General features: G+C 40.0%; 2 protein-coding genes across 5 annotated transcripts in view; both read left to right on the top strand.

The window, feature by feature from the left end:
• Nucleotides 1-22,230, top strand: part of KEL (Kell metallo-endopeptidase (Kell blood group)) — a 22,661-nt gene extending 431 nt beyond the window's left edge. Inside the window, exons 2-19 of one of the 4 annotated variants that reach the window (XM_063394149.1) lie at nucleotides 1-79; nucleotides 5,087-5,228; nucleotides 6,564-6,767; nucleotides 7,350-7,474; nucleotides 8,414-8,560; nucleotides 8,788-8,850; nucleotides 9,907-10,095; nucleotides 10,475-10,620; nucleotides 11,888-12,011; nucleotides 12,503-12,613; nucleotides 13,632-13,730; nucleotides 14,285-14,362; nucleotides 14,814-14,917; nucleotides 15,775-15,885; nucleotides 17,920-17,987; nucleotides 18,222-18,379; nucleotides 19,201-19,296; nucleotides 20,527-22,230. The exon at nucleotides 1-79 is cut by the window's left edge and continues 74 nt beyond it. In XM_063394149.1, the coding sequence (XP_063250219.1) occupies nucleotides 62-79; nucleotides 5,087-5,228; nucleotides 6,564-6,767; nucleotides 7,350-7,474; nucleotides 8,414-8,560; nucleotides 8,788-8,850; nucleotides 9,907-10,095; nucleotides 10,475-10,620; nucleotides 11,888-12,011; nucleotides 12,503-12,613; nucleotides 13,632-13,730; nucleotides 14,285-14,362; nucleotides 14,814-14,917; nucleotides 15,775-15,885; nucleotides 17,920-17,987; nucleotides 18,222-18,379; nucleotides 19,201-19,296; nucleotides 20,527-20,703 (2,160 nt within the window). In that variant the 5' untranslated portion in view covers nucleotides 1-61 and the 3' untranslated portion in view covers nucleotides 20,704-22,230. Of the gene's footprint in view, nucleotides 80-5,086; nucleotides 5,229-6,563; nucleotides 6,897-7,349; nucleotides 7,475-8,413; nucleotides 8,561-8,787; nucleotides 8,851-9,906; nucleotides 10,096-10,474; nucleotides 10,621-11,887; nucleotides 12,012-12,502; nucleotides 12,614-13,631; nucleotides 13,731-14,284; nucleotides 14,363-14,813; nucleotides 14,918-15,774; nucleotides 15,886-17,919; nucleotides 17,988-18,221; nucleotides 18,380-19,200; nucleotides 19,297-20,526 lie in introns of those variants that run through there. The other 3 variants (XM_063394150.1, XM_063394151.1, XM_063394152.1) reach the window with 3 other exon arrangements.
• Nucleotides 22,231-44,629: 22,399 nt separating this feature from the next.
• On the top strand, nucleotides 44,630-66,785 carry LOC134548915 (transient receptor potential cation channel subfamily V member 6-like). The gene is made up of 15 exons (XM_063394159.1): nucleotides 44,630-45,465; nucleotides 54,412-54,509; nucleotides 54,927-55,049; nucleotides 55,931-56,071; nucleotides 56,605-56,703; nucleotides 56,911-57,086; nucleotides 57,957-58,103; nucleotides 60,416-60,628; nucleotides 60,949-61,035; nucleotides 62,088-62,164; nucleotides 62,350-62,515; nucleotides 62,804-62,870; nucleotides 63,448-63,716; nucleotides 64,448-64,554; nucleotides 66,059-66,785. Exons 1-15 carry the CDS (start codon nucleotides 45,335-45,337, stop codon nucleotides 66,324-66,326), a joined length of 2,169 nt encoding a protein of 722 aa, XP_063250229.1. The 5' UTR covers nucleotides 44,630-45,334; the 3' UTR covers nucleotides 66,327-66,785.
• Nucleotides 66,786-71,374: the final 4,589 nt, after the last annotated feature.

The raw sequence follows: 71,374 nt of genomic DNA, 5'->3' as shown, positions 1-71,374 counted from the left end.
CCAAGTAAACAGAGCTCACAGCTGTGGTAGCCGCAGGAGCAAAGCCTGCTCGGTGGCAAGCATGAGCACTCTTCCACAGGTAAGGAAATGGGTCTGCCTTGCAATGTGCTGAGGGACCTTCCTTGCACACCTCTCTTTTCCTTCCCCTTTCACAGCTACACTGCTCACTGCCTTGGGGGACCGGGGTAGTTGAGTTTTTGACAGTTTGCATCCAGCAAGGTCTTGTCCAGGTCTTGGAATTAATGATTTGGGATATGGTGTGATGATTTAGGGGTTCTTGCCCTTCCTGTTAGTCACCCTAATGACTGTTCTGAGAACTGTTTGAAGCACCGACCAACAATTAATAACAGTAACAGTAAAACTGTTAGTAGCAGTAATAGTGATAACAACAATGATAATATTAATGACATCTTTTATTCTATCTCCATTTCTTCGGCAAGGTATTATAAGAAGGTATTTACACAGAAATGTGCAGTTCCCCCCTACAAATAGTTGTGGATAAGCAAGGCACAGTTTTTGGAATGTGAGAATGACATGGTAAGCCTAATTGCTTCCCATGTAGCATGGTGTCCTTCTTCTGCTTTGATGCCTTATATAAATATCTAGCAAAGTCTTAATTGCATATTTACAGACAAATTGGCTCCGAACTGAACTGTTAGCTCAAGGTTGCTAAAAAGTACAAAACATTCAAGGGCAACAGAGATAAGTGTAGTGTTCTGTGTTACTAAATAATACAAACAATGAAATGTGCTCTGTAATGCAAACAGTCACTTATCTTTATCTTGTCTGCATTTTTATAGTGGAAGAATTTGCAGAAATGTTTGTTTTGTATATCCATTCCCAAATTTCTGTGTGATGAAGATCAAACCATAATCAGAATTTTAGTTGTCAGCCATGGTTTTGCTTTACAATTTTAGTACTTCAGAATATAATTGAGCAACCTTTCTGTTTCATATTTCATGTGAGCAGATACTCTATTTCAAACACAGGCTAAATTGTTTCTCAAATGGCATTTAATGGCATTCAATTTATGTGCTTAAATAATTTGCTGACAAAAGATAAATTTAAGAAAATGAAGGGTTTTGTGATATTGGGGCATTAGTCTGAAAATATGCCATCCATGTGAGTAATGTGATAAACACGATTTGGGTGACAGCCAAAGTCAGTAATTCATGAATAATCTACTGGCTGAAAAATAATACCTTTAAATTATCTGGTAAATAGTTATGAAAAACAACTTCAGTTCTCTTTTCCTTTGATCTCGTTATTTTACTTTATTTTCATGAAAACGAAATGCTTCTTTTTCTGTAATAACACTAAACACTATTAAAATGTAAGGTGAAGAAGAATTAGGCAGAGAAATTTCAACCTGCCTTCAGAACTCAGGAATGGCTCACAAACAGAAAGAAACAGATGCTGAAGGATAATCAAATTCTTTGGCGGATTTGGTTGTATCAAACAGTTCTTGCCTTAGTGATAACAGTACTTGTCATGATTCTGCTATCCTAAGTTATGCTTGCATTTGAATCAGATGATACTTATAGTACATTCTAATATTTGTAAGTTATAAATTTTTATAACTTACAAATATTAGAATTCATCTTTTAATGATTTTACAGACATTTGTTCTCACTTAGCTGTAGTGAAGGCATTTAAATTTGAGCATTTGCACATGCTTGTGCATGAAGGAACATGAAGGAACTGAAACTGTACTGGGAATTGCATTCATCTTTATGCTGATACTGATTATTCTTCTCATCCATAAGTGAGACCTATAAGGAAAAATCCTGTCAGAGGTTGAAGTATGTTTTTTTTCCACTGGGTTGTTCAAACCATTCACTCATATCTTTATATGGACCATGCTGGATGAAGAAACCAGGTCCCAAAAACAATACAGTGCTGCTTCTTCCTGTAAACTATGTAACATTCCTGCATGCTGTGCCCTGGAAGTGTTGGTGTGCCACCTCTGGGTCCATCTAGTTAAATCCACACTTTCTGCCTTGGCCAAGAATCACTGGCTTAGGAAGGGGTCTGTATTTTAGTGCCTATGAACCGCTTAATCCACTGTGGCAGAAAAGTGAAGCTCATTCTAGATCAAGAGTCTGACAGGGATTTTGCCCTGGTCAGTATCTGTGTAAGAGTACTGAAAAAGCAGGTATTTGTCTGTCTAGATTTGTTTAAGTTGTTGTCATGAAAAAGACATAAAGGAGAACTAAATATGACTGCCCTCCTCTTTTTTCTCTGTTTATGTAGGTCCACAATTTCTCTCAAATCTCACCCCAGTTACAGAGGCAAGATCAGAAAGGCATTTATTATGGAAGGTGAAGTGTTTGAAGAACTATTTTTATGCTTATGGTTCACATAACACAGACCATAATCCAGTTTCTACGTAGAGGTCCATAAGCAATTTCCACTCCCCTGTCATTTCTTTTGTGCTATGTTATTTTTGGGCATGCTGCTCTCAGCCAGGTACTTCTCTAGTTGTTTCACAATGGAGACTTGAGGGTGCCAGTGCTGTTTCTGTTAGAGATTTTTAAAATCTGTTATTTGATGCATTTTGCATTTAAAAATAAACATCATGCATAGGCCAGAAATAGGCCAACTGTTAAGCAAAAATTCAGAAGAAATTGCACCGACAGAAATCATCTTGAAATACCAGTTTCTTGTTAGTGTCTCCACAGTCATGCCATTTATTACTCAAAAGAGAGAAACAGATGTCTTCTGATAACATGAAACCAAATAATTGCAAAATTGTTAATATTTTGTGGTAGGATTAGGCCTGATTTTCCATGTGAAAACCAAGTTTATTGCAACAGAGAAGTCAGGAGAATTGTGAATGTAAATCATTCATTCTTTCTTAAATGGTGAGAGATGAAGGCTTGCATGCCAAAGAATAGTTTTTCTATTTCCTTTATCAGCTAAGCTAATTTTCTTTCACTCACTTCCCTGCCATACTGTTGTGACACTTACTCTCTTACTCCAGGAGTGAAACAAGTGTTTTGCTACAGGGATTTATGAAAGGAATTTGGATTTCTTCCTTTGTAGTTTGTACACTGCACTTTGCCAGTATGATCATGTTCTGTATCTAGCAGCTTCTAATGTCACTTGTACGTACTTGCTCTCCATTTGGTTATTCTGTATTCTTCCTGAAGAAGTGAGGAGCATAGGATTTTAAGGGAGAAAAGCATTAGACACTCAACTCTTGTTAGTAATTTCCAGGAGTCGAGTAAGCCTTTCAGAGGCTTTCATTCAAGACTGAATAAAATGCATGTTTGGAAGATTATAAAATTATGAGGTCTGTTTTTCTATTGCTTAATTTTGTTTTGTCTTCTATTAATGTTTTTGTGCAGAATTGTACCTATATATTAGTCCAGATGATTTACAGCAGACTTGTTCATTTCCTCAAAGTTCCCTTAGGTGAAGGGGCATATACTGTGACATGCTTAATTCCTGTAAGATTTTGCTCCATTTCTTGTCAAGATCCATGTTTCCTGGTTTTGTGGCAGAGAACATAGATACCAAGTGTGGTGACAGACGCAGTTTAGCTGCTGCATGTAAGGGGGCAGCAAAGGCAGCAGAAGAGGTGGCAATCTGGAACCTGAGAGTCATGACAAGGCAGGCAAGAAGCAATGCCTTAAAAAGCAAGGGGCGCACCCCCACCATGGGCATGAGAGGTGTAAGGTAGGCCTGGTGACAGTGCCCAGGGTCAACCAAGAGTGTAGATTGCCAGGCAAGCCCCTTGGGAGGAGGCAGGTCCAAGGGCACACCTGCAGAATCAAGTCTGTAGGTGATGGTCAGGATCCAGGTCGATGGGATGCTGCCACTGCAGCAGAGCTCAGATGGAGACTGCACAGGGGGGCTGCAAAGTGGAGAAGTGGGTGTGTGCACTAAGGCTGCCTCTTGCCTTTCCCTAAAGAGATCCAAGGCCTGACAAGGTTTCTCAGTTTTCTTTTATCAAAGAAGCAGGGTAGAACAGGGAGCTAAACTTGAGCCTGTGAGGACAGTAGAGGCCAGGCCCTGACAGTAACATGTGGGACTGTCCCAATAGCACTTGCATCGGCTTTCACAGCTGTGAGATTTTCTCCTTGTTTGCTACAGCTGAGGTTTTCCATTATCTTCTGTTTTTTCCCCCTTCTGCCTCCCTTTCCTCACGGTATACTCTTATTCGGTCATTTCAGTTTTCATTTTTTCCAATTCTTTCCTTTTCCTTGTGTATTGCCAGCATGTGTTCCTGTGTCTGAAACTGCTGTTCCCCAGTCTTATGTACATCAAAGTATGCAGAAGAAGAGAAAATGTTTTCTTATCTAACTATATCCAGGTAGATTTTAGGGATGTATCCTATGATAGTCATCTAGCTTCCTTTGCAGCCAGCAGAGAAAAGGACAAATAACTCGAGAGTGCTTCAGCTCATCCTAAAACAGATATCTAAAACAGAAAGTGTTGGGACTTATTATGCCCCTAGCCTGTTCCACAGACTAAAAAAACACACCTAGATTATGAACAAAACTAAATTTAGGTGACATAAAACCTGTCTGTCTATATTGTCTTGTAAGCAATTTACAGCTTACTCCAGTTTGTAGAATAGAACAAATCTGTTCTCTCACTTGAACTGGACTGGAGGGCTTAGGTTCTAGTACTTTATTTCTTGAGAAGAGATCAGAAATTAGTGCTCAGATTGTCAGACTCTGGCAGAATAAAGAACCACCAGTCCTAGCCATCCTATTTTTAGCTTTATAGACTCAAAAAGGCTTTGATATCTTCAGGAAGTATGTGCAAGGTGATTCCATAAACCAGAATGAGCCATGGAGGGACAAATCTCCTCGTAGCAAGCTGGATTTTCAGTGAGTAATTCATAGCACTGTGCAACAGTTATAGCTGTTATAACAGTTATAGCTGAAAAAACAGGGAAATGAAGAAAGTGAGAAAGCCCGTGGGAGTACAGTCCTGCAGATGACTTGGATGATTATTGGTGTTTTGGCACTAGTCCTTTCAATGATTTTCTAATAGGGCAGGTGGGAAATGGAGTGTATTATTAGTGCTAACCTTAATATGAATTTTTCTTTCTTCATTTTTTCTGTCTCTTCAGACCAGTGACCAGGAGCTGAGAACAGGTGCAAAGAAAGAACGATGCCTTCAGGGGAAAAGCCTACTTCTGTGTGCACTTCTTCTCAGTGCTCTCCTTGGCTTTACACTGCTTATCACCTACCTCGTGATGACTTGTGCTCTAGGTATAACATGAGATATCCTTTTCCATTCTTTCTCATCCATCCCATTTTTAAAATCCCCTTCTCTCTTACCTGCCTTCACTGTGTTTTAAAGTTAACATCAGTATTAAGAAGCAGACTTTCAGAATCTCCAGGAATCATAACACCTTTTGTCAAAAAGGCATATTTTTCTACCTCTTCCTTAAGTCACAGTGGGACTGTCCTCCTCTGCATGCTATTTAATATGCCTGAGCCCAGTTTTGAGGGAGAACAGCATTATGTTGTCTTGTACCTCATCAATGTGTTCTGCTCTCTCTGTAGTCAAGAAGTAGAACTGAATCTGAGACTTTGAACTCCTCCTTTGCCTTTCCATCTCTGACTTAAGTCTAGTCCTGGTTTTCTAGCACAGATCAGTGCAGTCAGAGAGTAAGTGCAAAAGTCAGAGTTTCTTGCTAATGGAGAAGCTGTGAGTATAGACCAGAAACATTAATTTCCCTTCCAAATTTGCTAAAGAACTATCTGCAGAGTGGTCCATGTGAATGTTTCTGCCTTTAAAAAGCTCAGTACAGAATGTGCATTTAGATTGGTGGATACAGACATTCCCTGCTCCAAAATAAGCACTGTTGAATTTTTACCTAGCTTTTTTCTTTAGCTCTTGTTGTATATTAGAGACAGTTCACTGCAGAGACCAAGAAAAAACTGTTTAGATCTAGTCCATTTCCACTCTGCCTACCTTCTCCCATATCAACTGTGAAACCATAGTATGGGAGGTGTTACCTTGATTTCCAGGTGGATTATTTCAGTAAATAATTGATCTGATCTGATGTTGATATAAGATACTGTCCTAAAATGAAAATGTCTACCCAGTGATTTGAAGCAGTTTAGAAAAAGAAAATTATAGAGCAAAGCAAGATATTCTAGAATGATCCTTGTCTTCTTTTGACAAATGTCATTGCTGTGAAATGTTTCCCATGCTTGGAAAAAACATGTTTTAATCTTATCTCATTACTTTCTCTATGCTACGTCCTTCCCTTGCACCATGTATTGACACCATCAGTTGCTTCTTATCATGTGGCCAAATTTGTCTGATTCAGAGGAAGGACACTGAGAAGGCAGAATAATCCAACCTGTGGCTGCCTAGATAGTACAAACAGAGGATAATCTTCCTGGGATGTGAAACAAAGAACACACTTCTTCCATATTCAGCAATTCCTTGCAAGGAATTCAACACTGCATGCAAAGGAGCTTGTAGCAAAAATAAGTCTTTTGGGGTAAATGTCCCCTAAAAGATTTTTGTTTGGAGTTGTTCTCACTCTCCACTGTCACTTCTCAGTTCTCTCTTATTTACTTCCTCTTCAGGATCCTGTGATGCTGAGTCAGATCCTGCTCTGTTGGAAAGACTCCTGAATTCTAGGAATGACACTGTAGACCCCTGTGAGAACTTCTACAAATATGCCTGTGGCAGATGGGAAGGCAAACAGTCAAGCAGAACTAGAGAAGAATCACTAAGTGTATTTGATGTGTTATTGGAAGAAAACCTGTTGATCCTGAAAAGGCTTTTAGGTAGGGACAGACGATTGGTGTGTTACCTTCGGCATCTGCCTCGGTCAGAGCTGACAGTAGTAGTAACTGAGAGCACAATCATTCCTAACAGGGACTGAGTCCCCTCTCTTCGTTCTTCTGTCATTACAGGTACAGATTTACTTTTTGAGCATGTCATGTTACAGTAGCTGCATTTTAAACATTTTAGTTCCTCTTGCCAAGTGTAACAGGTGAAAGTCACGCTTTAAAATTCTGACAGCAACCCACACCATTTTCCTGTTGCCTTGTCAAAGCAGACCATTGTTGCTGTACTAGTCTGAATGTGCACTCTGGTGATGTGCCCTGTCTCCATGGGGGACTGAAGCCTAGATATGCACCAACTTCCCACTGTGCTTCTGTTTCCATGCAAAAAAACTCACATATTTGGCCTCAGGAAGAGTCATGGTGCAAGAATGTCCCCTGGTTTGGGTCACTGTGGATGTATTAGTTAAATGTTCTGGATCAAAGTACAGTATTTTCTTAAAACTGTTCTCTGCTCTAATATTGTCTCAACTTTTTTTTTAAATTTCTTTTTCTAATTTTGAATCTACTTTTTTTCCTCAGAAAGTCCACAATTTGGGATAAGAGGCTCAGCCAAGGAGAAAGCAATGCAATTTTATCGTTCCTGCATGGATACTGAACAAATAGAATCCCAAGGAGCTCAGCCATTGAAGGACCTCCTAAATCAGGTGAATGTTTGTGCTGTTTCCTCTCCCTCGGGAAAGGAATTCCTGCAGGGAGAAGGAAAGTGAGCAGTTCGGGGCCACATAGTCCTACCTGATGTAACTATTGTAGAATCTGACGCTAGTCATGGTTCATAGCACAACTTCTTAATGATAAATCTTCTAGCTTTAAATGCTAGTTTCAAGAACTGATTGTCTAGCATCAGGTACCTGAATCTCTCCTCATAATCTTATATATTACTTAAGGATGGTAAAAAACCAAAGTCTGCAAAGAGGGATCATGTTTAATCTCAGAAGTCAGGTTCAGTAGGATCTGGCTCACAGACTGTGAAAAATCTTGCAAATGGATGAAATTTTTGTGTCTAAAACCAGATGATCATTCAGTAGTCAAGGCTTCCAGGAGAGCTTGTTTAAAGGAGAAAATCCTTCTCTTTCCATCCTGGGAGACTCCTCTTGGTGCCAGGGAGGGCTGGACATCTTCCTTCCAGTAAAGAGCATTTATGTCCTGTATCAAAAGAGGATGCAGAATCTCCCAGCTAAAGAAACAGTGACTACAGGGCCACCCGTGAATCTGCTTGTCAGGGAGGTGGGACCTGTAATCATCACTGACCCCTGTTTGTCCTTCCGGATGGCTTTAGGAAAATGAGACCTGTTTCCTGTCTCCTGCTTATCCAGCATTTTTTCCTGCACACCTTGCTCTGTTGCTAATTACAGTTCCTTTTTCCTTGTGTAATTTTGCAGTTCATTGCTTTGCTTAAGGGAAAGTGTCAGGTCATTTTAAAGCCAGCAGAGTATATAGAGCACTTCATGAGTTTTCCCCGGTGCTTTTTGCTCTGTTGCTTCTCAGTTATCAGAATGACTGAGCTTATAGGTGTAAAAAAAAAAAAAAGGTAAATACAGATCCAACCAGTTTTTCTCACTTGCAGCATTTCTGTCTTTCTCTAGGTTGGTGGATGGTATAACTCTGGTGTGGGGGAAACGAAAGATTTTAATGAAACTCTTCAGATTCTCATGAGCAGATACAGCACCTTTCCATTTTTTAGAGTCCATGTGGGACCTAGTCCTTTTGACCCCAAGAACAATATTATTCAGGTGAGTGTGCTAGAGAAAGAGCATTATCAAGGAAGCACTGTGAGTAAAGTCAGACCAAGGCTTGCTCAAGTTAAGCCTATGTCCTTCTCTGAAGAACTTAGCAAACATTTTGCAAAAGTAAAAGCAAGTTAATAGTATTTCAAATTCCATGATACAGAAATTACCAAAATATCCTCACATTTGCATGGTTTCTGAAAATAATGTTTTTCCTTTACTCCTTTTTGCAGATTGACCATCCTGAGTTTGATATTCCACTTGAGAGTGAATTCAAAGAGAAAAATTATCTTGAGGTAACATATCAGAGGCTGAAGAAAGGTAAAAATAGCTATTTGATGCAGGGATCTCCTTGAATTGCCTCCTGGTTCAGAGTGGTCTGTTTCCATGGGTTACGGTCAGTGACCTCTGAAAATGCCTCCAGAAGGAATTATTTATGGAACTCAACTTTTCCAAAGTATAGATTGTAATACGTAACCCATTTTAAATGCCAGGTTTAAAACTTCTGGTGTAGAAACAGAATTTTATCATTATAATTTTAATTTCTATTTGCTAAGTAGTCTGAACCTGGGCTTCCTTTTAGTTTTTGCCTTGAATTAATGTTTTTTAAAAAATGTTTTTGTACAAAATAAGGCTTTGTAACAGAATTTGTGTATTGTAGGGAGGCATAGCTAGCATTTTTAAGCTTATTTTAAAATGTTTGAACATATGTTGGGGAAACAAGTTCTTTGACCTTGGGACATTGTAACAAAATGAACTTTGTAATTTCTGAACTTCATAAAAATTGAATTATGTCAGTTTCTCAATCTGAGTCTTTCAGAAAAGTCCTCAAAAAAAACCCCTGAGTCATCACAAGCATTCCTATGAAACCTCATGAAGATAGAAAAAAGAAGTTGACATTTTCTCTCCATTAAAATACTGGCTCATTATATCACTGAGTTTCTCTCCTCTGACTCCAGAGATAGCAGGCCTACATCTCTAAAGTTATTCTAGTACTTGAAGTAATTGTGAGCTGTGAGAAAAATAATCTTTTGGGATTATTTCACTGAGAGAGGAACTGTACTTGGCAAAGTGTATTCCACATGAATAATTACATAAGGATGCTGTAGCAAGAAGACAGTTCTGGGGATGGGGTGGTTCAGTAGTAGTTTTGAAAGACTGAAGTTTATACGGTCAAGATGTATGGGTAGGTGGAGGGAGGGAGGGAGGGAGGGAGGGAGGGAGGGATGGATGGATGGATGGATGGATGGATGGATGGATGGATGGATGGATGGATGGATGGATGGATGGATGGATGGAGTGACTAATTTTGGGTCGTGTATCTTCCATTGGTCATGTGGCCTGTATTGCAGGTTCTCCGTGTGTATCTTGCGTATTTGAAGAAACTGGGGTCCCTACTTGGAAGGACAGAGGATGGTCCCCCTGATTCCTTTTCCCTGACCTTGTCCTTCATCTCTAACCTCCAGCGATTTGTCACTCCACTGCAGAAAAGACAGCAGAGGGGGATGCTGTTCTTCCGCACTACCATTCGGGAGCTACAGGTATCTGTGCCTTAAAGCTTGAGCAACACAGTTGCATGTGACATTCATGTCTTCATTCTGAAGATCCAGATCAAAAGAGATACGAGACTCTGTGTTTAAATGCCATTGTCTTGCAAATTACACTTGGAGCCTGTTGAGCTTTAAATAATTTATGGTCTTTAACTGACAGAGTTTCTTCCACCCACAACTCTCCCCTTTCCAGTGCTAATTCCCTTTAAAAAAAGTCAGTTCTCCTCTTCAAGATGTACATTCTAAAAACATTTTAACTTGTTGGAAGTATCTCTTAACAGTATTAGTAAGACTATCCTGGTTTCCCTATTATTTCTTGTGAGACAGTTTAGATTCATAGTTCAGCATGTGAGCTTTGTTTTATTTGCAGGAAAAGGCACCTGCTATTGACTGGCTGGCGTGTCTCAAGGCTGTCTTCCATCCTGTGCCAATGAACCTCTCTCAGCCAATTGCAGTGCATGACATGGATTACTTAAGCAACATGTCACAGCTCATCCAGAAGTGGCAGAAGGGAAGGTAGGAGTCAATATCTATGGTTGCAGATGTTCATGCCCCAAGAAATATTATCTTCAAATACCATAACTTTTAATAGCTTAGAGGCTGCTGTGTTAGAGGCTGCTGAATCCAGTAGTGTAACAATTGCAAGGCTGCTGTGGCTTTATATCCACAGGTTTGGCCAGTGCTATGGCTCAGCAGATATTCCCAAATAGGTTTGCATATGCATGCCCCATGTACGAAGACACGTATAAAATAACGTATTTATGTGTGTCACACAGAGAGGGAACACAGTGTCTTGACTGGCACCCATCCACCCATAGCCCTCATGCCGACATGAACCCAGACTGATCCTATCCCTCAGCTCCAGCTGATCAGGGTTGGTCTATACTAGTGAAACACGTGTGCACACACATGACATGGCTCACTCCAATTGCTGGTCTTGGGTATTCAGTCTGTCAAGAAGCTGACCAAGATCTCCTGGTGTCCACCTGGATATATCACATGAATATATGAGCCCCTGAGCCTTGCATCCCTATTTTGGTTGCTGGTACTGTGGTGTCCTCCTGTTACAAACACTCCTCTACCATCGGGTCTCCTCAGCAGCTGCTCCCAACCACTGGTATTTCCAATAGCCAGCTCTCTGACTGCTGCTCTCTCCAGAAGCTAGCTGGGTCCAAAGTCCCTCCAGAAGTCAACTCTCAGACTTGTCATCTCTCCAGCGCTCAGCTCCATCTTCACACACACTGAGTAGAATGTTACTTAACCATGGCATTTAGTAAGATAGGAGGATGTATCCTGATTACCATGTGCAGGGCTCAGCCAGGCAGACACCCTGGAAAGCACAAGTTTACATTCAACCATTCCCTCTTACCATCTTTCCTCTCCAGTTTCCCACATATATTCTCCCAATGCACTGTGATCCTTCCCTTTCCGTGCCTTTGGTCCTTTCCATAAATATGCCATCCTAAATCTTACATAATCCCACACACCTCTCATAATATTCTATATGTTTCACCCAGTCATAAAATGTATCCTTCTCCAGCTTTGCATGAAGAATCCTATGCCCCTCCAGGGAGTTGCCCCTTAAGTCCCCACAGTTTTTTTGGGGGAGTTTCTTTAGTCAATTCATGTCAATCATCCTCCTTTGATAGCCCCAGGTATATTCCATTCAGAGTACTTTGTTGTCATTGTTCAGGTTCCTAGGATTCTCTGCCTCAAGTTACTCCTCTGACACTTGCTCTGCTTCTGTGTTTATGGTGACCAGCCTTCAATCTTCTGTCTACAGGGTCCTTCACATTTATATGATTGTTTGTCTGGTTGGGAATCTCTCCCCAGCGCTTGACAGTCAATTCCAAGATGCACGCCTAGAGCTGTATAAGATACTTTATGGAAAAATGGGATCTAGAATGGTGAGTTAGCCTTTTAGCAGCTTCTTCAGCCTCCCCAACAGCTGAACACTGTAGGTCATGCCTTCTGAATGTTCTCTTGATGCCTTAGATGGACAGAGTTTCTTAGATTTGGGGACAAAAACTACTCTCCTATGATCATTGGGTGCTTCTTTTTTTTCTCAGAAGGAATGTGTGAGTAAATACCATGCTCAGAAATTTAGAGAGCTGTGTCATGGATTAGGGAAAAATACATAGATGGTCACCTTTCTCTTATGTCTTTTTCTCTGCTAACCTACAAATCTGCATCTTGAGGGAAAGTAAGTGGAGTAAATCATAACAAAATAAATGTTTTTTTAGAAATGTTTACTGTGGTAGCTTAAATAGAACTACATTACTTATTCACTGCTGTCCTTTTTAGACAGTGCTACTCTCCACACATCTCCACATAATATTACTAATTTCCTAGTTCTTTGTCCTCACTCTCATTTGTCACCTCTTCTTTGTTCCTACAGATCCCAGCTGAGCGCTGGAGGAAGTGCTTGACTGATACCAGCTCTTTCTTTGAGCCAGTTCTAGGGAAGATGATTGTGCAAGAAATTTTCCCTGAGCAGACCAAGAAATTTGTAGGTATTCATCATCTTAACCCCCAAACAGAGTTCAGATTGACCTCTTTCTTGTTTTGACATGCCACCTTAAGACCACATCAAGGCAGCAAAATCATCTGTACGTTTCCTACCTTTTGTTCCTCTGCTTATGCACTTCCCCTCCTTTTTTGGGAAAGTGTCAGAACAAGACATTGGTGTGATTCTAGAACAATCAGTGCAAAATACCAGCTACTAGCTTTGTCTCAACTGCTAGAAAAGTCCTATGTGCAGCACCAGTAGCTATGACAGCCCCACAAATGCATGCAAGCTCTGTGTGCTCCCTGGAATAACAGTATTGACAGTATTCATCACCAATGTGATATATCTCAATAGGATTTTCAATTGTAAAGACACTAAGCAATCATATGAAAACATTGTGAGTGGATCCACAGTAATAAGAACACCTGCCTGCAGTGTGGAGAAGATTTCTTTTTCTTTCATCTTTTGATGGTCAGAGCTCCATTTTCTTTTGAGGGAAGTTAGTGTAGCGCCAGGTTTAGCAAGGAGTTTGAAGTCTCTAAGGTGGCAAGAGTAAATAACACCAAGAAAAGCTAGTGGGAAAACCAAGACTACATGTGAAGCATAGATTTTAATGAATAAAGCATTGTTTTGAGAAGGCTTGACTCAGATTGCCATAATTTTGGAAAGGGAGGCACCAGCAAGAAATACTTGTGGATACTGGATTTTCATTTTGCACAAGAAAGGGGGAAATTATTCATTATTGAATATGAAAGAATTGTCTCCCTCTTAGTTGCTGTGAGAGGCTAGATGAAAAGGTGTGTGGGAAAGAACAGTAAATCCTGTAAGGAAAAACTGGATGCCAAATAACGTAGGACTAAATCACTGTAGAAACTGAAATATTCTCTTTCATCACACAAAAAATGGAATTTTCCCCCAGTTGTTCTGTGGCTGAATTGCTAGAACATGGGAAGATGGTGGCTAAAAGTGAACAATGTTTTTGTGCAGTTGTGACCATGCCTTCTTCTCTCCATGGCAGGCTGAGCAGATGTTCTCTGTGATCCAAGATGCCCTCTGTGACCGCCTCGACCAGGTGGAGTGGATGGATGAACAGACTCGCCGAAATGCTAAAGCCTTGGTGCGTGCAGAAGGCAGAAATTACTGAGGCCTTCCTTTCCCTGAAGCCTCTGGAGAAGGAATGGAAGAGACCTGCACATTTACAAATTCCTACCTGCTTCTACAGGCACACATTCTTAAATGGATATCTTACATCTAAGTCATACTAAAAATTGAAGGTGGTTTTATAAGTGCCAGCATGCATGGGTACATACACTGATGTCTAGGCATAGAGAGGCTAGGTTTTTGTCTGTCCATGAATACTCTGAATGAATTTTATTGAGATACAATTTGATTTTGTACATCTAGTAAGGTTAAAAGCTGAAAAGCTGATTGGCAGTAGACAATACAAAGAAAAATAATAGAACAACATTAAGCCTCAGGTCCCAGAGTTGAGAAAGCAGAGCAGTAGGACAAGATGTCTTCTTGAAACAGATTAGCTGTCTTTTTGAAGGGCTCATTCAGAGATCATGCTTACATTGGTTAGAAATAGCCTTTAAAAGGACTTGCAGAATATAAAGCCTCCTACCGATCAAGTTTCTTTAAGTTTGTTTGTTTGTTTGTTTGTTATTTTAGGTATCCCGACTACAAGTGGAGATTGGTTATCCAGCTCACATACTCCAGACTGACAAAGTGAACCTGGAATACCAGAATGTGAGCCATATAATGTAAACATGCCTGCCTCATTATTGGCAGTTTACCTGTATCAACTGCTATTTTGTCTGCTTACAGGAGGCTATGACCTCTGGAGTACATTTCCTACTATTCATGTTTTGGGAATGTGTGGGACTAGAGAACCTTTATCTGTTGCTTCTATATTGTTGCCTATACTGTCTCCTATTTAGAGGAGCTGGCCTGATAGAAGTAATTTTTTACCTGTTTGTATATTCTGTTGGACCTTCAGATAACATTCCTGTCATATCTTAAATTGAAGGTCTTTAGAACTGGGAGAGAAAAAAACTACAAGTGTCCCATTGTTTTATTTTTTGATCAACCCTTTTTTGATCCATGAAACTTTTCTTTTTCTCATCTTTTCCTTTTCTCAATTGTTCAATTCATTCCTCACTTATGGCCTATGACAATCACATTCTGTCTCCTTCCTCAGCTGGAGATAAATGAAGACACTTTTTTCCTCAATGTGGTGGCTTGCTTGAGAGTACTGAGAGAAAATTCCTACCTGAAGCTCCTTCAGCATTACCCACAGAAAAAGTAAGTCAGATAGTGATGTGAAGAATATTACAGAATCGCATACTTGTGAACCAGCTGAGGTTGGAAGGGACCTGTGGAGATCACCAAGTCCAATTCTCCTTCTCAAAGCAAGATTAGTTAGGTCACTCAGAATTGTAAGAACTGTATGTCTATATCTCTCTTACTATGGAGGAGGAGGAAGGGCAGGTGGGGCCAGTGGGCAGAATTGGATTCAGTACCTCTGAATGTGGTTACACCAGTTCAGAATGTTGCTGCAAGTCTGCATCGCTGCATCCGGCTTTAAAGGAACCTTGAATCTGGCAGCCTGCCCTGCACTGAGCCTGACCAGTGCTACCAAAGTACCCCATCATTGTGAAGAGAGCACCAGTTCCCTGAAAAAACCCCATTATTTTTGACCATGCACCCTTAGTTTGGGGGGATAGCTGATTCTCCTGGGCTTCCTAACAAAACCAACAGCAAAACACTATGCTTACAGGAATGCTGGTGGAGTCACCCCAAAGGCAGGACATGGGATGCTTCAGAAGGAAGGCAGCAATGACAGGCAGGCTTGGCACCTTACATCTCCTGCCGAGTATTCTGTGCAAGACTTCACAGGCAGTCACTAATCCTGATTTACCTGACAGGGAAATTGTGAGGGAGAATCACTTCATGTCTGTGAAAACTGAGCTATTAGTTCTGACATCTGTAAACCACTGAAGATTTATTTCAAACACCTGTAACTCTAAATAATGCGAATTTCATCATTTGCTGGTGCTGTGTGAACAGTTGAACTGTTTTTGCAAGCTCAGTGAAGGAAAGGACCAATGTGTGAGAAAAGGAGTCAATACATTCTCTAATTTCTCTTATTTTGCTTCTAGCTGGCACGTGCACCCCTGGAGTGTGCATTCATACTATTCAATGAGGCACCACGTGGTGGTCTTTCCGGCTGGAATGTTCCGCAGTCCTTTTTTCCACATGGAGTTTCCCAGGTAGGGAGGGGCTTCAGAGGTGCAAGCTGAGTGTAGTCCCTGGGCTGCACCATGCTTCCAGGAGGCATCTTAGCGGGCAGTCTGTCTTTAATCTTTTTTTCTTACTGCATCCTAGAAGGACACAGGAAAGGGGGGAACCCAGCTTTTTCTAAAGCCAGATGGATTCTGCTTGATGCATTCTGAGAGAGAGCGAACACTGACTGTGCTGAAGCAAAAACAGAATCTAGGTGAAACTGAACTAACACAGAGATATTACTCCAGAGCAAAGAGGCAGAAGTCATGTGTAGGTTAACTGCAAAGAAGACATTTCACCTTTGTGTCTCATTTTCTAAATTCCAAGGATTCCTGAAATCTAACCCAGAGAGAATAGGAGACTCACAGAGCAACTTCTTGTCAGAAATCAAACCATCCCAGTTCTTCTCTCATTTTTGTATGAAACCCTTTCTGCTAAGCAAATAGATTAACTCTGAGTCTTCCCCTGGAATAATAATACTTTCTCTAGACCATACTCCTCGGTTCTGTTCTTTCATCATGTGGAACAGATCTCTTAAGCAATATTTTTTCTGATAATAAAAGCACTCTAAACAGTTGAGTGTAAACATATAATTCTATGTCCTTTTTGCCTGTAGCGGAGAGATACTTGTTCCAATACCATTGTACTGAAAAATAAGCTCACATTGTGGCAAGAGGCTGAAGTTTGAAAAAGACATGTTTCAGTTAAAAGTAATTATTTTCTTGATGGTGATCTTTTAATGCTTGCAGTATGTAATTAATTTATTATGGTATGAAGAAAAGGACATCTCAAAAGAACAGTAAAAAAGAAAATTTTCAATAGTACTGGCTGTCACTATATTCTTTCTCTGTGAAAGTGTCTATGCCTTCTTATTTCTTTTGTATTCAGTGTTAGTTACATTTTTCTCACTGTCACCTCAGTTGAGTAGACTGATAAGTAAAACTTGATCAGCTTTCGGTGAGTTGGTACAATAGCATTTTCTCAGATGATGCTCTAGAGTGTAAACTTTACTGACAAAAGCTAATTCAGGTGACTGTGAGGATAATTTTTAAAATAAGAACTCAGCAAAGCAGTAAAATTGTTATAGAATCATAGAACTGTAAAAAGGTCTGGGTTGGAAGGAACCTGTAAGATCATCTAGTTCCACCCCCCTGCCATGGGCAGGGACATGTTCCACTAGCCCAGGTTGCTCAGAACTCCATCCAACCTGGCCCTGAACACTTCCAAGGGGGGGACATCCACAGCTTCTCTGGGTAATATTTATGAATTATCAGCTATAGAGCTCCTACTGAGTTCTCAGTGATGGAATAATGATCAAGTATGAAAATGTCATGCTTCAGCAGTGTTAATCTGTTAACAGGAAGAAAGAATGAGCCCATAATTTCCTATAATGGAAATACATTTTGAGTGTTCTCTTCCTTGTAAGAGTATCTGTAAATTCATTGCATGGAACCACAGAAATTCCATTTGGAAAGGGCTACTAGAGGTCTCAGGACAATCTCTTGCTTGTAGCAAGATTGCCAATGCTAGATCAGAGTAATTGCAGTCAAAACATTATGATTTTAATTTGCCTTGCCAATTTTATGTATCCTTTCTCAGTAGACAAATGTTGCAAGGTTGCTACTCCAAACATCCTGCTGTTGTATGGTTACCCTTGTAGTTGCTGTTCGTGCAGCAGTTCAGACAGTAGAGGTTCAATAAGGACATATATCAGCAACAACATTACCTGTCATTACAGCCAATAAAGGCAGAATATCATTCATAGACTCTTCATTGTTATGATGGCTTATTAACGACAAATACTTTAAAATAAGCCCATAGTACAATTTTAAGCATTACCAGGGTAATCTGCACTTGTATTTGCACTTTTGCACACCTGAGTGACAACACATAGAGAGTGCTTCTGTGTGATCCCAGAGCAGTATGCTCCTGTGGAGCACAGAGTTGTGTTCAGTGGCTATAAAGAATGTTCCTTTGCCTTTTTTTCTTTCCAAAAGCACTCTTTTCATTTTATTTTTCAGTGCTGTGAATTTTGGAGCCATCGGGGTCTTCATGGCACATGAAATTCTTCACTCGTTCTATGGTTATGGTGGGTATTGGCTGTGGTGTCTTCATTTACTCTTCTAGGCCCCCCTGGTACTTCCCCTTAGAGGATCTGAAATCCTAGTCCTTACATCAATATATACATATCTTATTAAGGTAGATGAACTTGAGGAAAACTTGTTTCAGTCCATGATGGCTACTAAGAAGAGTCAGTGATTAATGTGAGGAACACAGGTGAATGCCATAAATAGCTTTACTTCTAGGGCTTCTTCCCCCACAGTGTTGCCTGGGGGCTGTCCTGCGTGCAACAGGAGTGCACTACAAGGATCTATAGACTGCTTGGTGGAACAGTATGAAAACTACAGCTTCAATGTCAATGGCACCTTCACACTGTTGGAGAATACAGCTGACACTGGAGGGCTCGCTGTCGCTTTCCAGGTATCATGATTTACTTCCTTGTGCAATCTCACAGTCACTGCATCACACATGAGATTGCCCTGCTGCTTCCCTCTCCCACATCCTGCTCCAGTTCCAGATTTCTTGCACACATGTGCCAGTGGAGCACGAGCCCAGCATGTCCTCTGTTAGTCCAGAGAGAGGTTCCTCACTAAGCTTTGCTCGTAGCCCCAAATGTCCATGTAAGACAACTTCTCCCGTTCACCACCTTTGCTTCCCCATTGTATTCCCCATCGTGCATACAAAAGCATGCTGTTGTATATATGCTTATGTTATACTTGAGGAAGAAAGCTGAGATGTGAAACAGAATTTTCTGTGGTGGTGAAATGACTCCATAACACTGTTTCTAAAAGTGCTTTGGAGGGAATTTTTTGTTTCCTCATGCAGTGCTTCTGCAGTTTAACTGCTGAGGGTGGTGTGAGATCCCTAGGTCTAAAATGCTACTTGTTACATTATTTTATGAAGAACACGGGGAGGCAGAAAGTCTTCAATTTATAGTCAAATATTTGTGATTTGTTTTGAAAATTATTTTTGTTCTTTCATGGTATAATTATGTCCTATGACAAGCGTGTGGTAGTATCTGTGTAGTAGCATCTGAAATGGTTAGGAAAGTAATTATGTTGTATTCTCCCACTTTGGATTTATTAAGGGCATGGCCAGCAGCAGAGAGCCTCAGAATTAGGAGACACAAACTTGCTTATTTATTAAACATATATTAGATTGATAGATCTCATTGACAAAAGACATGAGCTTGCCATACCATCTAAGGAAGATTTAAAATTATCCATTTTATCTCTCCACAGGCCTACAAGAATTGGCTGAAAAAGCACAAAGAAGAGAAGGACTTACCTAAGATTGGACTTTCACATGACCAACTTTTCTACCTCAGTTTTGCTCATGTAATGAATGCTAATCATACATTTTATTCACTCTCCATTTCTTCCACATTCTTATAGTTTGTCTTTCTCAATATTCAATCACTTTCCCCTCTCTTCACAGAATTGAAAATAAGGAATGATTTTGTGAGATCCAGAATCTTATTTAGAAGCTAAAATTTGTATTTGCAGTTCCTAACCTGTTATGGATCTCAAAGCTGACAAAAGGCCTGTCTGCAAATATATCTTTTACAAAGCACTGAAATCCACCAAAGTCAAGCATAGCAACTGTGCCAGAGAAAGCAGGCTTCACTGCCAGCCTCCAAGTACTTTCTTTGCTGTTGTGAGCAATCTCAGACATGGAAAGTGAAATCTAACTGTAAATGTCATGTATGTGTCCCCTTTCTTTCCTTCATTCACTTCTCTGTCATGGTGAATAGCTGGATGTCACGTCACTCTGAGTGGCTGACAGTGAAAAAAGAGTTTCAGATGTTATTTGGAGATAAAGGACTAGAAGTACATGCACCCATATTTTGCTGTTTCTGTGGGAAGCTGCAGTAAATTGTGCAGCTATGCATAGCTGTGCTGCCAAGTTCATCATGATAGATGGTTTGATTTCTGTGCTCAAAAAATCACATCCTTGTTAGTCACTGTAATTGTGCAAAAGGGAGTTTTGTGTGTTTATTAAATCAGAGCAGTGCATGACAAAACAGCTTATTGGGTCTTGGTGGCAATATTTGCATTTTAGAGGCTAAATGGCAGCTACTGCATCATTTGTTGACTAAAAAAAGATTGAAATAATGACAACGAAGACTTGGATTGCCAGTTTTACACCAGTAAAGTCCTCCCCTGAGTCTCTAGAGTAGTAATGGGATTTTGTGTAAGTGCTCTCCTTTGTGGATGAGCACTCTGATTTCACTGAAGAAGCTGAATCTAGGCACTTGAGAGATCTTCCTCTTTTTTAGATAGAGTCCAAGGTTGCATGAGTCTAGCCAGGGTGTCCTAAATTTTCTGTGTTCTGGACTATGCAGTATAGAAAAAGTGCAGTTGACTTGTCAGAGAGTGAAATGGAAACAGAGAAGTTTAAGGAAAGGCAAAACAATCTGAAGAAAATCTGACCATTGTCAGCCATGTATGCAGGTTTCCTTGTTTACTCCAGCACCCTCTGACACATGCAGAAGCATGAGGAGCCCTAAGCCTTGTTCACACGAGGACTTTCAGCCAAACTGACTTTTCTATTTTGCTTCCCTTCAGGCAATGTGTGGACACCAGGATCCAGAGAAGCTCCAGTCTTCCCTGAACACGGATCCACATAGTCCCTTGCCACTTCGTGTCTCTGGGCCTGTCAGCAATAGCCAGGACTTTTCCAAGAGCTTCCAATGTCCCAGTGGATCCCCCATGAACCCAGACACCAAATGCCGCATCTGGTAATGCGCACGAAGAGAAGGACGAGAGATGTGATCCCAGGGAGAGGAAGGCCTGACACATGAAAATACGACCATCTTCTCAGGCCCTCTAGGGCAACATGGAGCTCTTACTCACTCCTTTGCCTTCCTTTTCTTGTTATCCTTTCCTCAGCATTTGATGGCAGGGAAATTCCTAAACTGATCTCATAAGGAAGGGATCTCCTCCAAGGCTCTCAGTGCTCTGTGCCAGATGTGTGACAAGTCCCAGGGCAGCAAGGAGACTGGCCAGTTTCTAGTAGGCAGCAGCCTGTGAGGAGTTGTGAGCAATAAAGACTGTTACATTATTAGTCCCTCAGTGCATCTACCTGTCTGCTCCAGCAGCCCCCCAGTCCTGTTGAAAGGGCAAGTGAATAAACTGGAGCTGTAAGACTTGTTCATAATTTACAGTAGCTCTTGGGGAAATCCTGTGAGTTACTGTGCAAACCACACGTAACTTATGAGAGAGGGAAGAATCCTCTTCTCTTTTGCCAATAAATGGAGACAGGTGCTAGGAAAGACTCAGTGGCTACAATTTGTATGCTGAAAGGTAAGTGAATTAATAATGAAGTTTACTGACGGCCTTCTCTGTTTTTGTTTCTTCAGCAAAACTCATACATAAGAGGAAAGCGTTCCCATTAATGGGAGGGTAATTGGGGAGCTGAGAACAGATTATTTTCCAACAAGATCCTTGTTTTTTTAGTGTCTAGGGTTGAGGATATGGTAGAGGATGCAGTATGGGAGAATCACAAAGGTTTCTAGAACTTTCTGAAGGTAGAACAGCTAGAATTCCAAGAGCTTCTCTGGATCGTGAACCTGGTTCGCTCCCTACATTTGTAAATATTTACCATCCAAGCAGCGGAGTAGAGCTGTTATAGGATTTTACTTTCTACTTGAAATTTAATTTTAAGTATTAATTTTAGAGCAAAAGCAGAGTAGGAAGCAACATGATTTGTGGTAGCAGAAGTGCCTAAAGTACGTTCTTAAGAGCAATGTAATAATTACATCTATTTCAGGTTCTCATAATTAGAAAATTTATACTAATGTTCTAAAACTTACACTAATAAGTATACAAAATACTTACACCTTTCGCATACTCTTCAAACTGTTCTTGTTTATGGGAACATTTTATTTTACTTATTATACTGGCTGCCTGGGGATTGTTTGTGGAATAGATGATCGCATGTGGAAACATCCCTTATCAATGTAAGCATTTTAAAAGTAACCATGTTAATCCTTTTCAAGTACTGACAAATATAGCAAAATGTTTTCCAAGAACAGACTGTTCAGAGATTTTGTTTTCATTCATTAACAAAAATATTAATAAATTATTTGCTTCTGAAAAAAAATTTACTTTGATTGCAAGCACTTTATCATCAGCATATGATATATCTTTTTTCTGTATTTGTACAGAAACTTGTTCACAACTTGTCTGGCGCTCTTAGCTGAACTTCACATGTAATCAGTAAGAATACCTCAAAATAGTTTGATTTATTTACCATCATGAAAAATAACAAAACTGGGCTTGTGCTTATCATTACCATTACCATTTAAACCGTATATACTCATCCTTCCTATCACTCATTCAGTTGATTTTCTCCTAGCAGCATGTCCAGACAGTTTTTTAAGATGCTAATAACAAATAACATTGCATAATGCTTAGTGTGTAATATAGACATTATTTCAGTGTTCTGAGACTACTTGGCTTCTGTGTTTATTGTGTTTAGAAAAAGCAAAAGGTACTGACAATATGCACTTTTGAGGAGTCTAACTTGTATCTATCTTGTTAAGTGTATGGGTAGGTGCAGTTCCCTGGAATATGGTTTTCTTCCCCTTGTTCTTTCAATATATGTTGAATTTAATAATACTCTGTCTAAAAGACAGGGTCACTGATGAAATTGGTGAGTTGTATTAATTCTTATTATTAGCTATGAAGTTTTTACACAAAAAACATATAGGAAGTGCGAGAAGGGAAATCTGGCTTAGAAAAATTACTGAGAATTTATTGTGTTTCTCAAGAAGGAAAACACTTTCAATATATGCTCAGGGTCCTTTGTCTTCAGTGTCTAGTTCAGTTCCCAGGATGTGGTTGGGTGAAGACAAGCTGTATTGTCCAGTAGGTGATCATGAAACACAAGTAGATGTTAAAATTGTTGTTGTTCATGATCACAGAAATGATGTCAGGCTCTATGTCATGCATTAAAAAACCCCAAAAACCAATCTTGAGAAGCAGAGCCAGATCCAAGAGCAGATTCTTCACTGCTGAATTGCTCAGGGTCTCTGAGCCCTCGGGCTCCACCATATCGATCACCTCCATTCCTTCCCCTGTAGAGGAGGCCACAAATGACTCTTCCATTTCCTCCCAGCCTGTAAATGAGGGAAAAAGGGAACAACATAAGCTTTCTACTTGTTCACTTCTTTCATACTTGAAGCCTTTCTACCTCTGTGTCCCTCCTGTTTTATTCTCCTTGCTTTCTAAATTTTCAAATCCTGTTCACCTTCACTATATGTCCATTTCCTCCTTCATCCTAAGCAGCTTTTCATTCCTACCTCTTTCCTCTCTCTGCTTCTCTTGTCCTTTTCTTCTGATTTTGAAATCTTTTCTTTTAGTAATTGCTTTTTCCTCACTCCACTTTGCATCTTCGTGTTTTTCTCCTTTCCTTTTCCATTACAAAAGTCACCTCAGATACCTTCTTTTATCTTTCCAGGGCCAGGACTATAGAAGCCCTTAAAAGCCTTGACTGGAGCCTTTACCTGAATTCTATGGGGCCAAGACCTGCATTTAAATTGAGTTTGGGTCTCAGTTCACTATTTGTGGTCTGCTGCAAATATATTTATCTCCAGCTCCATCTCCATCACAGCTGTGCTTGAACCCTGCTATTCTGGATCCTGACCTGTAAATTGACCTCCTGGTTTGACCTGGAATATGCCTCATCACTCTGGACTTGCTTGGCAGTCGTGGGTCTGTGTCTGACTCTATTTTCTTTCATTATTTCGCCCTGGTCTCCAAGGGTGTCCTGGACCTTTCCTTTCAGATCTCTGTAGGGTGTGAGGGGTACAGCTGAGACAGGGGGCTGCAGTCAGGGCTGCAGTGATGTCAGAGACCTTAACATCTGTGACTGGCCTGAACTTGTGTGTCCCCCATGTCTTCTGCCTGTGCCAGTGTGGGGTTGGGCCGTCACTGGACTATCTGTCCCTGGTCACCATCACTGGGCTTGGTCCTGACACTGACTGGTATTCCTCCTTGAACCTGGACTTGTCTCAACATCGTGCACCTCCCTGGTGACCTCTTGTCTGACACTGACTGCCATCCCCAGTCCTGTCCTGCTCCGGCCTGTGGGGTGGCCTTGCTATCCCACTCCTTTACAGGCTCCCTACTCCTTAGGGGTCATCTGACCTCCACTTTCCCTTGACATGTATCTTGTCATTCCTCCTCTGATTGTCTTTTTACAAAACCAAGCTTCTGTGCCCACACCTAATCTCATTTCCTGCCCTTAGCTGCTCTCCAAGCCCCTTATTTCTCATCCTCTCACTTCAGCCCATCCTCTCACCTGCTCTTGGACCGCTTTCCTCTTCCTGTTCATTCTCGGCAGTGTGAATTGTGCTTGGGAGTTTCACCAGTACTGCACAGGAAGTGGCCGGGAACAAACTCATCAGATAGATGGCAAACCCCAGGAAAATTATCAGGGTTGCACTACCCCCCATCCTATTTTGCTGTCTAGCACAAGACACTTCTGCTCCTCGTTGCTTTCCAGGTAATGGAGTCTGTACATAACTACCACCACGGTGTTGTTTGGGACACATTGTGACATCACGACACCATCTGACATACAAAGGTGTTTGCATGCTGTTAGCCAGAAACACTGTGGACTTCCACCCTATGTAGCTAAGAAGATTTCAAAGCAAGGAAAGAGTGTGAAAGCTTTTTGGGAATAATTGGCAAAAGGTATATCTCTGCTGAAAGGAAAAAAAGAGAACCAAGGGGCTAGGATCATAACAATAGGACACTACCTAATGTGAAAAACTCACACTTAAACCTGAATATTTCTGTAGCTGACAACTGACTGAAATGGAACAAGACGTGTTTTATAAAACTGGTACAAGTGGAGTGGAAAATGTAATTAATTTCCTTCTTCAGTGCTTAAGCAATTATTAGTAATTTGAGTGATTTGCGCTGTTTGGCTCAAACAGCCTCAGTAAATAGAAATAATTTTTTTTTAAATTCCACTCCAATGACAAGCATGTGTTTTAAATGACCTCTAGATGGTGATCTAACAACATCGGTATAGAAACAACTCCTCTTGCAAAGCACCTGTTCTACAGAGAAAAAAACCCATCTTGTTTCTCATTAACCCTTGCCATTGACTTTGCCAGAGCAAGTTGCCCACTCCAAATCTGTCCAGACTGCATTTCAGAACTCTGATGCAGACTTTCCACCATGTAACATAGAACACAATTTTCTAATTATTTTCAAACTCATGTTTAAACCCAACTATTATTTGCTGTACCAACTTTCTTTCACACTCCTGAAATTAACATACAGATTTATGTTAACCTTCCTGGGATTTTACTTTCATTTTGTTTAGTTTTGGTTTTGTGTTGATTTTCATTTGTGTTGGTTTTGTTTGGAGGGTTTTTTTCGTGGTTTTGGGGGATGGTTGTCAATTCTTGTTTGTGGGTTTTTTTCTCTTTTTTACTATTAGCAGTGGTCCTTTCATTCAAGCTCTTGACTTTTCTAGATACTCAAAAGCCAGGCTGAGGAATTAGCTCATGAAATCAAGCTAGTAATTATCCTGGGCCTATGATGGTTACTACAGACTTAAGCACATGCAAGGATATATATATTCTGATTTAGAGTCATTGAGATTTCTACACCAGGTCTTAGGTCAGCTCCAGCTTTCTGTCCAAGGCATTCAGTGATCTTTTTTCCTGCTTGTCTTGAAAAGATTTTACATTCAGCCCATAAAGTGCTCATTAGAAATACACTTCAGGAGGCTAGAAGATCAGTTTTTCAGAAATACTCATTGAGTGGAATTGTTGAATGTTACACTCAACAAATAAATAATGTGTTTCGGTGTAAAACAAATTTCTTCTCTACTGGCTCCAAATGAATGGTGTAATATGAGTTCAATACACTGGGTATCAGTATGTATATACTCTAACACAGGAGTAGGACAGAAGCTTCAACAGATCTGCATCAGAAAGGGTAAGAGAGAGTGAGACTGGAACGTGGAATTTTCAGTCCTGCAGAGCAATTAGTAAAGCAACTTCAAGGGGCATGTTCCCTAGAGAGGTCTCTGCGTCTAAAGTAATCTGTACCCAAATCAGCATAAGATTGTATTTCAAAGGTGTTCTGCATTCCTCACAGGGAGTGTGGGATACTTTCAAGTCCTCACCCAAACCTCTGAAATTCTTTATTTCACTGAAGTAGGTAAGTAAATAGATGCTAGATGTGAGGACTCTTACTGTGACTGAGGTCATGAAGACATATTCACTCTGGCATAAGCTCACACTCCTGCCGCTGGATGCTTGCTCCTACGTCTTTTCCTTTGCTGACCCTAGTGCTGGTGTGGCTCAGTTAATGGGCTGTATTAGGTGACAAAACCATTTTAAACACGGGTTTTATTAGGTCACTTTTCTATTGGGCGAGTTTTCCTCGCAGTTAACTGTGCAGTCACACAAAGGCTACTCTGCATTGAGCCAGCAGAAACTAATGATTGGGGCGGGACAGAGGATGGCTGGACCGCCCTTTACAGAGTGACAGACACTCCAAAATCAAAAGAAGCCATGCCCTTGAGAAGAAACAGTGGCTACGCAATCCTTGCTCGAGTACAGAGACTTCTGACTCCTGTTTTGCTTTGTCTGTGGTTATGTATGTTCCCTAGCAAAGTGCATACAACTAAAATAGGAAAAGGATAAAATGCAAAATGAGAAGATTTAAGCTTTAAAAAGAAAGGTTAAAGCACTACTCTTTAAAGACAACTCCATCTCTGAAGAGTTGCTAAAATCAAACTGCAAAATTTTTTAAAAAGAAAAATAAATATGGAGAACCAGACTGTCTGACTAATGCTTTTTTCCTCAGTGTGGCTGACAGTAACAGAATATTTATCTGACCATCTCAGACCTTGTATACATATTTCTCTGGCTGTTCTCTGTTTTGCATGTGTGAATGCAAGTTATGTGTGAAAATTTCCATTTGTACACATCCTGCACAATAAAGAAGATTGAAATATTTAAATTAATAATTAAATTTTTTCCCACTTCATCTCTGTTCCCAGAATTAAATCACCCTTTGCCAGCACTGCCACCCCATTGATTGTACTACATTCTTAAAATCTATTCTCAATAAATTTTTTGGTTTTAGAAGTTGTTGGATATTGGGCCTACGTTGGACATATTTTTAACTCTTTTTTTTTTGCTTTGGCTGTCCTGGCCCTCACATTAGTAGGCCAACCTCACTTCTTACTTCTGAAGAGGAATGACCCCCATTCCAAAACTTCACTTCGCATGGCCTCGTACTTCCCTGGAATCCTCACAGTCTTTTCTGTTTGTTGTCACACTGACTGCAGTGGAAAAGAGATTCCTGCCTAAGGCTGTGCTTTTCTAGCCAGACCAAGAGATACAGCTTCATTTCTCTAGGCAATGGAGCAGATTCTTAGGGTAGTCCAAAGGACTAACCTTGGACTCCTTTGAGGCTGAGGCTCCAAGGCAGAAAAGAACAGTGGATATGGATTCTTCTGCCATTCCATAAAATGGCAGGGAATGAGCAGGATATGGGAAAGATCAATACACTGAAACAATTGGATAAACCAGTTTGTGCAATAATTTCTCTTTCTAGGGATTGTGACTCAGTATTTCACGTTTTCCTTCCTTAGCAAATTCTGCAACCTACATGACTCAGTGTGGTGCAAGGATGATGAAAATACCCAAAGCAGAACAGCACATGGGCCACTGCTCTCGGGCTGGGCTGGGGGAGGGGGCTGAAGCAGACTAGTTAATGTATGCTTTCTCCCTCATCAGGCTGAAAGACTTGGTGCATGAAATCCAGTAAAAGCAGCTCTCCGGTCCAGTGAAGCACGGGACAATTGGCAGCACCAGGAAGGTTATCACTGTCTGCATCAGATGACTCTCCTATGTGAGGTCAAAACCCCGTTGGATTTGTAATGAGGAGGTGGATGAGGCTGTAAAGTCATTCCAAGATGGAGCAGTGAGGGCCTTGAGGCAAGAAGGAGCCAATGAAGGGAAGAAAGGAAATGGACCGAAAGATCATAATCAGTGAATTTCTGCATCCTACCCCAAGGCTGTATTCCTCAGAGAATGGGATAGTGCCAGGAAACTAAAAGCACACCTCCCGGCTGATTTTGATGCCAGGATCAAAGACTGATGGAGAATTTGGGGATACCGCAGACTGAAATGGGGAACTCCAGAACATGAGTGACAGCAGATTCTCTTGGGAGTGCCCAGGCCTACAAAGGCCAGGCAACAGTGTAGTGAGGAATGGCACTTTGTGAAGATTCCAGAACAGAAATAAGTGGAGAGACAAGGGACAGGACAGAGGGAACTGGCAGAGGGTTTTGTGACTATTGGCTGGGAATAACTCGGCAGCTGCAAGACAGAAATGATGGGTGTTGTGTTTGAGATGAATCAACAGCCAGTTCACAGACAGTTGTGGGGAGAGACCTGTGGTGAAGGGATTTTAGGCAATTCTGTATTATGGCTACTGAACTGGTGTTGCAGGGAGTCATAAGAGTACTTCAAATTCCAAGAAAACTAGTTCCCTTCCAGCAAATCAGGCTTTTCATTTACCCGCCACGCATTATCATCAGAATGCTAACTAATCTGCTGGAGCTTTGCTCATGACTTTCCCACAGCAGGTACTCTCCCTCTCTGCTTTCTCATGTAGAATTCACAGCTTCTGAGGTCACCACTAAAAAAAAAAACTTAGAAGGAGGGGGCAAAAAGAGCAGAAGGGTTCTGAAATGTGGCCATTTTCACCACTAATACAGGATTCTGGGAATGGAAATATCTTGCTTCTCTTAAGAGCCCGCAGCAGCAGCCAGGTTGTGTCATCCCATGGAGGAGAGGGGAATAACATCCTTCCCCCAAAGGTTATGTCTATCTCACCATGGCGCAGAAACAACAAGTGAAAAGCTCCTAAGCTGGGAGTGATGGATGATTATTTTAAGAAATAATGCAAACTGGATTTCCACTGAGGCATGAGTTTTACAAACACTTTCTCTTCTCATTCTCTTCTTGTGCCATTTCTGTTTTCATTTGCACTTATTTGGACTGGTATTAATTGTTTAAATATTAACAGTAAATTTATATGCAAGAAATGCAGTACAAATTAAATGTGCATTAAATCTGGTATTATTTAAGAGCAAGAGAAAGACTCACCTCAACAAGACAGTCCTTTCCAACCAGCTCAAAGGGCTGTTACTTTTTACACTTACTCAGACTTACCCCGTTTTTTAAAAATACCTAGATTTAAGTGAAGTAAATAGCCCTGCCTATAGTTCTGAGAAAAGTGAATTCAGATAAAGCAGAAAGTTCACAGTTGGAAGCTTCTGAATCAGTACAACTTTACTGATTGCTGGGCTGCTTCTTTCAAATGCATAAAGAACCGGACTGCTTCGTCATCAATGGAGGAGTCAGAAGAAGCTCTAATTGTTGAGACACTGCTCTGTGTGGCCCGTTAAGCCTCACATCATCTATCCAAATATCTTTATGTCTGTCGTCAACCAGCTCCATATGCATTCAATAAACATTGAAATATCTTTTACAACAGCCTTACTGCACTTGTTTTAAAACACTTCCATGTTTTTTTTCTCTAATTTACTTCAGACTGCCCTGACCAAATCTAGACACAATATAAGGCATAAATTACTTGAAAAGAGTTTCACCTTCTTATTATTTCAGAAGTCACAGTTATTAAAGCAAGTTCTTAAGAAAATTAATAAATTGTCTAAGATTATGAGAAACACAATATAGCAATATTTTGTGCCTTCTGTTCTAAATATAGTTGCTTAATATTTTCTGGGTTCTTTTTTTGGCAAGGAAATCTAGGAACTGCTTTTTAAAAAGCTCAAAAAGTCCAAGGACATGCACTGTAGGCTTTTTGCAGAAGGCATTGCAGTGCTTGTACAATGCAAGTTATGTTCATTTCCCAAGGAATCTGCATATATCCATACCTCTCTTTTTTATTCAGCTTTTATGATGCAGTTGTTAATTTTTTTTCATTTGTGAAATGATCCAAGGCCTATTCAGAAAAAGATATAATTTAATGGTTATTTAATTAAATTAATACCTGTAATTAGTAGTTATAATTTAATAAATTAATGTATATATAATTATGGTAATAGAATGGGGCTTCCAAGTGGGTGGAAGCTACATGTACCCAGGGTTCTTGAAAATTACAATGTGAGGCAACTCTGCATTTGCTTATTAAAAATACAAAGAAGACGAATGGTATAACAGCCGTGGGAATGCAAAAGTCATTAGGTGCATCGTCAGGGCCTTGGATCCCTTTCTCCCCAGGCAAAACATCAGTGACATTGTTCTGACATGCTTCCTTTATGAATGGGCAATTATACAAGATTCTGTCTTAATTTCTCTTGAACCCTTTCCAGAGTTGACCACATGATATAACTGTTCATCAGATAAAGAACACAAATCACCACTGCAGTCTCCTTCCAGGCTGTAATTTGGTTTGGGGTAAATGAGGGCAGTACAATGATAAGATGGAGATCCAAGATAATTAGGTAGTTGGTAAGAAAGTCTGTGATAGTTCACTGCTGTCAGAGGTGTTACTCTGAACTGCCCCTCAAGCTGCAGTCTGTGTCATGCAGTATATCCCAGCCACTCTTATTAACAAGGAAAAATATACAGTATTAAAAGAACTAAATAAATAATTGCATGTTTAAGCAATAAAATACGATTATGAAGAAAATTTCTCTTCTTTCATTCTTATTATGCTAATAGTGCTTTCTAAATAGCCATTGAAAACTACTTGTAATCTTGGTGACTTTTACTTCTGAATTTCCCATAGGATAGATATTATTCCAGTTTCTCTCTTTCTCCAGCTCAGAAAAGTTTTACTGTTCCAGTCTCACTGTTTCTGCCTTCAGCATCTATAAGCCAGGGTCTGTAATATTGACTTGCTGTAAAGGAATATAGCAATGTAAGGGATTGCATTGTCCCTTTAAATGTAAGTATATTTGGATTTTGAAAAGGAGATGGTTCCAGAACGGCAATGTCTTCATTGGAGCCAAAATTTTACTCCAGTAGTACCTGCATGATTGCTAACCAAGTGGGAGTAATACAAATAGTCTTCAAGGTGTCTGACATAGGCAGTTACACAATGAATACTCTGAAATTTAAATGTCTGGGGTTTTTTTCCTTCAGTTCACCAGAACAAAACCAGTCAATCCAAACTGGAATGTTTCAATGTTATTTCCTGCTAAATTATTTGAACGGTGTAAAAGTGTTGTCTGGAGAGGGAGAGAGAATTGTTTGTGTCCCATTGTGAAGCATTTGGGCTGAGAACTGTCACAGGACAGATTGCACAGGTAATAGCTGCACATGCAGATATCTTAGATGCACTGCATTATCTGTACCTTCTGTAATGTGCTTGACCTTCTCTTTACCTGTTGGATATAGCTTTTTTAAACCCGTGACTCTTCATTTTACAGATATTCCTTGGGAATACATTAATACTGCCAAGAAATGACTTTTCCTGTTTCTAATGCAGGTGAACACGTTCCGAAAGCATAGCTGTGACAGGATCATTCCCTAGCATGATAGTACTATAATGATTTCTCAGATTGCAACAGAGGGCAGAAGTTGCCAGACTGTGCATTCTTCCCATCATACTCTTGATAATGTGATGCCCAATCTGCAGTCTGATCTGTAATTTTTGGAATGTGAACTGTGCCCACTACGGCGGTACCTGGGCTCAGGTTCTTCCTGGGTTTCTTTGTGCAAGTCTGGCAGTCTGGCCCTAGGAAACAAATAGCAGAAGTTGTTTTGAAGATTTTTATGTTGGTGTTCCTCCTTCTTTCCAAATATAGCAGATTCACGAGGGTTTATGTGAAGAAGAACCCCAAAGGTGGAGAAGTTCAAATGCCCTATATTTAGTAGCTTATGTGACTGCCTTTGAGATTCTTTCAATGTGAAATGACACAGTTAACCCTAAAAGCAAACTCTTAGGATTTTCTCCTTATGACTTCCTAGTCAGGCTTGGAATGTTTGATACTTCTACGTAATATAAAAAATATGCTATTAATATAAGAAATATTTCCTACTTTCATAAGAAAAGATAATACTATACTGTGCATAGGCAATATTAGAGAACTGACACAAAAGATAAAATGTTAGAAATTACATTTGCTTTGTAGTTGTGAGAAATATTCTTAAAATTGCAAAATGATCTTTCATTAACCCTGTGGTAAGTTCCTCTGTCTTTTAAAGTCATCTGTTCACTTGGGTATGGTTTCAATGTATACCATTCACATAAGGCAGACACCTGTGGAAAAAAATGATCATTTAAATTATCCAGTGTTAAATTACCTTATGATTTATTATGAGCTTATAATTGTTTATTATTACAAAGTTTATCTCCCACAGATAATGCGACAAAATAAGAGAAGCTGAATGATTGCCCCAGTTTAAAGTCATCATCAAGATACCTTTTACTGTCATTGTATGGTTCCATGCAGCCAAGAGTTTGTGTTCATCATACCATGGCAAAGAAATCAGGATAGGTAGTGTCAGACATAGCTGCCATACCTGGAAGAATTACCAGTTCTGAGAAGAAATTCAGTAATGCAGTTTAAATTTATATTGTCAGTAGGTTTTTTTTCTTCCAATTTATTATTTCTAAATTCTCCTTGACATAAAGTGTAACCCTTTCAAAGGCACTTTTAACCAGAAATGTTTTGGAATTAAAAGTGTCCATGAAACACTTGCACAGCTGCAGAGCACTCATGGGTCTGCAAGCTGGCAGAGCTTTGTGAACTGTGGATATGGACCAGCAAAGTAAGTCTGACAGGTTTTGTAAGCATTAGGGTATTGATGTGGGTGCTTCCCATACTCCAAGTTCTGAGCACATTATTCCTGAAAAAGAAACTGATACCAGAGTTTTGTTACTGAATGGTGGAAATGAAAATGTCTCAAAGGAGTTAGGAAAAGGAAATTTCCAAACGAAGAATGATTTAAAACACCACATAGCCTAAGCAAGAAAAGAGCAAGAGGTGACGTGCCACTTTTTGAAAACTTGAACCAAAACACTAAACTTATGATCTAGTCTGTGATAGGGATAATCAGTTTTCAACTGAAGTTTGTACATGGCATCACATGAAAATAGGTTTGGAGCCAATATTTTTAGTTGACGTCAGAAAAAAATTAAGATGCAATGAAGGCTTTAAGGCATAACTATTTTCCTTGGTAATTCAAAACAGGAGAAGCCAAATGGAATAAGTGTATTCGGTTACCTTTTCTTTTTCAATAAACTTGGTGACTCCAAAGGGCAAATTATGGAAAAATGCCGTGGGTGCACAGGAGATGTTCAGGCGGAAAAATACTTTGTGGTGTTTTCCTCAGGGTTTGGATGAAGGTCATCCGGATACAGTGTTCTTACAGCAGTTCTAAAGACATGACCTCTGACCTCTGATCTTGCAGACTTCAAATTAGAAGATGGGCAAGGGCTTTAGTACCAGTGCTTGTTACTCTGCTGTATGAATAGGAAACGGCCCTCTTAAGGGTTTCAGTTGATCTGACTTAGTGTTTGTGAAAGTCCCACTCCAAGTGATGATTTCATTTGTTTGGAGATTGAGTGCCTTGAACATCCAGGAACTTGTCTCTGAAATCAGGAGGGACAGATGAGACATAGATTCTTCCCAACTATAAATACAAAGATTGTAGAGGTTTGAAGAGAAGTCAGGTTAAGAAGCAAGCTGGTTCACAGAGGACTCTGGTATGCAGAGCTGGTTCACACAAAAACCCTGCAGGACAACAGAGTCACATTTTTTGGATAGTTGGTCACCTCCAGTAACTGCTATGGTTAATGTTTGTAGGAGATGACAACATTGTAATTTTGATGGCTGTACGGCTCTACCACACACTAACATCAGTGAATAAGTAATGATTAGAAACAGAACATTTGTATCTTAATAAAATACATTTTGAAGAGTTGCCAGATTTTCAGTTTTCAGAAGCACTTCTATACATTCATAGTCTTTAAAAAGGATGTAGTGTCTCCTTGCTCAAAGCAATGCTGGCTTTAAAACTGGCTCATCTTACTCAGAGTCTTGTTCAGCTGAGTTTTGAAAAGCTCAAAGAATGGAGTTGTCAAAGCCTCTCTTGACAACATATTCTATTGCTGAATCACCCTCACTATGGTGTTTGAAAGTCATTGCTTCTTTTCCTTGGTATCTCTTAGAGGAGTCTGCTTCTATCACATCTGTGACCCTCTTGGACACAGCAATTAGTCTTGTACCTCCCCTCCTGCAATTTCCATGATGAAAAATCAGCCCCCTCAGTCCTCTCTCGAACAGTGTTGTCCATCCTAGTGACTCTCTGTTTGACGTGCTCGCATTTGCCAGTGTAGGGACCCCAGCCCTAGATACAATCTCTTATTAAACGCAGCTTAACCCTCTGAATTGGAAGGGAAAAATAATTTCTCTTGACGTACTGCCTACAGTATTGCTAATGCAGTCTAGCATGTGGTTGACCTTCATTGCTGCAAGGACACCCTGCTGGCTTATGTTCAACTTGCAGACTCTTTTCTGCAGAGATGGTCTCCAGCCAATCTTTCCCTAGCATGTCATTTTCCTACCCTAGATCCAGGACTTAGCTTTTGTTTTTGTTGAGCCCCATGAGATCCCTCTTGGATTCTTACTTAATTTTATCAAGTAGTCTCTGAATGGCAGCCCTTCCTTCCAGTATAGTGAGCATTGCCAACAGTTTGAGGTCATCAATCTACTGAAGGTGCCATCTGTGTTTTCAATGTATTTCTGATACCATCAACAGTGTGAACGAACGCTGATCAATCCAGTGGAGGTCAGTTAGTCTCTCCTAATTAACACACAGGGCACAGAGACATGTCAAAGCTTCCACATCACCAGCTCTTGTTGTGTTTCACAGATAAATAGGTTAAAAACTAGGGAACTCACTGTGGAAACTGTTGGGAGTAACTCAGATAAAATATGCATTTTTATTTGCTATTCAAATTTGTTGCTATTGAAATATTTGTTGAGTGTTACACTGAGGCTTGAGCTTGTGTTTAGTGGTAGAGGATGCTCACTGACCACACTTCCACACTGAGACATAATGGTTGAATCAAGGAGAAATCTTGTTACTACTGAGTCACCTCTTGATGCCAAATTTGTGGTGCCTTTTTGTGATTTTTGTGTCACATCACCTATTCTCCCCTCAGCAGCACAAGTGATACTTTTGTTGGTCGTTCAAGGGAAAGTTGTAATTTCAGATCATCAAAGCAATAAAAAAAGAGAAATCCTTGGCTAAGATGTATTTTAAGGAGTATTTAAACATATTTAATTGCTTGGTCCATGGCCAATGTTAGTAAGAGACTTCAGGGAGGCTATAAATGAGCCTCTGCCTGGGAAAAGTCATGAATCATACTTGCAAAGGGAATGGTAATCTTTTATTTTAAATTTTATTCTCAGATTCTCTCATGAAGATAGAACACTCGCTCTAAGAATTTTGTTTTCTAAATGTCAGTCCTATTCAGGGTTATGTAAGCCAATGCAACTTTTTTCCACTTAAGTACTTAGTTGTCACTGCAAATGTGCACTTCAAAATCTTCAGGACACTCCTCATAACAGAAAAATTCATCTGTGCCTGGACTATGTACGAATGGCCAAAGACCTCACTTCTCAGGATAATTTTGTTCTGCACTCAGTTTTAATCAGTGCACATCTCTTTCAGGGGACACTTTTAAGGTGTATTCAATATTCTCGAGGGGGAAGAGTGTGATGATTAATTTTGATCATTCATCTGTCTTAAATTGTGTGGTTAGAACATACCTCTTTCTGCAGTGGAGTAAAATTTCTCTCAATTTCTTGGCAGGGATGAGGGTAAAAATTCACTAATGCAAATACAGCTCTTGTAGCTTTTTGGATGATGTGTTGTATCAGGCTCAAAATTCATTAGCTGATAAAGTACAATCAGACAAGATGAATCTGAAGAAGAATCCTTCATTATTTAACAGGGTGAATACAACAGAATTTGAGGAAAAACAAGAAGATCCCAACCACCAATTTTTCCAGCAAAAGTAAAGGGGAACATAACAAATTACTAATATGTAAGCAAATTATTTTAGTTCTGGTAGTTACTTTAATAAATGCATTAAATAAAACCCAACTAATTCAATTTTATGGGAGACTGGTTATTTCCTTTCTCAGTGCTTATAACATTTTATTTTAAGTTTAGTTCACTTCCATCTCCCTGGATCAGTTTCCCTTTGCGTACAACACTCCGGTTTCTGCCATAAAATTTTCCATGAGGTGTGTAGCAGTCCTTTTCTCAGAAGCTCAGGGCAATGAGTTCTGAAGCCCTTGAGTATCTTTCTTAACTATTGCAATACCATATCTGCACACAAAGGGCAGAATTACCCACACAGTAACACAGTAACCTAAACTTTGCCTGGCTTAGCTTACCAAAGCTGATTAATAGACAAATAGTTCTGAACAGGCTGTTACCTAGCAACAAATGTTCCTTCCCAGCAACAAGTATGTTGAAGAATATCCTTTAGGATATCCCCTCGGAGAGGAACATATCTAGATTCTGTGTTTGTCCCAGAAGAGACCATCTTAAACTCCATTGGCTTGGGATCTAGCTCTGATAAACTCACCTCATCAAAAGTCTTCCAATAGTTAATGCAACAATAGTTAATGCAATAAACCACTGTCTTCTTGGTCACTTCTCTACCAGAAAAACTCAGTAAGCAGCTCTTCAGATGCCATCAGTGGAATCTACTGCTTTCAGTGATTATTCCTTTTCTGGAGTTGAACACAACAAGTTTACATAGGCAGACATATTTGTCTTTACTTTAAGACCAATGGATTCTCTAAGTTAATTCTGCAGAACAGCCAGTCAGATCTGATATCTGCCCATGACCTTCTGCTACTGCCAGAACTTTCAGAACAGGTCAAGACTTCACTGGGACAATCTTCAAGACTGCAATTCAAAGAGGTAACTTGCAATTCAAGACTGCAGAGGTATTTATAGGACCTCTTAAATTGTGAGGGAAGCATTAGGAAGCAGCAAGGGCTGGCTGCCCCCTTAAAGATGGGACAGAGCCTGACTTTACACCAGACAGGACAGGGGCTTCACATCTGGGGTACAGTCCTGCACTATTTGAGCAAGGTGAATAGGCAGACCTGGAGATGGTGTCTCGAGCAACAGCCTTTAGATTTTCAAGGAATTTTGTGGTGGTGAGGCAGGTCTAAGATCAAGCCAGGAAATTAACCCATTGATCAGAATGATGTCCAGTGATGGTGACAAGGCCTGCTTATCACAAAGTATATATCCATGTTGACAAGGCAAGTGTGGAGTCAAGCTAGAAGTCAGTCAGCAAGCCAGGGTTCAGATCACTGGAGCCCATGGCCAAACACAAGCACAGCTGCAGGCAGGAACTGAAGACAAAAGACAGGCCTTAAACAGGGCTTCTATGCTTCTGGGCAATCATATGAGTGTGTGTGTGTAGTTTTTTGAAGGCTCTGAGTTAGACTGGTCAGGGCCCTGAAAACCCATTCGCACACTCAGGAACTTGACAGTAAGAGTCCCCTGCCCTGAGCAGAAGTGTCCTCAAAGCCAAGAACAGACTATTGAGAAAGAGAAGAAAACTTGGTCTGGGTAGCAGAGCTCAGAGTGCCTATGAGGTTCCTAAAGGCTAGGTAGGCTTGATAAACAACAGGGGATGAGTGGGGCAGAAATTCACTCCACCCTTGACAAGATTTGGGGATGGGGCAAAGCAGGGGAGGCAGGGGGAAGGAAACCCTAGGAAACACGGGAGGAAACCTGGACACCTAGGCTATGTGGGACACCATACAGACTTTGAGGTGATGAGTATGAGGCTGGAGATATCACATGAGGCTGGTCATGACCATTAAAGCCTTTTAGTACACTCAGGGACCTGACCAAGGTGAGGCAGAGAAATAAAACCAAGGACTTTTAGTCTGCTCTGAGATTTCACAGGCTGCAGATATTTGCAGCAAGCCCTGTAATCTGAGATTTGCAGTTGAATGGCTCTACCAGGAATTGCTCTCAGGATGCATTATTCTTAAAGACAAACATTTAACAGGGCCCAGATTTCCCCTGGTTTTCAGGACCAAAGTTTAACCTCTGTCATCAGCACTTACCTTCAAACTTCTTCCCCTTACACCAAAGCATATACTCAGGAATTCCCCTAATGGTGCTTTGGACAACTCAGAGCTGTGTGTTCCAACTACTAAGTGGTGTCACCTGTTGTCACGAAAAAACCCAGTCACAATCCAAGTCTGACTTCCTGTCTGCTATCCTGACTTAGTAGTACAGTTGCTATGGGCTAAGATCCCCAAAAAACCCCTCAGAAAAAGATCAGTATGTATTCATACTTCAGAGGTTTCAGAGAATCTTTTAAGTCTGATGCCAGCTATGAAATTGGGAGTCAATTTACTCACACCCAGTCTCAAATCAATGCTATAAGGCAAGAAAACCAAGCAGCTGTTACACCAACTTCTTCCTTTCTCCAAACTGCAAAAATGTTGCTGGCCACAGATTTGGGGGTTAGCATTTCCACAACTATATCCCAGAGCTATACTTTCATATTTTTGTGTATCTGTAGGAGCAATGAGAGTCTCTACTGAAAAATCAGCATCTACCCACTCATACACAGAGCTTCTCAATTGCTAAAGAAACACTTTAACAATTCTTGTGGCATTCCAGGGCACAAAATAAACCTAATTAGTGAAGTGCTCTTTTTTGTTAATGGTTTTTCCCACTCTATTGTAGACTGGTTTGGAGATTCCTGGTAACACCCTTGGGCTACCTTCAAATCCCAGACCTTGTCTGAGAAAATCTGAATAAGAAGGCTCTCATGACTTGATTTCAGTATCTCATAACCTTAAGTTTTAGCTTTTAATTTTTTCAGATTCTGTACTGTATTAGTATATAACTGTGAACTTCACATAAAGTATTAGCAAGTTCTCCTTACAGTTTAGTCAGACAAAACAATCCTTTTCCAGCCCGAGAATCAAGGACACTGTTACAGCTTCAGGCCCAAGAAGTACAAACAACAGTGAATTGAGGAGAGCAAACTGGGAGGATGGGACTTCATGACCTGAAACTGTAACTGGACAATCAGCCCCAATATAAAAATGGACCAAAACTCATGAAAGTGTAAAAATGTGTGACCTGTCCTCCATCGCAGGTGTAGCCTTGGCCAGGCTCTTGTACTGCCCAAGGTGTATCCTTTGAAGACCTTTTAATAAATACCTACTTTATTCCTTTAACACTGCCTCACTTCTAGAGGTTCTCTGTTCTCTCTCTCAAGGCATCACTGTCACAATTTTAATGTCAGTCTACAGTCCAGGTGAAGATCCAAGCCCTTTTTTAATGTTTTCTTTATTACCAATTTTTGTGTTAGGACCCACTAGCAGTTCCCTATCTGCAGGAGTAGATTACTGGTTTCACATTTACTCAGTCTACCTTTTATAAAGGAATCTGCTTCTGCTTCCACTGAGTACATGAGTCCCTGGGACATGCTCCCTTGACAGGAGGCTGGGGGATCGGTCTCTGTGTAAACCACCAGTAAATAAGCTGAAACTCACTGACAGAAAACTTTCTGACTTGAACTAGTACCTCAACTCATAACAGTAGGAAACCATCCAGGACCCTTGTCTGGGTTTCCCAGTGAGGTAGAATCCACAGACACCCTCAAGGTTTTTTATGAATTAGTAATACTCTTGGTGATCCTATTTTACTAAGATTTCTCCTTCGCATTGCCAATGTGACTGCAGTTATCAGAGGTCTTCAATTATTTTTTGGCTTTTCCTGGAAATGGTACAAAGTCTGCTGCACATGTTGGGTGGGTGGGGTAGATTTTACAAAATCTAGTGATCTTTGTGCTTCTTTTCTGTAACAGTCAAGAGTGCTATGGCTGACCCCTCATCCCACTTACCAGGACTTGAGGAATGCATCTTTCAAGGGAGTCTGTGGCTGCCATTCCTCACCATGAGTAGTTGTCCTTTCTTCTGCTAATCTGAGTCAAGAAGTGGAGACCATTTCCCTTTAACTCTTTTGGCCAGGCTTACTACACACACATTCACACAAAATAAGATCACACTATCATTAAGGGAATTCAGTGTAATATTTTATTTGCAACCAGCTTCCCTCTACCATTTTGTACTCCTCCAGGCCAGGAGATGGATTCATGGAATTACACATCAGGATTAGTTGCATAATATAGAGTAAATCCTTCAAGGACGCTTATGCCCTGATATAGTTTATAATGCATTGTTAAGGAACGTCTGTTGCTGAGTTACCTGTGATTTACTGGTGATGATGTAATTCATATTTACACAGCAGATGAGATCTTGTGAAGATAAGAATTTCTCAAGACTGCTGGAGATAACACCACTAGTATTCTGCTTCTGGAATATCTAGTTATTTTCCTCTGTTGCTTTGTTTTGGTTTTTGATAGGTATCACCACTCAGCTGTGTGATATCAAAGTGTACATAACGCTGTGCGTTTCCATACAATCAACCACAGCTTTGTTTTCCTATGCTACACAAGTAAGATATATAACCTGAACAACTGGAAATATCACAGTCCAACAGGATTCCCTAATGTATCTGTAATACATCAATCAGTTGCTGCCTAGTTATTATTACAGTCTTCTCAGATGGAAGATTATCCATTATAGACATGGAGAAACTACATCACAGTTTACTGCTGACTTGGTGAATTCTTGACTTTCTGTTCTGTGTTCTCTCTGTACTTAGAAACTCTTATTTGTCATTGCTTTTTCCTGTCTTTCTGCGGCTCTCATTCTTTTCTCTCACAACTTACATCTTTAGAGCTTTCGTTAGATGTTGAGATTTCAGACAAGGAATTGCAGTACAACCAGAAATGTACAGGGGTAGTGTTGAAAGACTGGTCTGGTGGTAGGCTGCACTTCCACTCTTCCTCTTAAGATGGTAGTGTAAACTTGGGAATGCAACCCATGCACTTCGTTTTTGCTGTTGCTGAAATGACAGAATTTCTCTTGCCATTTCCGAATTGGGAACTTTTAAGAGCTATTTTTTATAGTGAAATTCTTTTATGAATTCAAGAAAAAAAAAAAAAAAAAGTGTGTTTTTATTTTTAAGGTTTGAGCACATATGTGATTCAGAGAGATAATATGCAAAAAAGACATAGGAGACTATGAGTTTCTGAATTCACTTGGCAATCCATGGCTCTAGAAAAACAGGCAAACCTTTGTGTGGAAATTTGTCCAGGCAGATGGTTGGGAGCAATACTTATCTCTGACAGATAAAACTTGTCTGTACTCTAGCCAAGATAACTTGGCTGCTCAGTGGCTCTGAATGTGTTAAGCATCTAATCATGCTACTTTTTTTGTCTACCAGATGCTTAACATGGGTATGGGGGGCAAATTTGGAAGGTAAGTGAAGAAGAGAATTTCAATTCATCATAATAAATCAGCTGACTTCTCTTTCTTTCCTTTCTCTTTAAAAGCCACTTTGTGTAAATTGTCCTGATGCCACCCATTATGTAATCTTGTGTGTTTAACAGAAATCTTAAAAAACTTTTCAGAAGATCAAAATGGGGGATATCTACCATGTCTAGCTAATTTGGTTGCTCCTTTAGGTTCAATAGGTTTCCTTACTTTCACAATGTCTTTTATCTTTTCCATTTCCTGCTACTCAGAGTTTGCATTCCTGTGGATTTTGTGAAAGACTGGGATTACACTTACATCTTTATAGTAATTTTGAAATATCATGCAGCTCTTGCAATTCCCCCTCCCCCTAAAAAACTTGTAAGATAAAACCAGAAAGATTTTTTTAAAAAAGCACTCCCATCCTGATTTGTCACCAGATAAGCACATTGGATTTGATCTTACATACCTCCAGCACTCAAAATTTCCAGGAAGGTTAACAGGAGTTTTGTAAGAACATGGAATGTTGAGGTCAGGAACATTCAAAAGGAAAGGAATCCATGTACTGTGTAAATTACGTCTGTCTCTACATTAGCACTGAAATTACTTTTATAGTAGGCCAGGTAATAGCTGTGTTGATTTAATTTTGAAAAGAAAGAAGGGATTGAAAAGGTGGCTGGGATGAAAACAAAACTGGAGATTATTTGAAAAATTCTCCTGTAGTGTTTTTCTCTCATGTTCCTGTTATAATTTTCTTTTCCAATATGTTGCTAGCAAATGCTAGCTTGAATTTCAGGTTCACCAAAGGTCACCTCATTCACACTCAACTATTCAGATTTGCTTTAAAAATAAAAAAAATTTAAAATTTGAGGCTGACTTAAAAGGAATGTATTGTGCTACAAAAGAGTGCAGAATATTGTCTTTAGCAAGATAGCAATCCCCAGTGACAAAAGCAGGGTTTTTGTTGCCTTGTATTTATGGCAGGTATGGGAAGATAGGAACTGGTTGTTTCTGAAGTATCTCCACACAGTGTCTTATTTGCACAGTTTCTGTAGTCCTGTGCCTATAGCACATCCTAACTGTGCCATGTACGACATTGGTAGATATCCCAGAGCCGTGGGGTGACTGAACTGCACAGAACCAACATTGCTCCATCGTTGCTGGTCTGTTTTAATTCTGTGTTGTTAGACACTGTGGTGTGAAAAACACATTTGGACAGGTTGTGCTTCGTGTTTCTTCATGCTTACATTGGTATGGATGGCCCACAGATATAGAAGGGAATTTGTGTGGAAGGAGATGTTGACATCAGCTGTCATATTTGTTAGAAAGGGTCAAGCTGGAATCAAGAGTGTCCAGGCATCTGGTCAGTCAGAATTATCCCATTTCAGAAACAAGAGATCAAGACATGCCCCAGTAAAGGGCATCACTGGCAGACAGGATAAAGACACTATTTGCAGTAGGAACTCAGAGCAAGAAACAAATACAGCTAGAATAAAGTCAAGAACTAAAGGGACCAAGGAACAAGTACAGCTGGAATGTCAGGAGCTAAAGGGCTAGAAGCCAGTCTCAGCGTGACTCAGGAGCTGAGGAAAGGGCTTCAAAGACCTGAAAGCACCTCTTAGGTATGTGGAAAACCACATACACCAAAACTGTATAGACCTACAATCCACACCCCAACTGCAAGGCCTTATCAGGTCCTTCGTTTTTGAATAAAACTATTTACAGCCTGCTAGACTGAAAGCCCTCCCGCAGTGCTTAAGTGGTATGGTCATGATGTGCTAAAGAGGTTTCAGTCCCTACCATGTGCTTACATATTTCATCCAGCTTTCATCTCTGTATTCTATTTCCCCTGAAAATGCCCTCTGCCATGAATTACTAGAAAACACTCTTTTGCAGTATTAGACTTTATGTTCATGCAAGTAAAGGAAAACTACTGAGGCAGCGTTACTGCAGTCTGAAGCTGTGATGAGAGCTCTAATGAGCCGCCCACGACCGTGTGGTGAGTCCGCCTGAGCCCCCTGTGTGCAGCTGCTGGGCTGCCCTGGCTGCTGGGGCTGCTGCCTCCACGGCTGGCCAAGAGCACCGTGCTCAGCCTGCTGTGTGACTGTTCTGCACTTCTCGTGCCTGAGAGCTGCCTGCAGGGCGGCAGAGCTGCCCAGGGGAGGCAGGAGTAAATCACTGCTTTCCTGCCCTGCTGGTACCACTCTTCTAGGGCTTCCTTGGAGAGACAGGGGAAAGTATTCTCTGCTTGGGAGAAATAGAGATTGTGTTCGTCTGTCAGAGGCACTTAACTCCTCAGTGTCTACATACCTTTCTCAACTTCAAGAGGAGTTGCTTCCCCCCAACCCTCACGGTGTTAGGAGGGACTAATTTTTGATATTCTTTAAAAAAAACCTATTAAAAACTCAACATATGCTCAAAACACCTGGCTGGTATAAACTCTAACCTCTCAAAGTAGCAAGTAATATATTCTTCCCACTATGATAGCTTAACTTGACAGTTCCTCCTAGATTGGGTCAACTCAGTGAATTTTACATTTTAGGGTATGATCCCTCAAGTTTGCCTTAAAGCATTTTTGTTTATGTAGTAATTGTGTGGGGATTTGTGATTTTATAGGATAGGATACACCATGAGTTTACAGAAGTTTGGATGCTAATCCTTGTTTTGTAGTTCTAAGAAACCTCTAAATAAACCAGGAATTTCAAAGAGATGACTCAGTCCTATTGCTTTATACACTTTTCTCTCTTACCTACTGGTTCTACCTAGGTCCAGGCACTCTGAACAGAATTCATTTCCACTACAGCAGGAGTAAGAATGAAGGGATATTTCTGTTGATTGAATGTGCAGAAATATTGAGACAAGTCTTTAGGGAAAGAAGATTAGGAGCTTTCTCTTTTCTTTTCTCTTTTTTCTCTTTTTTTTTTTTTTTTTTTTTTTTTTTTTTTTTTTTTTTTTTTTTTTTTTTTTTTTACTTCTTGGTTTTTCTTTTCTCTCTCATAGCTTCCAGCTTAGTCACTCGAAGGATGCCTCATCTCTGCATTTTGATATTTGGTGTACTGCTTTGCAGGCAAATACCTCCTGACTCTGAATATGTTTTTCTGTGCCAAAATCAAGTTTTTGTAAAGTAAAAAAAAAAAAAAAAAAGTTAAAAAAATTTTAAAAGGAAGTTGTTTGTTTTTGTTTTTGTTTTTTAACAGAAATTTTCATCCCTTTTCTAGATAAGATTTTTCTGGAAGAAATGAGAATAATGAGAGTTTGTAGAACATTAAATGAAAATGAAATATGTAATGTTTACTCATTAATCTACATAAACCCTTCTTACAGCTTGTGGAGTAACTTATTTTGTTTTACGTGGAGAAGGTGGAGTCTGTAACGATAATTTCTTTAATGGGATTTGCAGACAGCTGAGGTGGGAGGTGTGTCCTCCTCTCTGCCACCTTCCCAGAGCACTGTGTCTTTTAGGGCATGCTTCCACATGTTCAGTCACCTTAAAGGTGTTTTGCCCGACTTGCTCAGCTGTCTATTTCAAAATTGCTTTCATGCTGCTTTCCAGAGGAATTTAGAGATAGAAAAGGAGGGTGATTGCTTCCCAAGTCTAGATTTCAAAATCAAAATAGTAGAAGCCTAGGACCTTGATGCTGTTATGAATTCTTCAGTGCTGTACAGGGTCTTTTTGAGGGGTAGACTGCTGGCGAGCTACTTCTAAATCAGACACACCTTTGGGTTGGGCTATTTTGGAAACTAAGTAATTGATGAGGCTCTAGGTATGGTCTGCTAGGAACAAGTGATTTTATTGTGTGTTTTTACAGTACTTTGATCAGCTGATGCAGTTGACTGACAGTCTCCTCTCTAAGTAACTGAGGGTGGAGGAGTGGTGACCTGCAGGGAGTCTTTCCTGAGTTTTTCCCAAAGTGGGGATTGCTGGCTTTCAGGCAGCTAGCAAGAGAGAAAACAGGACGTGATATGGGGGTACCTTTATTTGGGGAGAGCAATCCCTTCTATGCCCGGATATGGAATGGACTAAGTCAGAAGCTGCAAGGCAAAAAATCCTGGGATAAACATCTGGATGAAATCTACTTACTCCAGCAGAAAAGGTACAGTGCACTTCAGCCTTCTTGTCTTCTCTTTCTTCTGCTGCTCTCTCTGTAGCTGATTCTCACTCTTTCCCCTTAGGCTTTTCTGCCGGTAGATAAACTTTAAACAACCCTGGAGCGCTTTTCTCTATCAGATTTCTTCTTTCGAGGTGGAATGCTTCTGGGAGTTCCAATCTTATCTGCTGTCACAGGTAGTTTTACCAGGTTGCGATTGAATTACCCTGAGTGCAGGACTTCAGTCACAAATTAATAATGTATTCTCTTGTCTTTCTTGCTTCATTGGTAAAGCTCGCAGGAAAATGCTTTAAGGTTTGTTTTTAATTATTATTATTATCATTATTATTATCATTATCATTAACATTATTACTATTATTATTATTAGGAGTGTGTGTGTTGTATAGGCTGTAGTCAGCTGAAATAGTGGTGCTTTTTTGTCAGGATTTTGCTTTCTATTTCTCTAAAGGATGCTCTTACTGTGGGATTGAGTGGGCTTAATTTTGTTGAGTGTTTTGGGGGTCAGTCACCTCCTGGGTCAGACTGTGGTTTCTCAGCCCTGTGACCTGGGTGTTAACATGTGCAGTGACTCCTCTTAGACCTTAGGTTATCCAGATTGGCTGTGTCTTCCCTTGTGAACACTGTTTGTTACTGCTGTGCAGGGTTTCTCCCTCCACCCACAGAAATGTAGGACTATTCATGGAAATACAGCTGGATCTGGTTTTCGTTGTCATTTCTGCTTGCACAAATGCTGCAGTGCTCAAATAACAAATTGCTTCCAGTTGCTTGTAAAATCTGCTTTTTCTTTCCACACATAACTCTGAACATCTGTGGGGACAAAAAGGTGACTGTGGGACAAAATAGATCTATCTATACATATGTATATACACATATATGTATAGAAATATGCAAAGAAGCAGGTTAAGAGGGACAAAAATACACCTTTAGGGAAAGAATCACATCATGATCTAACTTCTGACCAGCTAACAAAGCCTGTTTGAGTTTACTTCAGAGCAGTGGGACTTAAATACACTTAAAATGGGAGGGACAATGGGAACAACAGTGTTTCTGTGGAATGCTGAAGTGTTTACATTTTGATTTGTTCATGAAAAACATCACAGGTAACTGAAAAGTAAGTTCTCAGCAGATTCTTTGAGATCCAAATGTGTACAAAATAGAAGTCTAAATATATTAATATAGCAAATTGATTATATTGATTATATATTAATAATTTAAACCAATATGCAATAAATTGTAATACAGCATTTTTTAATGATTATAACATTATCTTCATATTTTAAGTCAAAGAGATGTGGAAGGAAGCTCTGCTGATCTCTATCTACCCTCCCACTTGAAGCTGAACTATTGTCAGCAAGAGATCACATTGCTTAACCTCTGTCTAAATCAGTCTTGAAAAATTCCCAGGACAGAGATGTCTTTAGGTACCTGGTACAGTGCTGTAGTAACCTCCTAGTGAAAGAGTTTTGTTTTATTTTGTTTTTTGCCCCCAAATATTCAATGTGAACTTCCAAAATCATAAATTTTGATGATATTCCAGTCCCTTGAAACCCATCTTCTGTTGCCAAGATTGGTTTGGTCTCTTCCTTTTTGTTGCTCCCTTTCACATGGGCTACTGTTAGATTGCCACTTCTCTTTGCTCATTAGTCCTCAGTAGTCATGTGCTACAGGCCCATGAACATCTTGTGTGTTGCTACTGATGGAGGAAAACAGAGGAAATGTTAGTTGTATAAACTCTTCTGCATAAACTTCTCTTAGATCACTGTAGGGCAATCCCACCGGCCCCAAAGTTAACTTTTCTGTGTTTCTCTGTAAATCTCTCTGTAAAACTCATGCATTGTGCACAATATTCACTGTGAAATCTGGGTTGCATGGGGACATGATTGTTCCCTTCCATTTCAGGTCTGTATGTTTCCCACAGCTTTCAACTAACACAAATTAGCCTCCCGCTATTTGGACACAAATTACATGCTGCCAATATGTGAAAACTCTTTTCCTAAAGAGGGACAGGACCAGTTCTTCCTCCTATTCTCCTACTCTTTCCTTTCTTGTCCCCAGGGATGCTCAGAGTTTGAGGAGAAAAAAAAATGAACATTTTGCAGGGGGCTGAATTCGGTTTTACTGCTTTCGCATTTTTAGTTGTGTACAGATAGAAAAACACAACAGAAATACTTTCTTTGGTGACTGGTGTGTGGGAACTACTCTTATGAAACCTCTGCTTTTGTGGAAAAACTGTTGTAACCCAAAAGGGCTTTTGCTGGGTCCTGTCATTTTGTGTTATAGAACTGCAGTGTTGTGGCTTCAGCTTGAGTTCTTCCTAGTGAAAATGGTATTGGAATACACACAGTGATTAAATTCTACTATTGTCTCATTGAAAGCCAGTGGTAAATATGTTACTGTTTAACTGGCATTCTCTGATTGCACACAGAAAGTCTGCAAGAGAAGAACAAGGCTTTTTTTTTTCCTGACTGACATCTTGTGATAATACCTGAAAACAAATTGTTTTGGTAGTTATCACCTCCCCTGGCACTTATGTTTGTTCTTTTTCTTCATGTGAACCAGTGTTTTGAATCTTACTAGCAGTAGATCTCATATTATTCACAGAAAGGGATTGATATTGCATTCTGTAATATTTCCCCAGGGGAGTGCAGGTTGAGAAAATGCTATACAGTCTCCTAATACTAAAGAGGACTTTGAGTTTATTTGGCCTTAATTTTCTGGTTTCTCTCTGTTGGAGAGTCTCTTTTTTAAACAGCCTGTAGCTCAATGTGGACACCCAGGGACAGTGGTCACATCTCATATGTCCTCTCCAGAAACATCTTTGGAAGCAAACTCTGGGATCTACACAGCCTGAAGCATATGAAAACAAACCTTCAACATAATTCATAATAATGGAGAACAGAAAAATGAATACTTATGAAAATTTGGGCCTGATAGTGGTGAAGAAGCATCACGTCTGTCACAGTGTAATAGATCTTCTAGAAATTATTTTCAGTGCAAGAGTTTCTAAGGAAATGTGAACAAGTTCCTCCTAGAATGGGATTTTAGAAATTCCGCCCTATGAGAATTGCACTGTTCATAAAAAAATAAGCAATATATAAATTAGAGCGTGTACATAGTTCCAGTACTTGTAAAAGTATAACAATTACGTAGTATTTTTCCTCCTGCTATTGCCTGGATCCATAACTCTTATTGATAAATGATAAATAATGCATTAGAGATGCCTGGAACAATCTGCATAACTTGCAGAGAGCTGTGGTCATTCCAAAGATGTCACAATAAAACCTTTACTTTCCAAATTCTTTGGTGGCTCTTTAGTCTTCCAGACATATTAGCGAAGTGCTTTTCTTACCCTGGAAACAAATGTGGCACAAATAAAAAAGCAGCTCAGATTAATGCAGGTAAACTGGATTGCTGAAGAGTTTCACAGGGATACAGAGAGCCTTCAGCTTCTACATAAATCTTTCTCAAGCTGGTGGTGAATGAGATGTCCTCATAGTTTAACTGTTCATTTGTCTAAACAACATTACTGAGTTTTCATCCCACAATTTAACATAGGATTGTCCTGTCTTAATATCCACATTGCCTGTCAGTATTAATTGGTTCATTTGCTTCCAAAGGTGACAGTGAAATAAAGATGCCAGCTTCCAGTTCCAGCACTTCATTTATAGCTTGTTTCAACAACAGTGCTTCTGAGCAGTAAAGATGCAGAACACAATTGGCTCCTGCATGCCAAATAAAATCAAAAGCATCAATAGCAGCATTTCTGGTCTTTTCTTCTACTGATACACCTTCATCCTAATAGAAGTTTTGAGACTAAAAATGGAAAAAAGTCTCCCTAGTTTCACAAGTGTAGAAGTCCTCCAGAAGCTGTGTTTCCCCAGCAATTCATAGACCCAATCTCAGCCTAAAATACGTCTCAGGGTCATAGATTTAGGAAGTTATTTGTAGATTTAGAAAGATATTTTATTTCCTAAACCTGGCCATAGGTTTCCTTATACAGACGAAAGCATGAAATATGTGCCCTGAAAAAAACCCTATCCCAAATTAAAAAGCTGTAAGAAAAAAATTGTTAGACACAGGGTAAGGAGCACAACCTGGAATAAAACTGCAATAAAATCCCTATTGAGGAGGGGTGGAAATTTTGATGCAGAATGAGGTTATACATCAGAGAACAAATTTGTTTTATGATTGCTTCAGTGATAATAAATAACAACTAACAACTTCTGAACCATTAAAACAGTTCTAGCATGATATTATGCTTATGATGGTCTCAGATGCAAAATTAGAAAAAAAAAGATGCTAATGCAAGCAGAATGCCCTGCTGGAAATGACTGATCAAGATTTCTTTTGCTTTGTGTGGCAGATAGATAAACATCTGAAGGGGTAAGAATTCCCTATCAGTTTCTTGTCTAGTAACATTGGCAATTATTAACCTGTTTAATTTATTTCCAGAGAAGCTCTGTTTACTCTCAGCTGAGGGGATTTGACATACACGAGCAAGAGGTCCCAGTTAACTTGCTGAGTCTTGTTGCTGGTGCTGAAGAAATCTGCTGACCCTGTTGATTGTCCAAGCCCATTATCTGGCTCCTTTTCACTTGGTGCAATTATTCCCTAACTCCTTCTTTGACATCTTGCTAGGTGATTGCTTTTATCCTCTTTCAGCTGGCTGGCTTCCTCTGAGCAGCCCTGTGCTCTCCTGAAGGCTTTCACACATCTACATGCACATGCTAGCAGAAGGGAGGGAGAAGATGAATCTCTTCTGGTAATTTCATGATTCATTCTGGAACATGGGTATTCTGAGCATAACAGGGAAAGAAGAGAAAGCTAAAATAATATCCTGATGATGAATTTATAGCTTAGGTTAAAATAAATGCTTTAGAACCTCAAGAACTGATTCTCTATGGGCATAAAGCTTGAAGCTGGAAGCAAACTTAAATTAGAGCAAAGACTAGGGAAATTCCATCTAGTGAATTACTGAAGTTGTAGAATCTGATAAGGGAAGAACAGAAAGAGATGCTTCATTGCACTTCTGGTGAGTTCAGTCTTGAAATAATCTTCAGATTGGTCGTTGTCCAGACAGTTCACATATTTAATATATTTCCCTGTTATGAAAGAATAACCATAGCAATCCAAATTAATCTTTTTATAACGAAATTAAGACTTATTTACTAGTCTTTGCATCTCTATCTCTCCATAAGTGGAATGAGCAGGCTGCACTCCAATAGAAATACTTAAGAAGCTGTAGACCTAAAAGGGTACATATTACCAGCAGAAAGTGCTTGTGAAATCTTTAACCTTGTTTAGAACTGTTCTACATGTCTCCCTCAGTCAGAATCTGACCTACATTTTACCTTCTCTATGTTTCACAATGGATTTTTGGGTGTTCCTGATTTTGCCCTCACCTACATTGGACAAACAGCTCACAGCTTCTCAAGCACATCACTGAATCGTCTGTGAAGAAAACTGGCTGATAGTAAGGAATGATCAAGGCTCACTAACTGCCTCCACACATTCCTTAGCTCAGTAAGAAAAACCCAGGAGCACATCCAGGTGGAAACTCTTGTGGTTCTCATTGCCCCTCAGAATTACTGGTTTGCTATGGAGCTGTGCTTATCCTAAACTGATCCTGTAAGGCAACATCCAGTCTGCCTAGTGTTACAAACTTAACTTAGCTGGGTAAATCAGGAGCTTAGCATTCCTTGATTCCATAGCTGTTGAAGGGGATGAACAGGATTAGAAGAGGAGCTTAACTTAGATGTGCAGAATTATCATCTCAAGGTCTAGATATGTCTGCTGAATCATTTTCTGAAAGCCAGCCTCACCAGTTCAGTGGCGTAATGGTACTTTATGGAAGCTAAGCATCTACTGTAGGCAGCTCTGTTAAGAGACTTAAGTTATAGATTTTGCAAGCTGCTGCTTTGACACACAAAGGGGCCTAAGTAGTAAAATGCAAAACTCGTGCTATGTTTGATCCATCAGGAAGAAAGTTGGTTAAATATGCAGAAGTTAAATAATTGAAAGTGCTTTGAATTCAGGTGACATCATTTAATTTTTTATATTAACGAATTCGCTTCCCCTAGTTTTTGACATTTATATGCTTAGTACATTGCTGTAATGTATTAAAAATTAGTTGATAATGAGAATGGTATGTTTTAAATGAGGTTAAAATGTTTCCCCAATTATAAGACAGAAAATTTAATGAGAGTAAAAACATGTGCTAGGAACATGTAACTCACGAACCTTTGAGACATCACAGGCAGTGTGCCATGACATTTGCCAGCATTTCTGAGTTCCTCTTCTGGTTTGCTCTTTGACCTGAGATCTCTGGCATTTTAAGCCCTTGTTGGAGGTTGCTACAATAAGAAGAAATGTTTGACAATTTTATCCTCAGTTTCCAAAAGCTGACCATAGCATTTTTTATGTGCCTTCCCTGTAGAAGTATCGTGATTTAATTAGTTGTTTAAAAGAACTTTGGTAATTTTTTGAGAGAAACTTATTGCGTTTGTGTCCTCCCATGTCGTCTATTGCCCAATCCTTCCTCCTCTCTGAGGTCATTTGAGGGATAAAGGCCTACCCAGTAAAGCATCAACATATTAATTGTAGCACTGTTTATACTATAGAAACCCCACCTCTTTCCCACTTCCTGCCTCTGAAACTTGTATTTTCCGGAAACACAGAGTCTTTCTAAGCCAAAATATTGGCAGAGGTGGCAAGCTGACTTCACTAACACTGAATCTTAAGACTTTTGCTTAGAGTGCCTCTTTATTTAGTTCCTGTTTGTTTGATCCTAGATGCAATCTCCTCATCAAATCATCTTGTCATTAGTTACTAATGAAACTGACGCATCAGTAAGCTATAGAAGGACTACTTCCCTAACTAGGAGTGTGAAGGACATATAAAAATATCTCAGAATGGTTCCCTGATTTGTTGAGGGGGGTTCTTTCTATCCTGAATGTTTGTATTTCTCCTCTGCTCTTCAGGGGTTTTCTAGTTTAGTTTCTAGTGACTTAGAGAAAATGGGGTGTTCTTGGTGACAGGAAGTGTTCATTTTGTGGAATGATAAACACAAAGTTCAGTTATGCCTCTATTACTTGTAGCCCATGTCCACTGATTTACACTTACTCAAATGATTTCTATTTATAATTCTGATGATTTTTATTTTGCTTTATCCCCCAAGTTTTCTCAGTGTCTTTCCACCATCTAGGAGAGCAGAACTCTCACATTTCAATTGGATTAAATTCAGAGATAATGGCATATAAATTTCTTTTCGATTCAAGATCTTGTTGTTGAAAAAATAATAATTTAAAGCAAGAAATATATATTCTTGTGAGCCACAGAATTCATGTTGCCTGCTTTCCTATTATTTTATTGTTAAACTGTCCTGTACTTAAGATGTGTGTGTTGTAAGATGGGTGAGATAAAAGCACAAAATTTAAATTTGAACAGAGATCTAAATCTGAACTTACCTTGTTGAGAGTGAGGAATGTCTTTCTATTTCATGCCAAAAATTCACGAGACATAATGTTTTTGTTTGTTTGTTTCAGAGTCTTTCCTGCCCTTTAATCTTTATCTCCTGAATCTGAGATACTTATAATTCTTTATTTGTATAAAATCAAGAAATTGAAAAGCCCACCCCAAACCACTTTTTAATTTATGAATTAAAAGATGATCCTAAAAACATTCAAGGATAATGAAAATATTCACCTCAATTTTGTAGATTTTGGAGATTTTTTTTTTTTTTTTTTTTTTTTTTTTTTTTTTTGTGTGGCCAACTCATGATTTTGAACATTGGAAAACCTTGTTTGGATGCTGAACAAACTCTGCAGGTAACACTCTCCTCAGGTACTTTTACAAATTGGTAGAAACACCACCTGAGCCTTCTCTTTTCTAGGCTAAAGAGTCACAGTTCTCTCAGCCTTTCCTCATCTGAGAGATGTTCTATTCTCATGATCATCTTTTGCCCTTTGCTGAACTCTCTCCAGCAGCTAAACATGTGTTTTGTACTGAAGATCCTAAGACCTGGATACAGTGCTCTAGGTATGGCCTCACCAGAGCTGAGTAGAGGGGGAGGCTCACCTCCCTTGACCTGTTGTTTGCTTCCAAAGACCTTGTTGTAGTGAGGTTTCGTGGCTGTACTTATAAATTCTTCATCAAGCCCAAAAGACATACTCAAATAACCCAGATCCTCATGGAAGACTCAAGAACGTGCTTCAGCTGTAAGTGAACCACTCTGTCTGGAACTTGTTTGAGCGCATGCTCTTTCCCAGGTCATGAACATATTTCAGTTCTCAATAATTTCCTCAATTCTTCAGCAGTAGAGAAAAAAGTAGTATAGCCAAGCTGTCAAATTATTCTCTGTAATTTTGTATATGGAAGAACGACATTTCAGAGCTCAGTCTCTTAATTATAGGGAGTGTTGCTAGAGCACAGATGGAATTCTTGTTTGCCCTTTTCTACTCATTATGGGAGCAATTCAGGCAACGACCTTTTCTTAATTTATTGTGCTGTGTGAAGAAACAACTGTCTTTTTCTGGCTCCTGAGATAACTGTCTACTTGCAGGAGGGCTTCAGTGACCCAACCTTCACTATTTCTGTGCCTCAAAAAGTGGGATATAAAAACAAAAAACATTTTGGTTGTTTCCCCTGTCTTTCCCTCTGCTGCCACCATATGATTCAGCATCAGTAAGCAAAGAGATTATGAACTTTGGTGTGTTTTTAGAATTGCACTGCTCTGCTTTTTCCTGGGTTTTTTGGTTTTGGTGGGGTTTTTTGTGCATTCAAGGAATACCTCAGATGGTAGATGTGCATTGCTGATTTTTCAGTGAAAATGTTCAAGATGCAAACTGTCTCGAGCAAAGGCCATGCTGTCTCTGGAGAGAGGCACCATGCGTTTGACTTTGTTCCTTACCAGCCACTTTTTCTTGACTACAGGATCTGGGAATCCCCTCTCCTCCAGGCTGCCAAAGAGAACAACCTTGCTGCCATTAGGAAACTTCTCACTGATGGAACCTGTGATATCTATCAGAGAGGTAACTCTTGAGATTGAGGTAACTTGGGATCACTTGAGAAAAATGGTTTCCTGTGGAAGGCAAGAGCCTCCTACAATGAGTAGTTTGTTAGATTGCTAAAATATTTGCATCAGCAGACTCAGAAGGCTTAACTCTATGTCAGCAGCTTTGCAACAAAGTGAGTTTTCTGGCGTGGTTATGCTCATTCACTTCATGCCTAAGGTTGGCCATCACTTACAGACACCTGAAGTTTCTGCTCAGTTTTCAGATTTTGTTGAAGTGAAGGGCAGAGACTGTACAGTTATGTGGCTGTACCAGGCACTACTCAAGGGAGGGCATAGTCCTCCTGTAACTCCCCACCTCAACGAATCTATTTCTGCTTTTGTCCCATAAAGTTAAACGTCCCCACAATTCTCATGCTTGTCCTGCTCTTTCTAGGCGCAGTGGGAGAGACTGCTCTTCATGTAGCTGCCATGTATGACAACTTGGAGGCAGCAGTGGCTCTGATGGAAGCAGCTCCTGAGCTTATCAATGAGAGGATGACATCAGAACTTTATGAAGGTAATGTCACTGGGAATGAGGGTGGGCAAGATTTCCTGAAGGGGGGGGAGAGGAAATACTGCTCGTACATTTGGGAAATTGGCTTATACTGTTCCTGGTTCAATATGTTGCTAAACTGTCACACAGCAAAATACACATGCAAATGGCTTCTGACCTTTCTTGGAAGGTGGAATTACATTAAACATGAGTACACATGTGCAAACATGCAGAGGTCTTGACCAGGGAATTGCAAGGGATTGGAAAGGATGTATACAGTTTGCTTTGTAACATACTTGTTTGTAAAAAAAGGGCTATCTGCCTGACCTCCCCTGAAAGGAGAAAAAGTAGTTATTTGGTTGAGAAAATGAGAAATGTGGCCACTGCTTTGAGGCTAGACTCTTACCCAGATTTTTAAAGAATACTTCTTGTTGAGTACACAGAAATTCCAGTCTCTATCTCAAAACCACTAAAATAATAATAATGGGGTTTTAAAAATTCTAAAGCCTAGTTTGAAGGATTAGAGGAAGACTTTGGGAGTTTTGAGTTTTGTCTTGACCTTATCTTCATTTCTTATGAAGTAAAGCATAATCAATGTCACAACTTTCTGTTTGCTTCCCAGAAGAGTGTGACATGCCTTGATTTTCCCTAGAAAAAAAAAAATCTAGAAAGTGCACGCTGTTGGGGTTTTTTGCAATTTGTAATGTCAGTTTTAATAAATTAATGAGAAGATTTAGGCAGAATGGAAGATCTCTAGCACAACCCTTTGCACACAGCAGGGATAATTTGAAAGCTAACTCCTTTAGCTGCTGTCCATTTACCATGACTGACATGTGAACTGCAGGCTGCTGCTCAGCCTCAAGTTCCTTTCTTGGAAGATGAGGTTTTGTTTCTGTGTCTTGCAGGGCAGACAGCTCTCCACATTGCAGCAGCCAACCAGAACACCACCCTGGTGAAGGCTTTGCTTAAGAGAGGAGCCAATGCCAGCACAGCAAGGGCCACTGGGCACTTCTTCAGGCGCAGCTCCCAGAACCTTTTCTATTTTGGTACAGCCTTAACTTCTCCCCTTGCTGCTATAGGAGGGAACCAGCAGAGTGGTGAGGGGATATGGGGGAGCCTTACTTTAGTCCCCATCCAAAGTGGATAAACAGAGGCTCCTATCTACAAGTGTCATCAGACACACACCTTTTAGCAGAGAGTAAGACTTCCTTTGAGTATGTGAATGTTATGTGGACATAAACAATACACATTTTATAGGTTTGCATGTAGGCAAATAAATAAATATATTGTATAAAAATTGTAATTTCGTGTCTTCCTAGCAGCAAATTACTTATCAACCTTCTTATGGAGGTAAACCACTGAAAAGAACATTTCTTCCTTTCAGTGTGGTGTGGAACAGGTCTTTTTTAACCTTTCTGGTTAGGATGAGAAGTGGGGCAGGAAATTTACAATTACCTAAAGTAACTCCTCCTTTCATATCCTATGGCTTCATAGCATGGATAGCTTTTCCTCAGCATGCTTCAGCCTCTCCTATCTCCTCAATCCTTAGTGCTGTTTCTTCCCATTCCTTTCATTTCAGGAGAGCATGTTTTATCATTTGCTGCCTGTGTGGGAAATGAGGAAATTGTGCAGCTGCTCATTGAAAATGGAGCTGACATTAGAGCTCAAGATTCCCTGGGTATGTACTGTGGGGCTCAGTGAATTGTATAGAGTGGATCTGAGCATTTTAATTCAGACTGTCATCCGTGCATGCAAATATTCTTCTCTCACTAGAAACAGCTGTGGGATGAGGGAAATGAGGAAAATAAAAGCCATCAGTCCATTCTCCATTTTTGCACAGGGCTGGCCTATTCCAGATACTTCATCCAGTCTGCTTCTTTCATAGGTAACACTGTTCTTCACATCCTGGTTCTCCAACCCAATAAGACGTTTGCCTGCCACATGTACAGCCTGATACTTTCCTATGACAGGAGCAAAGAGGGACCAGGGTCACTTGAACTGATTCCTAACAATGAGGGGCTTAGTCCATTCAAACTGGCTGGAGTTGAGGGCAACACTGTGGTGAGTTTGTGTGACACTGGTACCTCTGTACAAAAGAGAAATGGAGACCTTGAAATAACATCATTCAGAGACAGGGAGTTTGTGCATGTTCTTAGTGGGTAGAAGATACATAACAAGATTTTTTTTCTTATGTAGGTCCCAAAAACCCTTTACAAGAAATTTCTTTATCCTAATGGAGGAAATGAGTGCTTAAAGAATAGATATTTTCCCCCAATTTTTGAAGCATTTGAGCTAAACAGATATTAACAGACACATTTACCCCCAGTAATTTTTTGAAAAGCTCACCGAAATTATTGTCTTGGTTGTCTAGACTTCATTACTCTAAATGTGACACATGGGAAACCTCTTCAGGTATCCACAGGCATTCATTCATAGACAAAATCTTATCATTTCATGTAAACCCTCATCCTTCCACTCACTGAAAAGACAGAGGTGGTCAGTGTTTCTTCTGTAGATTCACACAGGACAGAATAATTTCCCTTGTTACCCCTCTTTCCTGATGTCTCTTTTCTGATGTAGAAGACTATTAAAACATTTTTTATTAATCAATCTGTAATTCCTTCTGAAGTCTGTTGTCAGGAACTATAACTATGTCAAGTAACTTTAGTAGTTTGATTAGAATTTAGTGTAAAAATAACCCATTCTTTATGTCAAGCATGAGCTAATAATCAAATAGGAATCAGAAAAACTTCTTCCACTTCTTAATCTGCTGTAATTGTTCCCAAGAGATATGAGAACCACAACAGCTACCAAGTTCAAGGAAAATATGTCATAATTAAGGGTTTTGAACACCTTTAAATTGTTCTCATTGCAAATACACTGTATACTGGAAAGCTTCCGACATCCTTGCCCCTCTTCTTTTCTCCTCAGATGTTTCAATACCTTATGCAGAAGCGGAAGCAGAATCTCTGGTCCTTTGGCCCCTTGAGCACTGTGCTGTATGATATCACAGAGATTGACTCCTGGGCTGAAGATCAGTCCTTCCTCGAGCTCATAGTGTCCACCAAGAAGAGAGAGGTACTGTGGGCACCGCGTGCATTCTGTGTGCAGACCACAGCGATTAGAGAAGGAGAGGAATGATGAGTTTGAGGGTTCAAGCTCATCATGCAATCCATAGAGCAAGGACTTTGTACCATGAGATACAGAGGATACGTGAAGTATAGGGGCTTATTAATGGTCTGGCTACATCTGATGCTTTATATACAGTTTCTTCTGAGGTGTGAAAATTGAAGGTTATTGAAAGAACTAGGTATGAACAAACTGCAGAAAAGGATTTTCTCTCACCAGGCTCAAAGATACACTAAGAACCTGTAGAGTAGCTCTAGCAAGTATCTTCCTGTAATTGTGATACTGATTAACTCTCAAAATATCCCTGTGAGACAGGTGCACATTCAGAAATCCTAAACTGAAGTGCATTAAAAAACCACTCATTGTTATTATTCCCTTCATTTAATTCCAGGTTATGACTCAAAACTAAATTTTCTCTGCTGTAGGCTCAAAAAGGCTCTGCTGTAGGCTCAAAAGCTTGTAAAGGGATTAATAAGACCAAAATAGCAGAGTGTAATGGTGAGCTTTGATAGGTCTCCCTAGGACTTTCAAGGTACACAACCCTATCAGTTTTAATGACCTCAAGTAATCCTAACAGGACAGGAAATGAATCAGAAGACACTTCAATTAGTGCAGTTCTGCCCATCCTGTATTATTTCCACCTATCAAAATTTTAGTCAAATTTTTCTAACAAAAGTTTGAGCTTCTGGAGAGCTTTGCTGTGGAGCTGCTATGTCTATGGAGTTCTCATTTGCTCTTACATGAAATCCTATGAGTGAAATTTCTGAGTGGGGATACATGTGGAAATCCAGGGAAAAGCAGTCCATGTCAAAAATATAACAGGCTTAGAAATTGTCCACTTTAGAAGACTAAACCATAATCCTAAAAAGAAAGCAGAATATTTGGCCTCTCTCTTATCCCAAAACATTAATATAGTGCATGCAGATTCAAGAATCCTAATTTCTGTAGAGATGTTCCCAAATATGAAGAGACATAATGATTTGTTTTCCAGAATGCTCTTACATATATGCAGTTGCAATTTTTTGATGCATAACTAGTAATTCTTTTTTGCATTTGATATGTTTGACCAAAAATGTTTGCTATCTCTCTAGAAGAATGGCATGGGTGACCCCATCTCATCATCCCCTCCCAGTTCAATGTTGGACAAGAGCAGCACCTTTAGCCCCCAGTCAGAAGCAGGTTCCTCTTGTGTTAAGGAGAATGCATACTAAGATTAATTTTCTGATCCTGAAGCAGTTGAAAAGTAAAAAAACAGAAGGGAACTAAGCTATGGGAAGATTATAGTAAGCTTCAAACTTGTTTTATACTTTTGAAATTGAAATTTGCTCTCCTATGCAAAGAATTCTAGAACACCGACTTCTACAGAAACCAGAGCACCCAGAGGTGGATTTTCTCTCTCATGCAGTTTTGATCCTTTATGATATTTCATAAGCCATTCAAGAGTTTTGTTAGGGTCATGTCCATTTATGGAAACATTCCCTGCACTTTGTGCACTCAGCAATTTTTGGCTGACTTAGAGGAAACAGGGCATTGTAGCAGGAGAAGAAAAACATCCAGAGTGCATGAAGAAGTTTTTCTTTAAAGTAACCCAGTCACAACAATTTGAGTCACATTTTCCTCTCACTTACTGCAGTGGTCTCCTAAACAATAGAAAGTAAGTCTCGAAATATTTAATAAAGTGTGTGGCTCAAATTCTTGAGTTGTAAAGTACACCCATCTCTCCTGCTTATGCTCTGTCAGTCTTCTAGCATAAGCTGAAGGCTTGATGTAGGTGATTCAATTAATTATTACCCAGATAATGAGGCAGAAACTTAAATGGCAGTATTTTTACATAAACCATAGAGCATCAGACAAGTACAAATATCTTTTAGAAAAATGTTTTGGTTTTCTTATTCTAAAACATCTGATATAGAAACTTGTGCTGTTGTACTAACAGAAATATTCTGTCATCCTCTGTTCTATGTTCCTACACAGAGGACAAATTTATTCCAGTATCTAACATGTTTTTCTTGTACTTCTCACTGCTACTTAAGAGCTGTTCTCTTCAGGATACATTTCTTTGTTCCAAAGCTCTTTATTGTCAAACTTAGCAAATCCAATGCCCACTAGAGCATTCCACTTTTGCAAAGTAAATTTAGTTTCGTAATGCTGAATAGGGCAGATGAGAATAGTATTTCAACACTCTCTCAGGAAAATTTGTGAATGCTGTTTATGAAGCAATGCACTTTTGGCAATTAATTCCTTCTTCCTCTCTCTCTCAGGCACGCCAGATCTTGGACCTAACACCTGTGAAGGAGCTGGTGAGCCTGAAGTGGAACATGTATGGTCGTCCCTATTTCTGTTTCCTGGCCTTGTTCTACATCCTCTACATGGTCTGCTTCACCATGTGCTGCGTCTACCGGCCTCTGAAACCTCGAACGGGCAACAGAACCAGCAGCAGGGACAACACGGTCTATGTCCAGAAAATGCTTCAGGTGCTGTGACTGTAGGAGTCAGAGCCCCCATTGGGCAATTCCCATCTAACCTACTTAACTGGAAGGCCCAAGCCTTCCCCAGTCCCCAGCTATTGCAGCTGTCCTCTTCCCCTCTTTCGGCCAGCTGACCTTTGTCTGGGAGGAAGAGGAGGTGTGCTCTGTTCTCCTTTGCTGGGGCTGGGCTGCTTCCTCTGGCATTGCCAGGTCTAGTCATGTTTGTTATAAGTAACAATAGACTTTCTTCTCCCCCATCCTCTTTTAAAATTTACTTTCACTTTCTTTAAAATTTAATTTTAATTTTCATTGACTTTTTTCTTCAGGAATCATATGTGTCATATGAAGATGAGCTGAGGCTGGTGGGGGAGCTGATCACAGTCATTGGAGCTGTAGTAATTTTGGTCCTTGAGGTAAGAGAAACAGCTTTACAGTTTCAATTTTCATCAGGGCAAATTGTACTTGCTAGACAAACATGGATTTGTGCTCCTACTTGGTATGGCTTATTTGCTTGGTCTGAGTGCTTCAATACAGGTCTATGGCAATAGACATTGCCAACAGTGTCTATTAGATGAGACAGAGACTGTAACAGTGTCCTAAGTAAGACTCCGGGTGCGGAAGAAGCAATTAGAAGGATTGGTCGCACTCTCAAGTAGTGTTTGCAGGGTAATCCACAGTTCCTGTTAGCACCATCCATGGTCCAGCTGACTCCCAGGTGTTGCTTCACACAGTACCCATAAATATTCCTGTGTTTAGGGCTGCTGGGTAAAGGGATTTCTCTGCATAAACAGAAAAGTTTAAATTTAATTGGAGATCAGTTACTCTATGGGCTTGTAACAGGAGCCTTTCTCAACCACCCGCAACTTGATTTTATTATAATAGGAAATAGAAGGTTGAAACTTTTATGAGAAAACTCAAAAGATGATAACAGGAAGAACTGAAAATAAGACAGGTCTTGTAAACGGATTTCTGCCTGTATGGGGTGCATCAGGCACAGTGTAACCAGCTGGCCAAAGGAGATGATTGTCCCCTCTCTGCTCTGCACTAGTGTGACCTCAGCTTGAGTGCAGTGTGCAGTTTCGATTCTGTGGTATGTTCCAGAAGGACAAGTCCTTCTTCCTGTGCTTAGTCATGACTCTGGGGCTAAGGCTACCACTAATACAGTGTGAATTACCTTTGATTCCCCAAGAAGGTGTTTTTTGTCTTTGTTACTGAGGCACCGCTCTGTGACACATCTCTCAATCTGCCCAAGCATTCTTAGAACTTGCATTTTCATCAATCTCTGTCTCATCCCAACAAGAGCCCAACTGGCTCAACCATTCTGATTTTGAAGTAGCATAGAAATTAATCCATCAAAGGCGATGTGGCTGACCCTAAGAATCTGTGAATATCGGTTGTTGCCATGACATTTAGTAGTATTACAGAAACTGTCAGAGTCCTTAAGTTAACAGGATGTTTGTCTTAGATTCCAGATATCCTTAGAGTTGGAGCAGCGAAATATTTTGGACAAACAATCCTAGGAGGGCCTTTCCACATAATCGTGTAAGTACAGAACACATTAAGTGTAATAACTATATTGTCTATAATTTTCCCCACTGCTCTCTTTTGCCAGATGAGTCACTTTCTCAATTTTTTCAGAGTATTCTTTCTCTGGATTTATTTCTCTTAATGGATGGACAAATGTTTCCTTTACTGAACCTTTTTTTGCTGTCTCTTCCTGTCTGCAGCATCACATATGCCTGCATGATCCTGGTGACCATGGTGATGCGTCTCACCAGCACCACTGGGGAGGTGGTGCCCATGTCCTTCGCCCTGGTGCTGGGATGGTGCAATGTCATGTACTTCGCACGGGGCTTCCAGATGCTCGGGCCTTTCACCATCATGATCCAGAAGGTGTGAGACACAAATACGGGCTATCATGACACCTCTTTGCAGATAGGGAGAACTGTAAGGATACTTTTTTCTCCCTCAGGACTATTTACCTAATTTTTTGCATTAATGTCAAATAGACAAGTTCTTGTCTGCACAGGTGCCTTTTAGAAATTTCACATTCTCTCTTTTGTGCAAAGGTTTCCTTTAGCCCACTCGTGGTCTTAGAATCTGGAAAAAGTTTTACACAGGGTGGCACTGTGGCTGGGTGGAACAGCTGGGCCTCATGGTGGCTCTGTCTTTGCTCTGCAGATGATATTTGGAGATCTCATGCGCTTTTGCTGGCTCATGGCTGTGGTGATATTGGGCTTTGCATCAGGTGAGTCTGCAAAGAGAAAATAATCACCTGTTACCCCTGGCGCTGCTTTGGTATGAATTAAGAGTGTGGGTTTTGATTTAATCTTTTATTGACTTCTGAATAGATGGAAAAACAGGTGATTATGTTTAGCTTTTCTCTGAGCATGGTCACTTTCCCAGGATAGACTTCTGTTCTCAAACCATGAGTTCATTTTTCAGTTCTTGCTCTTGCTAGGGTAATAGACACTAGGATAATTCAGATAATTCCATACATTTTTAAGTCAAGGTTTGAGAACATACCACATTTATGGTATTTGTCTGTGGAAAATTAGATTAACACATATAGCTTTAGTATATCCTTGAGGAGGAAGAGGTCACTACTTTGAGAAACAAACAAACAAACAAACAAATAAAGTGATTTTGGGTCATTTTATCATGGAGACCAGTGATTCTCATCAGGGATTTGTCCTTGCATAGAAACACATGCAGGTCCTGCCCAGACAATTTTTTTTGGTCAGAATGTCTTAAAGGTATTCCTCCTGATATGTGATTCCTGTTTTTAAGATCTCTCTTTTTTTCTCCTGATTTCTCTCCTCCAGCTTTTTACATCATCTTCCAGACAGAAAACCCTGAAAACCTTGGGCAATTCTACAACTATCCCATGTCCTTGTTCACCACTTTTGAGCTGTTCCTCACTATCATTGATGGCCCTGCAAATTATGATGTGGACCTGCCCTTTATGTACAGCGTGGTGTACTTTGCTTTTGCCATCATTGCCACCCTCCTTATGCTCAACTTGTTAATTGCCATGATGGGTGACACCCACTGGAGAGTGGCCCACGAGCAGGATGAGCTCTGGAGAGCCCAGGTAATATAGTTAAGTTGGGCATTCCTACCTTATTTCAAATAGCAGCTAGAAGCCCATCAGGCTTTCTTGTCCATCCTGTGTCTCCCTGAGGGATGTTCATTCCCTACGCATGGAATCTCTTGTTAAATAGAGTTGGTGTTGCATCTTTTTTTGGCAAATCACATTGCTGTGTAACTGAGAGTTAAATTATGATTATAGGGATTGAATGAGGGGGGATAGAACACTAGGTAATGACTACAGGAAGGCCAGAAATGTCTTTCGATCCATTAAAAGTAGTTGGACTGACTGTCTTGGTCAAAAGGCAAAGAAATTAAAACAGTTCTATAGCTAGTCAGCAGGAAATCCATTGCCTATGCTTTTCTGTGAGAAAGCAGTCAGTTAAGTGGTTAAATGTAGTCCTGTGGCCACAGTGGCAAGTTCTGATGACAAAGTGGGTACAGATACTGTCCTCTTCTCTAGCTTGCAATTAATTACCCTAATTATTTCCATGAGGTGTAAAAGGAAAGAAATGGAACAGTGTCTTAAGACCACCATTACTTCTTTGAACATGTCACAGTTAGACCTAAATTAGTGACTGCCTTATCTGAAATATAGACACTACAGGTTTTTTTCCTTAGGGGGCTGTAATGAAGTACAGTACAGGTCGCTGCTCATGGAACTAATATTTTCGAAAGATTGTCTGATTTTTTTCCTAATTCATCGGAGTTTTTTTCTTTTTCCTCATTCCAAAGGTTGTTGCAACTACCGTCATGCTGGAGCGGAAGCTGCCGCGGTGCCTCTGGCCACGCTCGGGCATCTGCGGGCGCGAGTTCGGGCTGGGGGACCGATGGTACCTCAGGTGAGCTCTCGTGGAGGGTCTGCTCGTAAGGAGCCAGCAAGGAGAACCCAATGGATTGATGTTAATAAAGAGCCTTTCCAGTGGTCCTGGGAGTGTTTGAAGTGCTGTCCTTACAGAACACAGACCCCAGTCTCTTCTCTGTCTGTGACTGGCGGATGGACAAGCACTGCCCCCCTGAAAAAGCTCTGCTGTGCATTTCCTTGTGAAATCAGCTGATGCCTTCTCATCCAGTAGTCACAGACTCCAGAAACTGCATGGGTTATAAGACCTGAATTTTCCTTTCAAATATCTTATAAAGAGTATCACTGAACTTCACTGCTGTGCTTGTTTGGCTGTCCTTGTCCCTTGTATACATGGAATGGCAGAGGCAGGATCAATCTATCAGGCACTCTACAGCAATGAGTTGTTGAATGACTGAAAATCAGAACAAGAATAATTAAAGTCAAAATTTCTTTCTTGAGTGAACCTAGTAAATATGTTACTTTGTAATGATTGCATCAGGTGGCAAAGGCACAGGTCCAGGATTTCAGTTTAGGCACTGAACTAAAAAACTGTCTGTAGTCTAGATAACACTAAATTCCTCATTATTTCTGATTTTAATCAATATTTATGCCAGGTGAGAAAAGAATTAACTTTTGGGCATTTGACTTTTCTAACTGTGCCATCTTTTGCTGATAAAACCAGAAGGGGGAGTGGTGGCTGTATGAATCTTAGAATTGTAGACTCATAGAATATCCTGAGTTGGAAGGGACCCACAAGGATCATTGAAGCCCAACTCCTGGCCCTGCACAAGGCTTTCTGCAGGTTTTGCAGACAGACTGAGCCTTGTGGATTTTCAGATTTACTGGGCAGAGCAAGCAGACCTAAACTGGTGCCAATATGCAACACTTGCAGTCCAATGCATGGAATATAAAAATCTATTGCAATAACAATGTCCCAGAAATTCACTGGGAATAATTGGGAATGCCACTTATTCACTGGATGCTGTGAGAAAAGGGTGTTGCTGTGATTTAGTTCTGTTAAATTATATGGGTGTTCATTATACATATATGGGAAAGTAATTCAGGAGACAATCTATAAGTAATGTAGAGGATCGGTGGAAGTGGAGCAGTTAAATGAAAGTTCAGCAAGAGATGAGTGACATCCTAGCAGCCATAGAGTATCAGAGGAGGAAAGTCAAGAACAGAGGAAATAAATGAATATATGCATATTTACAAGGTCTGCCAATTGCTTACATCTGGTGAAATGGAAAGGGCAAATCCTTACTGGGAAATGAGTTAAAGGACAAGAAACCACAGGCAGACAAAGGGACTGAAGTCAGTGATGGAGATGAAGGGCTAGGAGATAACTGGGCTAGCAGCTCCTGGCATCCTGCCTGTAATGAGTTTCCTGTGCAGGATTTTCTAGAATGTCTATGTCAGTAGGCCTGTTTTTTGGAGGGGTTTTGTTGATAAGCTGGCACTTTTCAACTTAATTCAGTTTATATTTTCTAATCCTCTTCCAGAATTGAAGACAGGGTTGATCCCAACAAACACAAGATGATGCGATACACAGAGGTGTTTAAGGCTCAGGATAACTGTGACAAAGGATCAGAAAAGCTGGAAACCAGCGGGGACACCCTATGCAAGAAGGAACTGTCTGCTCTGTCACTGTCACGGAACACATCCAGAACCAGCTCTCACCGTGGCTGGGAGATCCTGAGGCGCAACACCTTTCGCCAGCTTTGTGGAGAGGTCGGTCCTGCCGTGGATGAGGAGGTCTATGATGTCTAAGAAGCCTCTGTTTTCACTCCACAATATGTGAAGTGACCCTTTTCCACAACAGTTGTCTTCTACAGCTGTTCATACACTCCCCATCATGCCACACACATTCATCAGCCTTGGAGAACTCTGCTGGTGAAGATTTTGTGGGCAGTTCATGGCATCTGTGCTATGATAAAAAAATGCAATTTTTTTCTCTCCTACTTAGAAGCATCTCTGCAATTGCACTGATATTTGCACCGAGCTGGTGGGCTTGTTGAGCTGTGTAATGCAAATGATCAAGAGAAGCCTGCAATGGAATTTCATCCATTTACGATGAAGTGATCAGTAAGCCCTCTTCCAGACTGTTACATAGAGTATAATCTTCCCCCCCAAGTTTCACAAAATTGCAAGACTCTCATAGCAAAGAATGACTGAAGTTCTGATTTATGATTTGATACAGAAAAAACCCCCCGAACCACCCAAATCCCACAAACCCTGTAACTGATCTCAGGAATGAAAGTAGTTGTTGACACTGTGATGATTGAAAAGGACTGTAACTACTCAGCTGGCATTCAGGGCCTGACAGATTTTGCCCTCTGAAGAAAGGCAGTCTCTATTAACTGCAGTTTCAACATTTCTGGCTTAGCAAGACTGTTTTGGTTTTGGTTTGGTTTGGTTTGCTTGTTTGGATTTTTTTATTGGTGATGGATGTTTTTGTTTGTTTGTTTTAATTTTTTGTCACATGAATGCACTTTAAGCTTTTGAAAAGAAGTGATTGCTATTCCTGGGAGGATTCCAAAATGGGAACTTCTTTTCTGATTGAGAGAGTGTATGACCTGGTTAGGTGACTTTCAGCAGTGTGAAATTCCAGCAGAGATATTTATCTCCCAAGTAAGCTAAAGCTGGTCTTTTGGATTTTTGTGGAAGAACAGATTTCTGAACCATAGTTCCCTTACTTATAACTGAGCCATCAACGTTGAGTAGTGAGCTGGTATTTAACATGGAAAGAAATGGTGAGGAGATGTTGGATAGAGGAATAACAGCTACTGCAGAGACAGTTCAGAAACTGGTGTTCTCTCTCTCTCTCTGTCTCTCTCTGAAAGTCTAAAACTGAACATGAACTAAAAATGAACAACTGAGGCATCCACACAGTTTCCTTCCAGGCACGACGCTGTGCCAGTCTGGCAGTTTATCATCTGCCTCAGGCCACTCTAAGAAAAATGAAGAATTGTTCAGAGAAATAGACAGTCATTTCAGGTTGTGTTTTTTTTTTTTTCTCAGGAGTGTGGAGATTCATTCCAGTAGCACAAGTTAAGCAGAAAGCAATCCATGGTCTTAACATTTCCTTCCAACGGTACTAGTAACAGCAACTTTGTTCTTTAAGAAATTAAAGACTATCATCTAGCACTAGACTTTGAGCCAACCACCCTGTGATAATCAGAGCAGACAATGAAAAAGCTGAACCTAGTGGATTTCTGATTGTATTGAAATATCACTGCAAACCTCTCCTACACCTTCTCACTTGCAGGTGCTGTAATGAGTATCATGATCTTTGCAATCGTGTGTATTTATTTAAATGTCCACTTTCTCTTACTTGAATGCACTTTTTTATTTTGTGTGTGCTCCAATGGAAGACAGACAGAAGGCTGTCACTCTGGAATTCAACTGTATGCTTTTGAGTTGACTAATGTTATTGAATTGAAGGTGTTGCCCAGTCTCAGTCACTGAAGTGCTGTCAGTCCTTCCCAAAACCTTTGGCCATTACACTGGCGATCTGTGGAAATAGGAGCAATGTGGTATGTGAACCAGAACTGTGAAATGTTGCTCTGACTGAAGATTAATTTTGTTTCATAGTGAATAGGCAATAGCAAGAAGGGGAGAATGAATCATTTCCAGATCCTATTCCTGGCCCCAAATATAGTAGAATTTTTGCTAGTTTGAAAACCACTGAAATACAATTATGACAGAACCACATACTGTCATTTCCACAAAAGAACTCCCCTTGTGACAAAATAATAATAATAATAATAATAATAATAATAATAATAATAATAATAATAATAATGGTAGTTTGAAGTACAAGCTGTGTAAGCCCTGGTTCTGATTTTGTTTTCTTCTTCATCACTATAAACATTGTGAAATTTGATCTTAGAAATTAAAACAACACTTCGACATGGCAGGAAGCAGAACATAACTCAGTTACCAGTGCCAGGCTTTTTTTTTTTTTTTTTTGGTATCTGCTCTCCAAGTGCCTTCTTTCACAAAATTGAATCCTGTGATACTTAGCTTTCAAACTTCCTGCACAGAACCCCTGCAAACAACAGCATCAGAACTGTGTGATTGACTTTCTGACTTTGGAGTTGCCTAATGGAGATAGGATAGAGAATCATAGACTCACAGAAGGAAGGGACCATTAAAGGTCATGTAGCCCAGAAACTGAGCGGGCACATCTTCAACTGGATCAGGTTGCTCAAAGCCTTGTCCAACCAGACCTTGACTGTTTCCAGAGATGGTGCATCCATCACCTCTCTGGAAAACCTGTTCCAGTATTTCACCACCTTCATTGTAAAAGAATTTCTTACTGGCTCCTATTGGAATTTGACTTCTAGTTTCCTAAAATGACTTGCATATTTAAAAAAACAAAATCTTGCACAAAAGACCTTGTGCGAGACAGGGCAGAATATTTTACCAATAGTAAATTGATTCCCCAGTCATTTGTTGATGATCAATGATGCAGAGCATTTTTAGAATAATTTTATTTATCTGTAGGATAAAAGGCTACAGAAGAAAACCAGAGGTGTGGAAATTCAGCAGATGTAATGGGCACACCAGTTGTTGGAAATATTAAATTTAAGGTGTAAATGTGAAATACTTACCCTCTTTCATTTGGACATACATACATGAAGTGCACCCATGTGAATCTCAGGTGATGAAGTAATAGGAGGCACTGGAATAACCTTTGAGCTGTTTCAATGCAATCTGGCTCTAACTCAGCAATAGCAGTGACTGCAGTCACACAGAGGCACAGCACTTTCACTGTAGTATTCTGCATGAATGTGCTGCTTCAAGATTTGCTTCAAGTTTTGTGCTTTTTGATGTAGTTATATCCTGAAATTCTGAAACAGTATTGCTGCTCCTTGCTGTTGCAAGGCGTCCTTCTTCTTCCTCCTAAGAATATTGCAATGATTTCAAAGCAGACATTCCTCCCCTCTCTGAAAGTGCTAACCTCAAACTGTCTTCTATGTTACTGAAGTTTATGATAATGTGATAAGAATGAATGTTTTGATCCACTTGCTTGTAGTTAAATGAGATCTATTTTGCTGACAATAAAAATATGGAGTTCCTTGACTGCTTCTTTGTGTCTAAAATAACTATCAGGAGCCAATTTTTGTGTTTGCTTCTCTAGCAGCAATAATAGACATTACCTGACAAATTGTTTGTATTGTCACATATGGGTCCACACTACATTTTTAATTAAATCTGTTATTCCACAGCAATCCACTTCAGGTGTTCTTTTATACGAAGTTTGTATAAATTTCCAAATACTGATTTCTGGTTCACACCATGAACTGTTATGGCCCTGTTTTTTATAATCATTGAGAGTTTAGTGAAAACTGCAGGACAATTCTCTCTTCCTCAAAGAAGAATTTGTGTTTTCATGTCTGTGGAATGATGTATGTTGGACAGTGAGGCAACTGTCCTTGCTATAGCTGCTTGCAATTAAATGCACATATATACAGAATTTTCTCAGCAAGGCACATGCAAAACATACACAGATAGCTCAGTTTTATAATGTGCCAGTGTATAATCATGGTTCACTGAATTTGATGTTTACACCACTTCTTAAATCATGGTAATGATTTAAGAAGTTAATTTTTTGAAAGCTTTCTAAATGGGAATGAACCAATTCAACAAATACTTGGTTCATAGAGGATTAGGGTAATACTTACGGCCACTAACTATTGATTTTAAGAATAAGATTTTCTTTATCTCTGAAACTAAAGCATTTAAATCAAGCTCTCAACTGTGCACTGAGAACTCTGGCAAGAGTTATGTCCTGCCCTGAGAAGTCTACAATCCAAAACAAGAAACTAGTGAAGATGTAAGCAAGCATCTCTGAGATGGGACATATGAAAACCCTCCGGCCTTGCTGCTCTTTTATGCTCAGTTGATAATTGCAAATTGTTTCCTCTCTGCTGCTCCAAAAGAAGCACGCTCTACCATCAACCCTCTGCATACATGAAAACCTTGTCCTTAGAACACCTTCCTACCCATTAATCGAATGCATTGGTTGGCTGAAGTTCTCCTTTTATTGGAAAGGACTAACTGAGATGGTATGTTGGAAAGAATCAGGACTAGGAAAGAAAATGCTGCTCTGTAAGCTCAACCAGCCTATAGTAGCAGAAAAAAAATGATTCTTTAAAATCTTTGGAAAGTTTTAAGTTAATCCAAGAATTTTAATATAAATATCAATAAATTCAAGCTTCCAGGGGAACAATATCTGCAACACATTCTAATCAACTCTTTTATTGGTGTAGTCAAGTTGCTCTGACAGCCACTTGGCAACACCATACTACGCATTGTTCTGTCTGGGTCACGGATGGAAAACAGAAAGTGCTTGCTTCCTAGAATTCCCAAGGACATGACAAGGCAAATAATGAATTTCTTTGCATTTCAGCTGAGAGATAATAAAATGACAAGAGTAGGTTTTAAGGAGGTACAAGGCAGATGCAGCTGCATCTATCATCCTTCTGCTCACGGATGTCCATAAGTGCTTCCTTGTGTCATCTTTTGTGGCAGACATGAAGCAGAATCCAATGGATTCAGATGAGAGTTAGGTCTTTTTTCAAGCTTAAACTCCTGTTAATTTTCTTGGTCTCCGGGGGAAAGTGCTCTGGACTGTTAAAGCAATAGAGCCTGGCTCATTCTAACACGATACTTTGGAAACACTGCTGAGATGCTTGAGAATGCTGGCATGCTTTTTCCTCCTGTGTCTCAGTGTTTGGGGTGGGCCTCACCCACTCCCACTGGTCAGACTGTACAATATCCCACATATGAAATAACCATAGGAATGGATC

This window comes from Prinia subflava, chromosome 3, assembly GCF_021018805.1.
Source record: "Prinia subflava isolate CZ2003 ecotype Zambia chromosome 3, Cam_Psub_1.2, whole genome shotgun sequence".
Taxonomy (NCBI): Eukaryota; Metazoa; Chordata; class Aves; order Passeriformes; family Cisticolidae; genus Prinia; species Prinia subflava.
The sequence above is the reverse complement of the archived record's forward strand: the minus strand, read 5'-3'. Positions and strand labels throughout refer to the sequence as shown.

Excerpts from the sequence above, each read along its gene's own strand:
- LOC134548915 (XM_063394159.1), top strand. The coding sequence starts at position 45,335 with ATGGGGGTACCTTTATTTGGGGAGAGCAATCCCTTCTATGCCCGGATA. Across the intron at positions 45,466-54,411 it reads TACTTACTCCAGCAGAAAAG|GATCTGGGAATCCCCTCTCC; the intron begins GTACAGTGCACT and ends TCTTGACTACAG. Across the intron at positions 62,871-63,447 it reads GATATTGGGCTTTGCATCAG|CTTTTTACATCATCTTCCAG; the intron begins GTGAGTCTGCAA and ends TCTCTCCTCCAG.